This window comes from Malus domestica, chromosome 03, assembly GCF_042453785.1.
Source record: "Malus domestica chromosome 03, GDT2T_hap1".
NCBI lineage: Eukaryota > Viridiplantae > Streptophyta > Magnoliopsida > Rosales > Rosaceae > Malus > Malus domestica.
In genome coordinates this window covers 25,638,555-25,710,643 of record NC_091663.1, presented here as the reverse complement: position 1 = coordinate 25,710,643, position 72,089 = coordinate 25,638,555, and the positions used below count along the sequence as shown (strand labels likewise).

The 72,089-nt window shown below is 39.1% G+C and overlaps 2 protein-coding genes and 1 pseudogene across 5 annotated transcripts; all 3 read left to right on the top strand.

The window, feature by feature from the left end:
• Window positions 1–19,125: 19,125 nt before the first annotated feature.
• LOC114824252 (5S ribosomal RNA) lies at window positions 19,126–19,245 on the top strand (annotated as a pseudogene).
• Window positions 19,246–21,595: 2,350 nt separating this feature from the next.
• On the top strand, window positions 21,596–47,536 carry LOC103428020 (glycerophosphodiester phosphodiesterase GDPDL3-like). 4 transcript variants are annotated; one of them, XM_070818410.1, is made up of 10 exons: window positions 21,599–21,857; window positions 22,490–22,783; window positions 23,490–23,605; window positions 23,723–24,224; window positions 24,533–24,571; window positions 24,721–25,005; window positions 25,430–25,572; window positions 30,888–31,371; window positions 31,523–31,844; window positions 47,217–47,536. In XM_070818410.1, the coding sequence occupies exons 1-9, from the start codon at window positions 21,758–21,760 to the stop codon at window positions 31,816–31,818; spliced, it is 2,259 nt and encodes a 752-aa protein (XP_070674511.1). In that variant the 5' UTR covers window positions 21,599–21,757; the 3' UTR covers window positions 31,819–31,844; window positions 47,217–47,536. The 4 variants fall into 4 exon arrangements, with proteins under 4 accessions (XP_028955936.2, XP_070674511.1, XP_070674510.1 ...); XM_070818409.1 differs by lacking the exon at window positions 47,217–47,536 and adding an exon at window positions 44,812–45,068; XM_070818408.1 differs by lacking the exon at window positions 47,217–47,536 and adding an exon at window positions 31,947–32,124.
• A 16,878-nt stretch (window positions 47,537–64,414) lies between these two features.
• On the top strand, window positions 64,415–66,890 carry LOC103418976 (pirin-like protein). Its single transcript, XM_008357092.4, has 5 exons — window positions 64,415–64,859; window positions 64,986–65,035; window positions 65,228–65,295; window positions 65,533–65,699; window positions 66,301–66,890. The coding sequence occupies exons 1-5, from the start codon at window positions 64,744–64,746 to the stop codon at window positions 66,797–66,799; spliced, it is 900 nt and encodes a 299-aa protein (XP_008355314.3). The 5' UTR covers window positions 64,415–64,743; the 3' UTR covers window positions 66,800–66,890.
• The last annotated feature ends 5,199 nt before the right edge of the window (window positions 66,891–72,089 follow it).

The window sequence follows — 72,089 nt, the reverse complement described above, 5'->3', positions numbered from 1 at the left end:
TTTCCATTGATCTAATTGTTTTGTTAGTTCGTTATCTTGGTCGTGGTGGTGGCCTTGCCATAGTCATAGAGGCGCAACTAGTGGTTGCTGATTTTCATTCTAGTCTTAGGGTTTTTTTGTTGTTGTTCAGCTGCCCACTTTTGAGACTTTTTATTGTATTTTCTTATTTGATGTTGGGCTTGTATTTAGGTTGTGGGCTGCCTTTTGTGCTCTCTTTCTCTTGAACTAGTCTTTTTATTTAATGGAAGTAATTTAGTTTGACAACAAACAAAAAAATAGATGACTTTTATCTTTATTTAATAAAAAAAGATAATAAGAAAAAGCTTAAATGGATAATCAATAAATGGACCTAACCCAAAGAGTGGACTAAACCCAATAATGACACATAATTGGACTTATATCAAGTTTACTCAAGTATTTTCGGATTCCAAAAGCACTTGAAATGCATTTTTGAAGAAGCACTAGTTATGTGGTTCTACAAAATACTTCATATGCTTTTTCAAGATTCATTTGCATTCTCACTAAGAATTAGTTCTAAAAACACTTTTAATAAAAATGTTTTTAATGTAAAATCACTTTCAAACACTATGAAATAACTTAAGACAAAAACAAAATTCATTGATTAAGAAAATCTAACAATGAGCATATCTCAGTACATCGACAAAATTGCCAGTTCCGTGTATCCTATGCTCCGCCTCATCCTCGAGTTCGTTTCAAAAAAAGTCTTGGGAAACTTGAGGGAGGGTAAAAGAGGGAGGGGAACGAGGGATAGAGGAAACTAGTCGTGGTCACATCATAGGCCGAGTGGACCAAGCGCCCGAAAATTGAAAGCCGGCCCCAAAAGAAAGCTCTCAAAGTTAGTGCCGTTCTAAAGTGAATGAATTGACGGTTGCTTGTTTGGGCTCGTCTGGGCCTGTTTTGTGTAGTGGATCTCACTCTCACTTGAAAATTGCCTTTTGCTTTTTTTCATCTTGACTTTACTGTATAGTTTCTTTGACATGTCTGCCAAGCATTTCCCATATTTTCTTGTCGCCACAAGTGCGAACGCTATGCAATCCACAAAAATATGTGAATTTTTCTTTCTTTCAGTACAATGATATATTTTACATTAAGAAATGGGATGTTCGGCTAAACCACACAATGAGTAACCTAATTTGGTATCGAATTCGTCGTCTACGAATTTCAAACCTAAAATCTCTCACTTACAAGTAAAGATGCATGTCACCATACCGTAATATTGAGTATCCTGAAATACGTGAATTCCAATCATGAGAAAATTACAACTTTGATTTTTTTTTAATTTTGAATTTTGGTATTAAAAAATAAATAAACAAGTAGAGTTTCGGGATGGCCAAATTGTTATTTATGAGAGCAATGATAGTTACCATTTACCATACTTATTTGCATTTTATCTGGTTGGCAGCATGCTTAAACATAATAATAGTTCTGACTTGTAATAAATCATTCTGCCAAATACTGCATACATTCATTAACTTTGGGGCACAATATTTTCCCATCTGGCTCTACACACAACTGGTAGAAATTATAGAGAGATTGGTCCACTCATGGCCAAAGGTCACTCACTTGAATTCCTATTTTTGGTTTTAAACAATTTTTCTTCAACGGTCTGGGAGTCCTGAAAATAACAATGATGATTGTTTAAAAAAATTGATTACTTGATAAGCTGGACTATTGAAGACAAATTCCAATAAAAATTTGAGCACTTGAGTTTTGGAATTTGGGTTTTTTCATTGATGAAAAACAACAAGGATGCTAAGATAATTTTGGACCACCATATTGCCAATCATATATCAATGTGTGGGGCAATTCCTGTATAACAACTTATTCATACAGGAATCTCTGGTCGATGGAGCACCTCAGCCTTAGCTGGAAATTAGAGAGAAAAACATAGTTGCTATAACTTTTCTTTATCTCCCAAGTGCGAATGTGTTCACTAAATGTGACCGTTGATGACTTTTTATTTTCATCTAAAAATAATGTGAAAACGAAATACAAATTAATCTACACCATGAAAAAATGGCTAGTACTTTATCTATGTGAACTTGCAATCCACCACATGCTATGTTCCCCACACATGGTTCATAAAAATGAATAAAAGATTAAAAAACATAAATTGTGCATGAATTGTAAACTTCGTTGGAATTGTCGAATGAAAATTTTTTTTGTTTCCAAAATGAAAGACAAAATTTGTTTAATTTGAATTACGAAGATGAAGATTTAAAATTCAATGGATGGGGAGAGCTAACACTCAGGTTTGTGAATCGCTTTTTCACTTCAATTAAAATTTGTTTCCAATGTCCAACTTACGACTAGGTTCGGCCATTTTCTGGTTAGAAAAATTACAAAGCTGATTACAATACTTGCATGTAAATTATACAATTATTATTTTATTATATTAAATACATATATTCACATAAATTATATCACCGTTAGATAAAAAATTAGAACAAAGACTTTCGGGTACCATGAACAAAAAATAGCAATCGTCGAGTCAATGTCCATTTTGGAAGAAGTCAACACACATACATTCACATCACATCCATTGAGTCAATGTCCATTTCCGTGTTAGACTAATTCCAATCCAATTTTCTTTGTATGTGCTATAAATTTCTAGTAACCTTCCTCTAATAGATTAGTACCTATCCAATTTTCTTCCTAAAAAAAAATAACCAAAAATAAATAAAGTGTTATAAATATATCAAAGTTAGAGGGATAACCTTTTTGATAGGTGCGAAGCAGATGTAAAATATCACACTAAAACTATAGCTCAAGTGTATGACAAATAAAAGATGGAGAAGAGATTTCTTTCTTTCTATTCTTCTGTATGTCTTTCCGTATATTTTGATTGCATTCGAGTGCTCTATTTATAGAGCAACTCGTATTATTACAATTTGACATTTACAACACCCAATGTATAAAAAACGATCTCCTGCATCCAAAGTCAATTTCCATTTTCATGGGTATTGAAAACTTATGCCAAAGTTGAAAACCCATTTTGTGTGAGAATTGGAAAGTCTTCCAAGGTACTGTGGGCATTCACTACTCAGCAGTAATTTCAACATAAAGATGAAAAATAGGGTTGGTCCACAATTAGGGGCCATATTTCCCTTTTCTCAATTGTAAATTCGTTTTTAACATCCCCAAACGGTGCCAGTTGGACTTTGCCTTCTGGTGAGAGAGAGTAGTAAACTAATCTAATATCTAAGTTAACAAAATCTATTATTTGAGAAAAAATAAAAAAAGAGTGGTGGGCTAAATCACTCCTTCTTGTCTTACTATTTGACTTCAGCTTCTAGTAAGGTTTATTATCACATGTTAATCTAAGATGGGTTAGCCGCTTAATATTACGGTTTAATGGTATTTGTCTTCATTTATAAGTGAGAGATCTTAGATTCGATTCTCGCCAAAAGTGAATTTAAATCATATTATTGTTAGCCCATTGTGAGGCTCAGCTCACATCCTTAGTATAGATAATATTGTTTGTTTAAAGGGACACTTTGGATGCGGTCCCTATCTATCAATATTCTTTGATTGAAACCTTGTTAGTTTTTAGTTTTTGATTGAGGTCCCTAATATTAATGTAATAATGTAAGTTACTATATTTTTTTAATTAAAAATTAAAAATTGAAATTTGTAATTGTTTATATTAATGAGATTTTAAATAAAACCCATAATTTATGGGATTAAAAATAATAAAATATAAATTATTCTCTCTATTATATTGTGTGTGTGTGTGTGTGTGTGTATATATATATACATATATGTATGGGTACATTAACCAAAATTAACAAAAAAAGTTATTGTACCAAAACATGGATACATTCTTAAATCAACGAAAAAGAATGTACCCATATAAGTTTAAACATGAATTAAAAAATTTGAATGGATTTTATATTAAAAAAGGGTACATTTTACATATAACAAATTGATATATTTGAGAATGGGTACATTTAAGATTAAAAAAATTGAAAAATTATATGAATGGGTACATTTAAGATTAAAAAATTGAGAATCTTTTTATATATAAAAAAAACTAATAGGTACAAACTTAATTTAATTTAATTTTTTATTATTTTGGAAATGTTTGAATTGAAAATTAATTAGAAGTTTAATAGAGGTGACACACCCTAACCCGAAGACTAGGACGTGCTGGCCGTCACGTGAGCGTGACGTAACCATAAACGCAAGCGGAAACGATTAAATAATAAAATACGAGTCAACGAAAACCACTAATTGCAGTTATTAACAACCTAGCATTCTAAGTGCATAAAAGTGTACTAAACACACATAAACAGAGCATAAGTGTCTAGGTGCAGTCAAGTAAGACCATAACTAATTTACAACACCCTCGGGTGAATCCTACATTTATTTAGTCTGTCAGAACGCCGAAGTAGTCCTCGTAGGCCACCAACGCCAACTATCAACTAGAACCTGGAGGGGCGAAAAACAGAAAACGTGAGTGGGCGAAAATAAAGCTTTTCCAAATCATTTCATAAATCCACATTTATAACCCCTTTTTGAAAACCTGTATACTTTCCCAGAAAAATAGTATATAGCATATATAAATCTCAACCATCTCGATCATCAATCTTATAACAGATTCAATAAAGAATGTACCATGCCAAATTCAACAGTTTAGTATGAATGCATTGACATAATATAAATCAGGTAAAAGAAAGTAATCAATCGGAGGCCCTCTAATGGCCCTGAACGATTGAACCTAGAGCTCAAAATCTATCACTCTCACTCTGCCGGAGTCACCTCTGTGACCTGTCCGGCCTTCTGCACATAAGTCGGAACCACCTAATGTAGTCTGTACGACTTAATGGTTAATATTACGCTCTAGTGCTTTTCTCATCAATCATCTGTACACATAATCTAAGGTCACCCACCAGTCGAAATCTCACTAACACTCTACGACTGGCCCGTCGCACCCACTCCGCGTGGACTGTGCGACCAGCATCTACTTGGATCCAAAGCGAGCGTGCGATGCGGTGAATACTATAAGCACTAAACCATGGTGCAGGATATGAGCTCAATATATATCATCATCATCATAACAGTAATTAAATACTCACCTGTGCGTCCACAGCACCATCTTGCATATATGCATCATACGACAGTTCATAATATTCATAACATTCTATGCATGGCAATCAAATCATATTTCATTTCATTTCAATATACTTTTCATTTAAATTTGATTTCTGGGGAAATCGAGTATATAGGTATATATATAAAACAAATGCCCACTCACTGGTATGTCGCCGGGTCGTAACCCCCTTGACGCCCCTGGATGTGCTCGTCCTCGTTATAAGTCCCACCTAGAAGTGAAATAACTAAAAATGTCATTTAACGCACAATTAACGCACCTAAACCAAACTAGGTAATTAATTCTTCATACGATGCTCAATTTTGACAAATGAATACTCTAACGCGATCTACACAACCTCACAAGCATCGTAGTATTTTTAAAATAATTTTTCTATACCCCACGCACCTCCACACGCCTAATTGGGCACGGGTCTACGCGCCCCACACGCGCGGCCACGTGCGTTGCATGCTGACGGCACAGTAACGGCAGTTAGGGAATATTCCGTCAAATCTTAGTATATTCCGTTAAACTTAACCCTATACCGTTACTGCCGTTAGAAATATTCCGTTAAAACTAACGGAATATTCTCCTTTCTTCTCCGGCCTACCCTCGCCGGACTCCGGTCACCGGAAAACTGGAAAATTTTCAATTAAACTAATCTCACTCGTTTTTGGTCCATTTTCTTCGAATTTTATACCAAATTGAAGCATTTAACATGTACAATCACGATGGAAGGGTTTTAAACACTAAAAATCACGGGATCATACCTTCCAAAAATTCCAAAAATCGGCCAAACGTCGAACTCAACGATCCCGACGTCCAAAACTTCCAAACGTTACACTCCGAGCATCCTTGGAACTTCCTAAGACTCTCTGTGATCTTGTTTTAACCTAAAACGTAACCATTTAGAAGATCATGAACAGTGTCATTTCACGGGGCTTTAAAAACTAGGGTTTTTCGAAGTGAAACTCACCTGAATTTGGTATCCCCGTGTTCGTGAAGTCCTCAGGATCACGATGGTAGTCTTAAATTGAACGTTCGTGGAGGTTTGATTGAGGTTGTGTGTGAGTCCGTATGTTCGAGAGTAAGAGAGAGAGAGAGTGAAAGTCTGAAATGGAAGAAGAAGAGAGAGAAGGAAAGGTTACGGGTTTTAGGGAATGTTTTGAGGATATGAGGATCCCACCTCAACCCATACAATAATATTAACACTTAAAATAAAATCTAAGCCTAAGTTCTTAAGCTACATAACAAAATAATTAACCAAAAACTATGGCTTAGATAAGATCCAACATTATTTTTACGCACCTTGTCACGTTTAGGGATATTTTAGTACTTTCACGTCCTCGGAATTAAAATTCCGGGACGGGCTGTGACAAGAGGTGTGAGTATTAAACCCTAAATTAATTACTAATTTTTATATTAAAAAAATTATATAATAAACATGTAAATTCATTATCACATTAATGCTAGGGACTTGAATCAAAATTTGAGAACTAATAAGGTGTTAGTCAATGAAAAGTAAAAACTAGGGACCGAATACTAATTTTTCCTTGTTTAAAATATCTAAGATGGGTTAAGTGAGGTTTTGGTCAAATAAAATCTTGAATTATGCTCTAGAAGGTTTTCACAAAGCTCGGAATGCTTCGTTGGCTCGGTTTTGATGTCGGGATCACAAGGTTCGAAGGTGGCCGATTTTGGTAGGATTTTCCCGATGAGTTTTCGAGGGATTTGAAGCTCCAAAGAGGTATAACCTTCTTCCTCTTGTAATTTGTGGCATTTTGGTGAAAATTTTGTGGAAAATGGTGCAAAAACGAGCGAGAAAAAGGTAGTTGCAGGTCTGCCCAAAATCCAGCGTAGGCGACACTGTTCCGACGTCTGAAGGTTGAAGGTGATGCATGTGAGGTTGTGCCCTCCCCAGCGCGTGAGGGCGCGTGAGCCACAGAAAAATTATTTTAAAAATATCACGATGTTCGTGAGGTTGTGTAGGTCACGTTGGTATATTCAATTACCAAAATTGAGCCTTGTATGAGAAGTTATTAGCTAGTTTTACCTATGTTCTTAAAAATAACGTTTTTATAGTTAATTCGCATATAGGTGAGACTTATCCCGAGGACGAGCATATCTAAGGGCGACTCGGGGGCTACGACCTTTCGACATACCAGTGAGTGGGCTTTTGATTTTCAATATATATTATATACTTGATATTTTCCCAGAAATATGTGTTTATAATTCATACATGCCATGCATATAAGTTTATAATTCATACATGATTTGGTATGTAATGCTTTACATATATAAATGTGGTGTTGTGGACGCTCATGTAAGCTCAGGTAAGTTATGTTTGGTTATGTGAATCATCGATGATGCGATATGTGATTGAATAATGTTGAGCTCATAAAACTGCACTTAAGATGATTGTGATTTAGCCATAGATATGGCACATTATGTCACCTCCCGCACCATATGCTCATATTGGATCCAATTTAAGTGCACAGTCTTGTCGTACAGACCTTATTTATGGTTCAGACTCGTAGGTGACTAGTGATTTATTTATTGCCCAACTATTATGTGAGAGTAGTATTGAGCATGATTGTATTACACCTGTTGATGCACAAAACCGGATGGTCTTGGTACAACGTAAATCCGACCGTGAATCTGCATGTAATGTAAATAACACAAGAGTTATCGTGGTTCACCCCAAGGTTTGGGCTACGTCCACACTGATTGTATTGTATTTCTCTGTTGAAGAAGGAGAGAGAGAGCTTAGAGCTTAGGGGTGTGAGGAAGCTTTGAGAGGGATGAGGAGAGACCCTAGGAATTGGCCTCTCAGAGTGAGAGTGAGGCCTTTCCTAGAATGAGGGTAGGAGTCCCCTTTTATAGAATAAGGGGCTCCTCCTCTATTACATATTTGCCCCTTCCTTTATCCCATAATTACATTTAAGTCCCCTGAGTATTTGTACGAGATCTAAATACGAAGCCCTAAATATGGTATAAACAGTAGTCCCCCAAGTCTTCAGTCAAGAGAGTCTTTTGGCTGGAGACTTGAAATTCGGTCCATGTGTGGGCCGAAGTAACTAGATGTCGTCTTGAACTGGTGCTTGATATGAGGCGGTGCCCAATCTGAAATGATGCTCAACTAGAAGTAGCACATGTTGTGAGGCCGCTTTGCTTGTAGCTTATGTTGCCTTGGTTGGCTTGGCTTGTGGCGTTTGAAGGTGAGGGAGTCCCTTTTATAGAATAAGGGCTCGTTCCTCAATACATAAATGATGGGCTAGAGTTGATGCTCGCGGCGAGGCGGTTGCTCAGCTGGCGGCGTTTCTCTCTAATGAAGGTGAGGGAGTCCCTTTTATAGAATAAGGGCTCACTCCTCAATACATAAGTGATGGGCTAGAGTCCCCCAAGTATTTTTCATGAGTGCTCTCTAAAAGTGAAGGAGTCCCTTTTATAGAATAAGGGCTCGCTCCTCAATACATAAGTGATGGGCTAGAGTCTCCCAAGTATTTTTTATGAGGCCCAGTTGAGGTCCAATATATGGTACATAATGTAGTCCCCCAAGTCTTCGGTCAATAGAGTCTGTTGGCTGGAGACTTCAAATTGAATCCATGTATGGGCCGAAGTGGTGGTTGTTTGGAGGCGGTATTTGTATACCCTGCACTGAAGCTTTGTAGGTAAAGCTTTGCAAGTGAAGCTTTGAAGCTAGAGCTCTGTAAATGAAGCTTTCGAAACTGGAGCTTTTTTAAATGAAGTTGTTGAAGCTAGAGCTCTGTAAATGAAGCTTTTGAAGCTGATTGACATGAGTGATGCTCATGAATGTTTATGTTGATTGACATGAGTGATGCTCATGGATGTTGTCATGAGTGATGTTCATGAATGTTAACATGAGTGATGCTCATGAATGTTGACATGAATGATAGTTATGAATGTTTATGTATGATTATCATGAGTGATGCTCATGAATGTTTATGTATGAATGACATGAGTAATCCTCATGTATAATTTGGAGTAGTAGGCGTACTTTTGATCGTCTGGTTGGAGCTATTTTGAGCTTATAGGCTTTCGCCCTCCACAACATGCTAGCCCATTTGTTTTGGGCTTTGCCGTTTTTTTTTTTTTTTTTTTTTTTTTTTTTTTTTACCCCATGATTGGGTTTATACATATTACCCTTTGATAGGGTTTATACAGATGTCTCCGAAAGATAATAATTTACATCATTCTGTGGGGTGTTTATTCCTCCCTTTTGTTTTCTCTTTTCTTTTCTGCTTTACTTTTGCTTTTGTTTCTGTCTTCTTTTCTCTTTTGCAGATGGCAGACAAGGAATTATAAGTACATTCATCTTATCTCCGCTTTTGCACGATCCCTTATGATCACAGCCTCCACCACCTCTCCATACTTCATATTTTATTTATGGCTGATGAGCTCCAGGGTGAAATCTCCTGTATGGAGACAATGTGTACATGCTGCCTTTTAGAATAGTCCACGTTGAATCTCCTTTTTGGTGCTGTTTTGCTTTGCTTGTACTTTTTTTTTTTTTTTTTTTTTTCTTTCTCTTTTCCTTTTGCTTTGTCCGCCACTGCCTTTCTCTTTCAGCCTTGTTTCTGCTGTTTGAACACAAGATGGTGTACTCCAGCTGTAAAAAATGTAAATAACGTAAAGAACGTGGCCTCCCACTCCATTTCTTTGTCTTCAGAAACCCCACCTCAATGACCATTTGCTATTCTTTATCTCTCCACTCATTCTCTGTCCTTGATCCGTAAGGCCAAGTGGTGTGTAATGCTGGCTCCTGCGCTGTCTCCACTCCTTCTTTGTTCTTGACAGCAACTTTAGTCCCATCACTGAGAAGGAGATTTCTTGCAGATGTTTCTAGAATCTCTCTACCAGGCGGTTTCTCTCCTTCATAAAAAACAATGGGATCCAGCGCATAAAACAATAGTATTCGCACAAGCTTGCTCTATTTTCAACATCATCATTCGTCAACTCCCTCGACTAGAGACTTGGGGGACTCCCACCATATGCTACTACGCCTTGGTACTCAAAAGTTCGTGACTACTCAGTGACTTGGATTTTTCAAGTCTCCAACCGAGAAGTTTTCCTCACTCGGGAAATTAAGGGAACACTACCTCAAACTACATGCTTCACTCACAAAGCTTCAACAATACAGGTTTCAACAAAAGCAAAAATTCAAAGAACTTTATGAAGAAGGCTTTGGTGTATTTAACACAATATGTTGAAATGAAGCAAAGCTTATTTATTAATATTTTCGATAAGCCACAAATATGTACATATACATGAGTCAAAATAAACAAACAAAAGGGAGCCTTCACAAAGGTTGCTTAGGGGAAGTCTCAGCAGTCGGTAGAGCCCCAGAAAGAGAAAGCACCGGAGGGTGGTTATCCGGAGCCTCAGTACTTGACAAAACCCCAGAAGGAGGAGGCATTGGAGGTTCATCATTTGAAGCTTCATTACCAGGTACAACCCTAGAGGACGAAGGCAATAAATGCCTTTGGAACAAACCCACAAACCGCTGATGATCAAGTAAAACCTTACCATCAGATTCATTCATCTGGTCAAGCTTCCTCTTCATGTTTGTAGCATAGTCATGGGCGAGCCGGTGCAACTGCTTATTCTCATGCTTGAGCCCTCTAATCTCCTGTTTGAGACTCATCACTTCAGCAGCTAATGATTCAACTTGGCGGGTTCTAGCAAATAGGCGTTGGGCCATATTAGACACAGAACCTGCACACTGAACACTAAGAGCCAGAGAGTCCTTAACAGCCAACTCATCAGACCGTTTGGAAAGTAGTCTGTTATCTTTGGGAGTGAGAAGGTTCCTGGCCACCACTGCAGCGGTCATATTGTTCTTCATCACAGAATCCCCAACGGTAAGAGGACCAGTAGGGGATATGAAGGATGGGCGCTATATGTTGTCTGGAGAAGGCGTGGCTGTCTCTTCTCCAAGGTTCAAGTCAAAACGACGGTCGGAGGGTCCAGACATTTTCAAATGTGTTGAAGAAGGAAGAGGTCAGACAAATCAAGATCTTAGAAGTGCAAGAAATGAGCTTCTACTGGTAGAGATTCAAGTGTGCTGTGGAACTTAATGCCAGCCTCTATAAAAATCTGCACTCGACGGAGCTTCAGAAATCGAAGAGGCGTTTGCTTTCTCAAAAGCTGGGCTGCTCAGAGACCACGAGGGCCGATCTCAGAAATCGAAGAGGCGTTTGCTTTCTCAAAAGCTGGGCTGCTCAGAGACCACGAGGGCCGATCTCAGAAATCGAAGAAGCACCTGCTTTTTCAGCCTCGTCAGCACCTGTCACATGCACACTCAGCTTTGCGGAAATTACGGGCAATCTGTCGAAGATTTCTGGTGAGGTAGAAAGCACGTGAATCTTACTGTTCAATCACCGCTCTCCATATGCACCATCAACTCCTCGGGTACCACATATAACTTTGTCAAAGATCTCTGACAAAGTTTAGGCACGAGAATTTCGAAGTTCCAGCTACCCTACTATTACCCATAAGGGTAAAGGAACAGCACCACTGCTTGACAACTGGAAAGTCCCTATGTGTGTCTACCTCCGTGTTTTGCGGCAAGACAGGTTGGCAAGAACGTCCAACCTTTACTCACATTCGAGAAAAGACTCCCAACATAATTACTTTCTCAAAAACCGGAGTAGCACCGCTTTCCGAATCTCGAGAGTCAGATCCTCGACGGGATTGCTTGTTCGAAAACCGAAGAGGCACAACTCTCAGAACTTCGAGAGCCAGATTTCCTTAGATAAAGCTTGTCTGTAATCTTCACACGTAATATCAGCTTTCCAGATACCACATACCACTTTTTCAAAGTGCTCTGACAAAATTAAAACACGTGAAGCTGGCAGCTCCCACTACATTGCTGTGACCAAGAAGGGTAAAGGAATAGCATTACTACTTGTTATTGGGAAATCCCTATATACATTGACCTCCCTCCTCAACGGACAGGCAAACCTGCAAAAATGCTCAACCCTTTCTCGCATTCGAAAAGGCACCCTCAACATAACCTCTCGAAATACTCAGCTTTATTTCCCCCCGATAATACCTCAGCAAATAAGCCACACCAAGAACAAGAGTATCTCATATCATCAGGGTCGAAAGCAAGAGTATCCCATATCATGCTTTCTCCCTGTCTTTGTCTTTGTCCTTGTCCACACCTGCAGGACAAGGAGAAAGAGAGCAGTCAGTCGGAACCTGAAATCAAACCTCCAATTTGGAACTGACTGCCTGGAGCCTTTGCCTGGTCGCTTACTTAGCATTGCTCTCGAGTACTCATCCTCAACTGCTGTCAAGGTCACGAATTCCACCGGCAAATACCTCATGACAGTTGATCAGATATTGGCTCTTTACACTGAAGCTGCCAAGCGTGAATGAGTCACTATGAAGGAATGTTCTGAAGGACCATTTAAATGCAAAGGTTGCACACCACTTCTGCCATGCAAAAGATTGAAGCAGAAGGTTCAACGGTGGGCTGAAACAGATCACTACAGCACGACACCTTTCCATACCACATTCATTATTCCGTCAACAGCAATAGTATCCCATATCATCAAGGTCGAACGTACTCTAGATTTGATGGACTTGTTTTGACCCTCAAATTTTTGAGTCGGCCTTATACTCTGAAGGGCACCAGAAAACCCTCCAGCACAGTTCAAGAATAAGCCTGTGGAAAGTTACTTCTTCAAAAGCAAAAGTATCTCATATCATCTCTTATCCATTTGCTTCTCCTTATCCTGGCAGTTGAATGAGACACAAGGAGAATGAGAACAATCAACCGGAAGCCGAAGTCAAACCTCTGCTCCTGGGTTGCTTACTTGGAAGTTTGACTGCTTACCTTGTCTGTCACCTCTTTCGGCAGATCTCCTAGCTCGGTGACTTGGGGGACTCCTACTATAGGGTTTGTATCGCACTTGACCAAGCCCGAAACTACAAGTAAGCTTCAAGTGAAATTGATACATTACCTTGTGCGTCAACATCAGCTAAATACACCATTCCCGGATGGAGGAAAGGTACTTCCAGAGAAGGGCAGATGAAGATCAGACCACACTTCGGTACTTAGAAGTTTCGTGATTACTCAAGGGATTGGATCTTGCAAGTCCCCAACCGAGGAGTTTCCCTCACTCGGGAACTTAGGGGAGCACTGTTTGTACCATACTTGACCAATCCCGAAACTACCGAGCACCGGCCAACGCTATACTGTCAAGGACCCAGAAGAGTTCCCCTCCGACCAGGAGGCCAATCACTACTCGACACGTGTCAAGATTAGAAGCCAATCAGAGCGCAGCACGTGTCGACATCAAGAACCAATCACAACATGACACATGTCAATGTGACAAAGCTACAAGTTTTTCTATAAATAGGGGTCATTCCCCCACAATATTGCCTAATGCCATTTGTGTTAAATCATTCACAAGAACTCACTAAATTGAGAGCTTGATCCTTTGTACTTGTGTAAGCCCTTCACTACTAATAAGAACTCCTCTACTCCGTGGACGTAGCCAATCTGGGTGAACCACGTACATCCTGTGTTTGCTTCTCTGTCTCTATTCATTTACGTACTTATCCTCACTAGTGACCGAAGCAACCAAGCGAAGGTCACAAAACCTGACACTTTCTGTTGTACCAAAGTCTTCGCTGATTTTGTGCATCAACAACACCCATTATTGTCGTACATACCTTTTTGTTTGGTTCCGACTCTTGTGCAGTATATTGTCGTATAGGTCATAGTAATGACTCCTGCTAGAGTGACTTTTGAGTTATGAATTCAGTCGTACAGACTAACATAGGGGTTTCGGCTCACATGTTATATTTCTATGAAATTATTCTTACCTGAATTGCTTACTCTATTATATCTTGGCATGGCATACATATGAAAATGATTATGTGAAGTATGAATTGAATTGATATGATTTCATATATATTTATGTATATGCTTATATCTTGATTCAGGGAAAAATTATACATGTTTTACAGCGAGGGGTTAGATATGTTGTTAAATGAAATGGTTTTGTAAAACATTTGTTTTTGCCCACTCACATTTTCTGTTTTGCGCCCCTCCAGGTTTTAAGTAAGTTTGTTGTTGGTAGCTTGAGGACGTCAGTAATTTTGACCTATCTAAATAATAGTAGGACATTCTTGGAATTGTATAACTAGTACTTGTCCTACTGGACTGCACCTAGACTTATTATGCTCTGATTAGGAGTGTTTACTTTTGTAACTAACTCCTATCACTTCCTATTTAGTAGTGCACTCTAGCAATTCGCTTTTTAATTATTCGTATATTTCTTATCTCTATTGCTTCTGCACTGTGCACATGGCTACGTCACTCTTACGTGACTGCCAACATGCCTTGATCTCGGTCGGGGTGTGTCACTTTGTCTTCTTCATTTAGGTACATTAAATTCATTATAATACATTTCGGTGCATATATTTAGGTACATACATTTTTGTACATACATTTCGATACAAACATTTAGGTACATTAATTCAATATAATACATTTCGATACATATATTTTGGTGCATACATTTCGGTACACACATTTAGGTACATTAAGTTAATATAATATATTTCGGTGCATATATTTAAGTACATACATTTCGGTACTAACATTTAAATACATTAGTTCGATATAATATTGTTGACTCTAAAAACTACCAAGCCCACGTAGCGCGCATGCCGAGTTATTAATAAGCTAACTACGTCATTTGGTTATGTGCGGAGCGTGCCAACTTGACGGCCGAGCTCGGCCGTCGAGTAAAATTTGTTGATGTTGTGTTGAGCACGTTGCTGACTTCTTGATCTTGCGACTGCGGGTGAGGAAGGAACACGTCTCAGCATTCGGGTTCTAGAGCCTGAAGACAAGGCTGCTAGTCTTGCGAAGTTCACGGATTGTCGGCACTGGTTCGGTCATGATGATTATATTAATGAGAGTATAAGAACGCTGAATTAGCACCAAACTATATGGGAACAAGTACTCAAAAGATATGTATGTCTTGATAGTAAATGTCATTCGGCCGTCAGAATGTCGAACTCTAAAACTTACTTGTGAATATCCAATCATAAAGAACTCGACTTTCAATGTGTCGAGCCCAATAATCTGTAACACCTCACTTCGCCGAGAAGGCTAATGAGATGACCTCTTCCAACAAGAACTCGAAAATCCTTCTTGGCCGAGACTTGTATAGATAACTAGTCGACCTCGACACAGTGTTGTTTATCCAAACTGAAGGTGGTTCACGGTCAGCTGATTCTATGACAACAATGTTGTTTATCCAAACTGAAGGTGTTCGCCGGTTGCCTTCATATGGATGTTTATCTAAATTGAAGATGTGTTGGCGAAAGAGAAAATAAAAATCTCAAGGTTGTTGAGAGGTTTCGCGTAGAGCGAGAGTTTGCACAGGGTGGTTTGTGTGTTGAGTTGGAGAGCTTATAATGATGCACCGCCTTCTTATTTATAGCAGCCAATCTTATCATGGCCGAACCAAAACTATACTCGGATTAGGATTCCTTAAACTAATCCAACCAGGTCTCGATCAATCTTGCCTCCATTAGGGCTTTGAACCAACCACTTTATCCAACCACATTCACCTCTCAAATCTCAGCATCCTCATCCGATTGAGACTTCTTGTTATACTAAGATTCGACTTACCCCATCAATCCACCTCATACTAGGACTCAGCCGAACTTAACCAAGCAGCCCATAATAACTAAAATTCACGATGATTCTAGAAACATATTGTTGGGCCGAGAATAACTTCTATCTCGACCCACACCAATATTTTGGGCCCAAACAAATACATTTATGTACATTAATTGAATCTTTCAAGTTTGAAGAATGTTAAATAAAATTAATAAATTTAAAAAAAAAAACTTTTATTGGTCAAAAAATAAATTAAAAATTTTATATTAATAAATTTAAACATTTAATGAGAGATATTAAATAAAATGCACATTAATTATTTTGAATTAAGGACACATCAAGAGACTATAATCAATATATAATCTAACACCAGGTTTATTTTAATTTCAATCTTCTTGAAGGATTAAAGTTAAAAAAAACCCCTATATAATATTGTTTTAGAAGGATTAATAGAATGGAACTTTAATGAAAGACTCTCGGTACTGTTCACTTTAACGAAAAACCATATTTTTACGCTAAAAAATTTGTCCTGGTACTATTCACTTTATCCATTATTTTGTCCTTATTGTTAAAACTCAAAGTTTACAAGTTTTTTTTCATTAATTTTCCTTTAATATAAAGGTAGATATATTTTTATTTTAGTGGACACCAAATCTTAAGAAAAATGACATTAAAAATCCGTTTATATTGTACAATTCATAGACTAAATATAGTCGCCCATAGACGAGCTAGAATGCCTGTCTCTTATAATTTAAATTCTTATTGTTTTGAGAAAGCGCTAATTTAATCCGTCGCACTCAGATGCTTGCTAATATACAACTGAGATTAATTACTATTTAAATAAGTATTCACCTAAATAAAGATTGTTGGAAAGAAGGCATCTCTTTCCACTTTTCATTCAATTTTCAACAAAGGCCCATGATCTTTTCTAAGGCCTTTTTTTTTTTGTTGAAGGTTTTTAACGAAAATATCGCGGTACTGTTTATTTTAACGAAAAATTATATTTTTACATTAAAAAATCAAACCTGATACTATTCATTTTACCCTTTATTTTGTTTTTATCATTAAAACTCAAAGTTTTTAAGCAATTTTCATTATTTTTCATTCCTCTCACCAATAACCACCACTCGAACAAAAAATAAAATTGAAATAAATTATAATTATATCTATACGGTAAGTTTGTGAAAATAATTTGTATGTACGTATTCACGGTTGCATAGCGTCTAATTCAACAATTAAAAAAAACAAAACACTGTATAAGCATGAACCCGTTTCATATCAAAACGGATTTTGGTGGTTCGTCCCACTTTGAAGATGAACCGTGTTGCGCGTTCCGTTCGGCTGACCTCATAGTTTGGTACCAAATGATTGTGCGCCACGTAGGCATTTGCCAATTTGATGTTATGGGCCCCAGATCTAGCTGTCTCCAATCAGCTGATCATCAAATTGGCGCACCCAAGTAACAGGCTTCTGGTTGCCGGCTCGAGCCAGCCGTCATCCTAAACCCTGTTGACCTGTTCATTGACTCGCCGGGGTTGATCTGCTGTGGCCTAGAACATCTTACTTGAAATGAATTATTATTGTAGAATTTGTAACTAATAATGTACTTCACATGTGAAGAGAACTTCTACATAGCAATAGAATATTAAATCGGGATGCCATATGGACCATGAACTTGTTTTATTGTGAAGTTCCTCAAAATGCGATTGAAGAATGATTTATACGATCCAAGTACATCTTCACGGTAGTCTTTTGTGTCAATAAATAAACGGCTTATTTTTTAGCCACGTCTATTAAAATTCGATTTTGATCTCACTTTATTTCTGTAGCTTAAAAATTATTTTACTCCTTGAAACTTAAAATTTATTCCACTTTAACATGTGACTCTCTCTCTCTCTCTCTTCTCCATGAAACTCAAAAGTCGCCCATGTAGAACATTATGGTACCCATCACCCAATAAGACTATGACACATGTGCCAGTGTATTTGATTATGAATCTCCACTAAGTGTTAGATTCAACAATCAGAAAATATTAAGTTTAAAATAAAGATTTTTTTTAAGGAAAATTATGATATTCATTGAAAACGTACAAACTGAAGAATGATGCATAACATGGGTCTCGATAAAAACCTTGCCGAGATCAAACCGGTCTAAGAAAAAAAGAGCATCCCGCACCAATATAAACTTAAATTAAATTTTATCTTCTATAAGAACATCTAAAATAATATCCGGAGGGTCTTCAAACCAAGCCACGTCAAGAACGGAGGTGAGGCTAAACCTTGCAAGACGGTGTGCCACTTTATTATAGCTCGTTTGTATGTGTTTTTTAAATAATTGAAAGTACTTTTGGTTAAAATATTTTTTGAACCAATCTTTATTTAAAATGCAAGTAAATTTTGGAAAATCACTTAAATTGTTTCCTAAAAGAAGCACATAAATGATGCTTCTTGCAGGAAGCATTTAAGTGCTTTTAGAACTGAAAAACATTTTCTCTAAAAACGCTTTCAGTCATTCTAAAAGTACATCCAAACGTGCCATTAGCCTCCTTTTTGCAAAAAGCTAACCTTACCCTGAGAAACACTGCACAATAAGAGTTGGGTATCATCAATGATATGGCCAAATTAAGTGAAATTGGCGCTAGCCTCCTTTTGAATACTTGCCACCACCATTAAGGCATCTCCTTCTAGTTGCAGCTGGGCATCCCTAAGCTTCTCCGCAAACTTTGCTGTTGCACGAGCAGCCAAGCTCTCGGGCAGCAACGGTGAGCATTCATCCTCAAATTGCTGCACTTTAGCAGCCACGAACTCCCCCCTTGTGTCCCTTACAACCACTCCGCAGCCACCCATTTGACGATGCTCATCCCATGCCCCGTCAAAGCTACCCTTGATCTGGTTTACACCACCTCTGAGGCTCTTTCATCTTGTAGCCAAGTTCACTACCATGCCACTTTTTATATTCTGTCTGCCACGACTGCACTCTGAAATGGATATCTCCTGGACTCGAGACTACACCCCACAATAATAAAGAGTTTCGGTCATTCCAAATGCTCCACACCATGAACAACAGCAACTCAAAGCTATCTTTTGACAACGAAAAGGCCATCCTTGTGATCCAATCCACGAACCCCTCACGCAAATCCCTGCCAGTTCACAAGCCCAGTGCCCCAGATAACCAAATTGCACTCGTCCTCGTAAAATAAAGAAATTAAGAATGAAATATTTTTTTGGGTTATTGTGGTGTAAGTTTATCTTACATTACTGATTCCAAGCCTAGATAAAGGAGAAGGGAGAGTACGTCAGGTAGTCTACAGCCGGCACTCATATCTTACGTCGAATCCTTGGGATACGATCATACCAACTCACATTCATCGGATCCCATAAGAACTCTGAAGTTAAGAGAGTTTTAGGTGAGAGCAGTAATAGGATGGGTGACCTCCTGGGAAGTCCTCGTGTTGCATCCCCCACAGCCGACCCCACATAACGGGAAAAGGCTTAGAAGAAGAAGAAGAAGATTGTGCGTTGCAAAGAGGGAAAAATATAAAAATAAATTGTTTAGTTTGGTCTGGTGTTTCCAAATCAAACTCACAAAACAAAATTCACAGAATAAAGGTAGCAACGTGATTTTTTTTTTGAGTTTTATAGATTAAAATGAAGATTTTTGAGTTTCAGGGGGTAATGGGATCAAAGTCAAGTGAATGTTGAGTTTCAAAGAGTAAAGTGACACTTTTAAGTACTGGGGGTAAAGTCAGATTAAAAGTGAGTTTCAAAGAACCGTATCTAAAAATAAGCCTAAATCAAGATATGCAATTAAGTTTTGTTCACATGTTCTTATTTCATTGATACGGAACACCAAATAATGACGTAATCGTAACATGTAACTTATTCTCAATGTGGTGACTCTCTTGTTTTATTAACACATGATCACCTACGCCCCCATCCTCATGTTCTATATCTCGAGAAAAAGTGCGGAGATTTCTGTTTTTGAGACCAAAATGCTGTTGCTAATGATTTACAAATGAGTTTTGAGTGACGATATTGACTGTTCTTCCAATAGAAGAGGCCAAATCAGATTCATTTTGTGTATAGTTTTCCTTTTATCCACCATTAAAATTAAAGGAAACGCTAGTTAATGATTTGAGAGTATGGACATGGACATGGACGACGATCTGAAGGAAGTTAAAAAAAAATTGACAAGAAAGATGGCGAGGGAGGAGGAGGGAGGGAGGGAGGAGGAGGCAACGTGAGTGAATCCAACTTAAAATTAGGGTATAATTTATTTTCTCACTTTTTTATTAATAAAATATTAATAAAACTTTTTTTAAATCATTACGGGCACATATTAAGGACATTTTCGTTATTGTAAAAGACATTTTTGTAATCTAAAACTCTCAGTAAGTGTGACTAACTTTTTGTTTTTTGTCCATATAATATAAAAATGTCATTAATAATAAAGAAGTTGTCTAAGTATTCTTTGATGAAAAAAGTTTTGTGGGGGACTTTTTATTACGTCTCCCAAACAAAATTTCAATTCCACCAACAAAGGTTAAGTGGAGGTATGGTTAATTACTAGGGCTGTAAATTAGCTCGAAACAGTTCAGCTCGTGAAAGAATCTAGCCAAGCCTAGTTCGGCTTGAATAAGAAATAAACCTGAACATTAGTATGTTCGGCTTGTAAAATACGTGAGCAACTCGATATTTTTGACAAAACAACTCGAGTTAAAATTGAGCTCGGCTCGATGTTCAAGCTTGACAAATAAGAATAAAATAAATGTCCTAAACTCTAGATTAAAAGTGTTTTGTAAGAATGATATTATTATTTTTAATTTCTCATTTTGTACATATTTGGTGGCTCAAGTTAAACTAATTCAATTACTTAAAAAAAAAAAACTTAAAACGATAGTGTAATAGTGTTTCTTTATTCTTGTAGAATTTGGTAGAAAGAGTAGTACTAGGTAAACCAAATTTTCAAATCAAATAACATATCACAAATAAAAAATAAATACATTAATTAATAAATTGGTTCGCAAAATTTAAATTGTACGTTAATTAATATTATTTGTAGAACAAGACTTCCTTGCTGAACATTTCATCATGAATCCCTGCTTACACTCAATTTCTGGTGGACAAGTGTTTAAATTTTGATTTTTTTAATCAAAACTTAGACACGTATCCACCCATAATTGGATGTAAGCAGGGATTCCTGCTGAAATGTTCAGCAGGGAAGTTAATTCCTTATTTTTATTGGATCGCTTGTTTTTTCTTATCCGCTAACCAAATTTCAGTTTACAGTGACAACCGCGTAATCGTACTAGCAAGAGCTCACGGCAAAACACGTAGGATCTTCCTCTTCGGATCCTTCTCTCTCCTCCCGACACATCTCCACTAACGAGTCCCGACAAAGACCAGTGGTGCGCACTACGCTCCCGGCTCACAAAAGCCGTCTCCGGAGCCGGCTTGCTCAATCTGTCAATCAACACCACGTGGAAGCGTGTATTAATTACTTCACACTTAGACCCTGGTTCTTCATTGATGTTAACATTTTCATTTAATTAATTAAACCCCCTACACACAAACCAAATATTAATTATTAATTAATTATTTTTTTAACAAACGATGTTATCTATACTAAGATGAGAAGTTGTGCTTAGTTTTACAATACACTTACAATAACATAGTTTAAATTCAATTTTAACGAAAATTGAAACTACTACATCTCAGAAATATTGGTAAATCATCGTCTTAAGTAACAATTAATTACTTTAAATTAAAAGTAAAAAATTAATTAATATATAAATAAATACACTGAAAAGCAGCCTGAGGTCCCTAGCTCACAGCTCTTTCTCTCTCTCTAGACTCACTACTCTCTCTTGGCTAAGAAAGTCTCACACATTTCCCGAGAAGACCTGAACGACACCTTCTGGAGACCGCCGGAAGTTGTACAGCTCTTTAATTTCCGGCGCGGCCTCTCCGGCGATGTGTAATTCACGCGCTCTGGTTGCACTTGCTCTGCTTCTTCACTCAGCAGTAGCTCTGGTCTCTGCGCAGGGATCTAGTAAATGGAAAACACTTAGCGGTAATCCTCTACAGCTCCGGCCTTCCTTTTGCTTCATGTATTATAAATCTTACTTGAATTTTTTGTTAATTTTGTGTTTGGTTGCTGAGAAAATGGAGGAACGGGGATTTATTATGAGACTGGAAGTTAAAAATAGAAAGTAGTTGCTTAATTGCGTATTATCTAGTGACTGTGCATGTTTAGTGGAATTAAGTGTATTGCTTGTTGAGTAGGAGGAGAAAGTTTGCAAATTCATCTACAAAGGAGGAGGAAACTTTGTGATCTTCCTTTTTTGTACTGCTTTTTTCCTTGATTTCGATATTCCAAGCCGAAAAGCCGCTTGATAAATACGCAGACTGAAAGTGACACTGCGATTGAATTCGAATTCCGGCTAGGGTCTTGGAGAATTGGTTTTTCCAGAGCATATTAATTTCCAGGGATTGTGAAACATGGGTTTCAAAATTAGAACGCTTTTAATCGCGTACGTCCTGAAGCGATGATCTTTAGGAAAGTTTTCATAAATTTCCAGCGATTTCAAATGGAAACATTTTCTAGAATTTGCTTCTGCTGCCAATTGGGGCTCTAATATTTTTGTAGTACAACTTTTCCCCACTATATGTTCAGTGAGCTAACTGGATTGGTTCGGTTTGCAGGAGATCCGCCTAAGGTTATAGCACGCGGAGGATTTTCTGGGCTCTTTCCGGGTTATAGTTCTGCGGCCTTCAGTTTGGCGTTGATCACAAGTGTACAGGATGCAGTCTTATGGTGTGATGTTCAGTTGACGAAGGATGGAGCTGGAATTTGCTTTCCAGATCTCTTGCTGAATAATAATTCCAATATTGACATGGTCTTGCCAAAAAAGGATAAAAGTTACCTAGTTAATGGAGTTCCTACCAAAGGATGGTTTACTGTGGATTATACTTTGGACGACCTAGCATCTATCTATGGTGAGTGCAAATTGTCTGAAACTTTTTCTGCTATATTGTTAATGGTCATGATTTTAACAAGGCTGTGCATGTCCAAGTTATTTGAATATAGAAGTAGCAAAAAGGAATTTGCATTTGTTCCCTCTTTTTATTTATGATTTATATGTTTTTATGTACGGTTGACTGTTGAATTTGAAGATTATGCCTTTTCATGTTCCGTTTTCAAGGGAATTTTTTCTTCTTATTTGCTTACGTGGGTGAATTAATCATGTTACTGCCTCTACATAGTGAAACATAAATTTGAGTTGGAACAGCACAAAATAATAATGAAAATTTACAGCTAAACCCAACCCCATTTCAAACACCTCAAACTCACAATAAGAGTCCAAAATCACATCAAAAGATCGAAATTCAAGTTTTATAACTTTACAATCCAAACATATCATGTTTGATACATCATACACCTATGACATTATATTTTTTACAATGTTGTGTACACTACACATGTACAATTCCATAAGTAATATATACAATGTTACAAGTATATCTGAGATAACATGCTAGCTTGACCACCTCATATACTAGTTCATGTATTTATGTGCATAGAATGTATATATCGTGATGAAAACAAAAGACAATGTGTATGTTAACTACTATTTTGTATTGGTGACAGAAACATTCATGTTAACTCCTATAATTTCTTACTGATTTCTTGTTACCCATACAGTTACTCAGGGGATATATTCTCGAACTAACAGGTTTGATGGCAATCTGTACCCAATTCTCCTTATCGAAGATGTTGCTACGCAGATCAAACCTCCAAGCTTATGGTTGAATATTCAGGTATAAGATAAACTATACCTTTCTCTTGTCTTTAGAACTGTGCACTCATGTTTTAACCTTTTCCTTTAGATTTCTATATTTGTTTGAAGCAATGTCTTTTCTCTAATGCTTTTGCAGCATGATATCTTCTTCTCACAACACAACTTGAGTATGAGAAACTATGTGCTTTCTGTATCTAAACAAGTGGTTATCAATTATATCTCATCACCGGAGGTGGCTTTCCTGAACAGTATCAAAGCACGGGTTAGTCCGAGTGCAACAAAGCTGGTCTTTCGGTTTTTGGGACAAGATGAGACAGAGCCTTCAACCAACCAAACTTATGGTTCTTTATTAAAGAATCTCACATTTATCAAGACATTTGCCTCAGGAATTCTAATTCCTAAAACTTACATATGGCCTGTCACCAAGGATAATTATTTAGAGCCTCACACTTCAGTTGTAACAGATGCTCATAAAGAAGGGCTAACAGTATTTGCGTCAGATTTTGTTAATGATGTTCCATTAGCTTACAATTACAGTTATGATCCAGTGTCCGAGTACCTGCAATTTATTGACAATGGTGACTTCAGTGTTGATGGTGTGCTGTCTGACTTTCCAATAACACCATCTGAGGCCATAGGTAATTTTCTTTTTCCTGTTCATAAGATTTAGTTCTTTTTAGTATGTAGCGCTATATCATTTGAAGGAAAGTTAAAATTTTAATGCATCGTGGGATGCATATAAATGACCAAACAATCTAGGTACTGAAATCAATATAGCTCCTAAAATGATCCCTTGTAACTGATCTAAGTTAGTTGTAAATGTTCACAAGAGATCACAAGGAAAAACTCGTGGAAAGTTAATTTAAGCGTTAATTATTTGTTGCTTATTTCAATTTAAAGAATTAAAGTTGTGCTTGATAATGATGATTTCTCTTAACTACTGCAGATTGTTTTGCCCATCTTGGAAGTAATGCTTCAGGACAAGGTACGTCACTCTTTGTCATGATAAGATTTAACAAATTGACCCTTTCTTTCTGCTGAGTTGATATACATAAATTCTGACTTTTTATAGTGACATGCGCAAATACCTGAGCATTATTGCTAATCTATTCTTTCATCTATCTCATGATCCAGCCAAGCCCTTGGTTATCTCGAAACACGGAGCAAGTGGAGACTTACCAAGTTGTACTGACTGGGCATATGAAAAAGCAATTGCAAATGGGGTAGATGTACTAGATTGTCCTGTACAAATATCCAAGGATGGAATACCATTCTGCGCAAGTTCTATAAATCTTATAGATAGCACGACAGTTGCTCAATCACCTTTTAGCGACCTCACAAAGGTTGTTCCAGAAATTAAGGCTGGCAGTGGAATATATACCTTTAGCCTAACATGGAAAGACATTGAAGGCCTGACCCGTAAGTAGAAATAGAATAGAATCTCATTTGCTTGCTTATCACTTTGGCATTGAAATTTACTGTTTTATGTATTTATATGATCTCTTCCCAAACCATAGAACCTTTAAGGCTATATGAGATTTCATTTTTAAGACATCCGTTTCATAGATTATGATATAACTCAGACTGTTGATAAACATTTTTTTTTTCCTTTTCTAAACAAGTCACCTGTAAAAATTTCCAACTTTCTAATACACTTGTATTTCTTGAGTGCCACTGTGTTTTAATTTTACACACTTACCTTGATATCTTAAATCCTTATATGCCATGTAGTGAGACCCTTTTCAAGAATGTTTGTTACCTCATAAGAATTCATAAACAAGAAAACTTTTCGTGAACAATAATTTGACTCCCTGTATTATCTTTTTTCTTATTTTAACTGTAGCAACAATATCAAATCCATGGTCAAAGTACACGTTGTACCGGAATCCAATGTCCAAAACTGGTGGCAAGTACTTGACATTATCTGATTTCTTGGCCTTGGCAAAGAGGTCAAGTTCTCTTTCTGGTGTCTTGATCGGCATAGAGGTGGGTATTTGCTTCATCTTTCACTGCTTGGCCTATGATATGATTTCAAGCTTTGGTTGTTGGGAAGTTTCAGTAGTTATTTTTCCTATTTGGGACTCCAAATACAATTTCACCATGTCATTATCATTCTCACTTCTTCCCCATCCTGCGCTTCTTTCCTTACAACTTTAAACCTGGCTTGGGGATTTCATTGATGGGTGGATCTGAGAGAGCTAACTAATGGTTACAAATATGGCTGGATAATATATCCTAGTGGAGTTAAATTGTAAATATTGATATCCCCGATAAGCTACAAATATGTACATATACATGAGTCAAAATAAACACACAAGAGGGAGCCTTCACAAAGGTTGCTTAGGAGAAGTCTCAGCAGTCGGTAGAGCCCCAGAAAGAGAAGGCACCGGAGGGGGATCATTTGGAGCCTCAGTATTGGACAGAACCCTAGAAGGAGGAGGCATCAGAGGTTGATCATTTGGAGCTTCATTACGCGGTACAGCCCCAGAAGACGAAGGCAATAAATGCCTTTGGAACAAACCCACAAATCTCTGATGATCAAGTAAAACCTGACCATCAGTTTCCTTCATCTGGTCAAGCTTCCTCTTCATGTTTGTAGCATAGTCATGTGCGAGCCGGTGCAACTGTTTATTCTCATGCTTGAGCCCTCTAATCTCCTGTTTGAGACTCATCACTTCAGCCGCCAATGATTCAACTTGGCGGGTTCGAGCAAATAGGCGTTGGGCCATATTAGACACAGAACCTGCACACTGAACACTGAGAGCCAGCGAATCCTTAACAGCTAACTCATCAGACCGTTTGGAAAGTAGTCTGTTATCTTTGGGAGTGAGAAGGTTCCTGGCCACCACCGCAGCGGTCATATCATTCTTCATCACGGAATCCCCAACGGTAAGAGGACCAGTAGGGGAGACGAAGGATGGGCGCCATATGTTGTCTGGAGAAGGCGGGGCTGCCTCTTCAACAAGGTTCAAGTCAAAACGACGGTCGGAGGGGCCAGACATTTTCAAAGGTGTTGAAGAGAGAAGAGGTCGGACAAATCAAGATCTTAGAAGTGCAAGAATGAAGCTTCTACTGGTGGAGATTCAAGTGTGCTTTGGAACTTAATGCCAGCCCCTATAAAAATCTGCATTCGACGGAGCTTCAGAAATCGAAGAGGCGCCTGCTCAGAAATCGAAGAGGCGTTTGCTTTCTCAAAAGCTGGGCTGCTTAGAGATCACGAGGGTTGATCTCAGAAATCGAAGAGGCGTTTGCTTTCTCAAAAGTTGGGCTGCTCAAAGACCTCGAAGGCTGATCTCAGAAATCGAAGAGGCGCCCGCTTTCTCAAAAGCTGGGCTCCCCAGAGACCACGAGGGCTGATCTCAGAAATCGAAGAGGCACCTACTTTTCCAGCCTTGTCAGCACCTGTCACACGCACACTCAGCTTTGCGGAAATTATGGGCATTCTGTCGAAGACTTCTGGGGAAGTAGAAAACACATGAATCTTACTGTTCAATCACCCACTTCCCACACGCAACAATAGCTCATGGGTACCACAGAAAACTTTGCCAAAGTTCTCTGCCAAAGTTGAGCACGTGAAGCTTGCAGCTCCCACTACATCGCTCTGACCAAGAAGGGTAAAAGAATAGCAAAGAAACAGCACTAACAAAGTTTAGACACATAAATTTTGAAGGTCTAGCTACCATATTATTACCCACAAGGGTAAAGGAACAGTACCACTGCTGGATAATTGGAAAGTCCCTGTGTGTCAACCTCTGTGCTTCGTGGCAAGGTAGACTAGCAAACATGCCCAACCTTTACTCACATTCGAGAAAACACTCCCAACAAGATTGCTTGCTCCAAAATCGAAGAGGTACCGTCCTCCGAATCTCGAGAGCCAGACTCCCAACATGACTACTTTCTTAAAAATCGAAGAGAGGGTAAAGGAACAGTACCATTGCTGGATAATTGGAAAGTCCCTGTGTGTCAACCTCTGTGCTTCGTGGCAAGGTAGACTAGCAAACATGCCCAACCTTTACTCACATTCGAGAAAACACTCCCAACAAGATTGCTTGCTCCAAAATCGAAGAGGCACCGCCCTCCGAATCTCGAGAGCCAGACTCCCAACATGATTACTTTCTCAAAAATCGAAGAGACACTGCTCCCCGAATCTTCGAGAGCCAGACCCCCAGCATGATTGCTTTCTCAAAAATCGATGAGGCATCGTTCTCCGAATCAATCGAAGAGGCGCTCGCTTTCTCAAAAGCTGGGCTGCTCAGAGACCACGAGGGCCGATCTCAGAAATCGAAGAGGCACCTACTTTTCTAGCCTTGTCAGCACCTGTCACACACACACTCAGCTTTGCAGAAATTATGGGCATTCTGTCGAAGACTTCTGGTGAAGTAGAAAGCACATGAATCTTACTGTTCAATCACCCACTTCCCACACACAACAATAGCTCATGGGTACCACAGATAACTTTGCCAAAGTTCTCTGCCAAAGTTGAGCACGTGAAGCTTGCAGCTCCCACTACATCGCTCTGACCAAGAAAGGTAAAAGAATAGCAAAGAAACAGCACTAACAAAGTTTAGACACATAAATTTTGAAGGTCTAGCTACCATATTATTACCCACAAGGGTAAAGGAACAGTACCACTGCTGGATAATTGGAAAGTCCCTGTTTGTCAACCTCTGTGCTTCGTGGCAAGGTAGACTAGCAAACATGCCCAACCTTTACTCACATTCGAGAAAACACTCCCAACAAGATTGCTTGCTCCAAAATCGAAGAGGCACTGTCCTCCGAATCTCGAGAGCCAGACTCCCAACATGACTACTTTCTTAAAAATCGAAGAGAGGGTAAAGGAACAGTGGATAATTGGAAAGTCCCTGTGTGTCAACCTTTGTGCTTCGTGGCAAGGTAGACTAGCAAACATGCCCAACCTTTACTCACATTCGAGACAACACTCCCAACAAGATTGCTTGCTCCAAAATCGAAGAGGCACCGCCCTCCGAATCTCGAGAGCCAGACTCCCAACATGATTACTTTCTCAAAAATCGAAGAGACACTGCTCTCCGAATCTCGAGAGCCAGACCCCCAGCATGATTGCTTTCGCAAAAATCGAAGAGGCATCGTTCTCCGAATCTCGAGAGCCAGATACCACAGACCATTTTTTCAAAGTGCTCTGACAGAGTTAAAACATGTGAAACTGGCAGCTCCCACTACCGTGCTATGACCAAGCATGGTAAAGGAATAGCATTACTACTTGTTAGGGAGACTCCTATATATGTCGACCTCCATCCCCAACGGACAGGCAGACCTGCAAAAATGCTCAACTCTTCATCATATCTGAGAGGGCACTCCCAACGAAGCCTTTCGAAATATTCAGCTTTCTTTCCCCCCGATAATACCTCTGCAAACAAGCTATACTAGAGCAAGAATATCTCATATCATCAGGGTTAAAAGCAAGAGTATCCCATATCATGCTTTTTCCCTGTCTTTTCCTTTGGCCTTGTTTTTACCTGTAAGACAAGGAGAAAGAGAGCAATCAGTCAGCACTTGGAATCAAGCTTCTAGCCAGGAACTGACTGCCTGGAACCCCTTACCTGATTACTTACCTGGCATTGCTCTCGAGTACTCATCTTCAACATCTTATGTTTCCAGGGAAGATTCTGCATCTGCTTGAGGAACAGATAGGGCAAGTGCGAAGGATACAAGGAAGCATGTGGAGACAAGCGTAACAGCACACGTGCCGATACATCCATTACTCTGTCAAAAGCAAAAGTATCCCATATCAACAGGGTGAAACGTACTCTAGATTTGATGGACTTGTTTTGACCCTCAAATTCTTCAGTCGGCCTTATACTCTGGAGGAAACCAGAAAACCCTCCAGCTCAGTTCAAGAATAAGCTTGTGGAAAGTTACTTCTTCAAAAGCAAAAGTATCTCATATCATCTCTTCTCATTTTTCTTCTCTTTATCCTTCATGCTGCTGCAAGATGGGGAGAAGGTGAACAATCAGTCGGAGCTTTGATTGCTTACCTTGTCTGTCACCTCTTTCAGCAGACCCCTAGCTCGGCGACTTGGGGGACTCCTACTACATGGTTTGTATCGCGCTTGACCAAGCCTGAAACTACAAGTAAGCTTCAAGTGAAATTGATACATTACCTTGTGCATCTCCACCAGTTAAAGATACCACCCCTGGATGGAGGAAGAGTACTTCCAGAGAAGATGCCACATCTACTTATGAGACAGATAAGGCAAGTCAAGACGACACCACACTCCGATACTTAGAAGTTTCGTGATTACGAGATCATTCTCCCACAATATTTCCTAATGTCATTTGTACTAAATCATTCACTTGTACTCACTAAAGGAGAGCTTGAACCTATGTACTTGTGTAAACCCTTAACAATTAATGAGAACTCTTCTATTACGTGGATGTAGCCAATCTGGGTGAACCACGTACATCTTGTGTTTGCTTTCCTATCTCTATCCATTTATATACTTATCCACACTAATGACCGGAGCAATCTAGCGAAGATCACAAAAAGCGACCGTTTTCGCTACCTAGGATCTATCTTGCAAGAGAACGGAGAATTAGATGGAGATCTCAACCATAGAATACGAGCTGGATGGATGAAGTGTAAGAATGCATCCGGCGTGTTGTGTGACCGTCGTAGGCGACTGAAGCTCAAGGGAAAATTTTATAGGACGGCAATAAGGCCAGCGATGTTGTATGGCACAGAATGTTGGGCGGTGAAACATCAACACGTACACAAAATGGGTGTAGAGGAGATGAGGATACTTCGTGGGATGTGTGGGCACACGAGAAAGGATAAGATTGGGAATGAGGATATCCGAGGTAAAGTAGGAGTAGCCGAAATTGTAGGAAAGATGAGAGAAAATCGGCTCCGGTGATTTGGACATGTGCAAAGAAGGCCGAATGACGCTCCGGTTCGAAGATGTGACTACGGGACAGAGGTTCAGGGCCGAAGGGGTAGAGGAAGACCTAGGAAAATTTTGGAAGAGACTCTAAGAAAAGACTTAGAGTACTTGGATCTAACGGAGGACATGACACAAAACCGAGCGCAATGGCGTTCTAGGATTCATATAGCCGACCCCACTTAGTGGGAAAAGGCTTTGTTGTTGTTGTTGTTGTTGGAGTTAAATTGTAAATGTCTCATCTACAGTCATTTGTTTTGAACAATGGGCTGGTTCAATGCCCAAGGTTCTGTTTCTCAATGGTCTGAAGTGACCTTTTTGTTCATTGTCACCCCTATTCAAAGCTTTCTTATGGCGGTAACATTTTGTACTGCTTTCTTTCAGTATGCAGCGTATCTTGCAGAGAAGCAGAAATTAAGTATAACTGATGCAGTCATGAATACCTTGAGCAAAGCAGGTTTTGATAATCAGACAGCTTTAGATGTCAAGATTCAGTCCACTAATAGTTCTGTTCTGATGAAATTCAAGGAGAAAACCAGTTATGAACTTGTTTACAAAATTGAAGAGGAAATTGGTGATGCCCCTAGTTCAACTATTGAGGGCATCAAGAAGTTTGCCGACTCTGTGGTCATCAACAAGGCCTCTATCTTTCCCCAAGTCGAGGCATTTATCACTGGTGTAACAGATGTTGTATCAAAACTACAAGACGCTAAGCTTCCAGTTTATGTTGAACTCTTCAGCAACGAGTTTGTGAGTCAACCATGGGACTTCTTCTCGGATCCAACTGTGGAGATCAATTCATTTGTCTCGGGGGTCAATATTGATGGTGTTATCACAGACTTCCCCAAAACGGCGGCGAGATACAAAAGTAAGTGTACTTGTATACAATCTTTTCAGGTCCGAATGATGTTAGATACATCAGTGCTTTGGAGATTATTATCGGAAGGCAAGTCCATTTTAGCCGCTAAGATTACCGGATATACGTCAGCGATTAATATTTTGGTGCTTGATTGTTGCAGAGAACCGGTGTTTAGGTAGAAAAGAAGTACCTAACTACATGAGTCCTATTCAGCCAGCCAGTCTGATACAAGTTGTTACCCCTTCATATTTGCCTCCTGCTGAGGCTCCAAATCCAACCCTGAGGGAGAGTGATGTGATTGAGCCACCTTTGCCTTCCGTTACGGCCCAGGCTCCTGCGCCAACTAGTGGATCTTCAGTGGGAGCTTCACCTCAACCTTCCGGGCAGCCTAAGATTGCCGCATGCTTCTTCCTCTCGTATCTGGCTATGACGATTGCCGCTCTTTTCGTGTTCTGAAACTGCTAGGCAGTTGCTCATATACTGTAAGTTACCCGTCTTATTGCGCTTGCTTTGGAGCATTTTGCTGAATGAATATACCGGGGCTAGCTAATCATTATTTTATTTTTAACTTGACTACGGAATAGCTGTGCATTCAGGGTTTTGATGTTGTAGGTAATTAAATTCCTCATTCTTCTCGTAAACTTCTGGATATCTTCATGCTTATTTATGCCGTATTTTTGTATATGGTTGGTGTATTTGTACTCATGAATCATCATGTATTCTTTGGGTGTGAAAGAGTTTTTATCGTTCGTTTATAGCAAACCATTAGCCCCTAAATTCATCAGTGGTTGGGAACAAATTTGCTTGTATTCCACACCACACGTCCTGGGTTCGGATAGACTTGAACACCCTTGAAATGAAAAACCAGAAATTTGGCTTCTCCAAACTTCTTGAACTATTAACCACCAAATTTAAAGTAAAATAAAAACTCATATCCCATCAGTGTTCAAAATAAATCTCTCTCCAATCTCCATACACCATGAACGGCCGTGGAAAGCAAGATGTATTTTCAGTTTTTTTTTCCCCAAAAGTTTAGTAACGATGATCTAGCTCGGTTTAGTCTATAACTAGAGCTGTTGCTCGTGCGATGTTGCGGGAATGTCAGATAGATTGTAAAAACACTGCATTAATGGATGCCCACTGAAACCTCAGAATTTCAAAACCGTATAATACAAATAGGTTTTACAACACTAAAAACCTTCAACTCTCGCATTTTGTTCCAAAATTATATGCGCACTCTAGAGAATCACCTAAGTTCCGCATTCGTTGCGACTCCCAAGGTAGACTACCCATCTTGGCGAATACCAGCACGCTAATAAACATGGTATTAAAATATTAGTCTCATCTATGATATAATTGTAAATCATTGATAGAGAGATTAAAATATTAGTCCCAACTTTGATTAATCCATCATTAGTAGCTTACTATTTCAACACTAAGAGTTGATAAGAGAACATCGGAAAACTTATGAACATGCCCACCTATTATCATATCCGACATTGCAGTTGATTAATCTCACATAAATCCACATCAAAAGAACCCAGAAATTTAATGAAGAATTTTCCAAAACCCACGATTTAAACTTGTTTGTACCATACTTGACCAGACCAATCCGAAACTACTGAGTACCGGTCAACGTTATACCGTCAAGGACCAAGAAGAGTTTCCCTCCAACCAGGAGGCCAATCACAGCGCGACACGTATCGACATTAGAAGCCAATCATAGAGCGACATGTGTCAACATCAGAAGCCAATCACATCACGACACGTGTCAATGTCAGAATGAAACTAGAAACTCTCTTCTATAAATAGAGATCATTCTCTCACAATATTTCCTAATGTCATTTGTACTAAATCATTCACTAGTACTCACTAATGGAGAGCCTGAACCTATGTACTTGTGTAAACCCTTCACAATTAATGAAAACTCCTCTACTCCGTGGACGTAGCCAATCTGGGTGAACCACGTACATCTTGTGTTTGCTTCCTTGTCTCTATCCATTTACATACTTATCCACACTAGTGACAGGAGCAATCTAACGAAGGTCACAAACTTGACACTCTCTGTTGTACCAAAGTCCTCGCTGATTTTGTGCATCAACATTTGGCGCCGTCTATGGGAACGACACTTATTCTCACTCTCTTCAGCTTTGTCAAGCTGGTTTCCACCATTTGTACACTCTCTTTTGATCAGGCATCCCTCTCCAACATGGGGAGCAAAGGAAGCCACATCACACAAAATGACACCCCTATTGCACCAAGTGCGAAGCAACGAACGAAGGAAGGAAATAGGGTTGCTTTTCAAGCTAAAGTCGATGAGCTAGAAGCTCAAAACAACAAGATGGCAATGAAGAATGAGGTCCTCCAGGAGCAGTATGAGAAGCTCTTTGAGACGTTCCACGAAACTATGCGTACTCAAACACGCAAGCTTGTTGCCCCTGTGGACATCAACCATCATCTTGGTGCCCCCCAACACGGAAGGTCACCTTCCTTCAACATGGGTATCCCTGATGAGCAGTGAGCTAATCATCAAAACATTGATCAACATGAAACTTCTCTCAACCCAGCTGCTTCGACCCGAAGCAGGAGAAGTGGAGGAAGACACCTCATTGTAGAAGGGTTGGAAGGATCGAAAACTGTTTATCGTGATTGCTGAGACTTCCTAAAGTAACGTCGAGAGAATCCCCTCCACATATGCTCGAAGATCAACGACCCAAAGGTTTCTGAAAGACTCGGTCCCCTCCCACGACCCAGGCCAGGTACCAATCTAGGGAAGGAACGACATGTCCTAGAGGAGCATGAAGGTACATGGGACTTTGAGGTATTCCGACAGACTCGCGCTAGAAGTTAGTATGGCGAGTCCAAGGAAAAATCACACGCCCTTGCTCAAATTTTCTACTTCCAAGAAGCGATGAAGATTTACGAAAGAAAATCCTAGTGGTACATGACTCCACTCAAGACCCCCTTGTCCTACAGCTCATTGAGGAAGTAAACAAGTTGAAGGCCGAACGTCAGGCTGAGATACTTGACTGGAACTAACCCAGGCCTAACCCTCTCACAAGGAGGATCCTTGACACCCCCCTTCAAGCGAAGACAAAACAAAAGCTTGGTTTACAATTCTATACTGGAAGGGAGGACCCAATTGAACACCTTAACCTCTTTGAGTCCACCATAGCATATCGGATGCATACCGACGAAGAGCGATGTTTTCTCTTCCCCTCCACCCTCTTTGGCGAAGCTCTAAACTGGTATTGCCGTCTTCCACCTGAGACAATAGACTCATTTGAGGAATTAAGGAAACTGTTTGTCTCTCAACACATCTTCCAGACCGATCGCTTGCATTCTGCAGATGACTTGTACACTATTCGCCAGAAGCCGGACGAGTCAATGCGAGAGTACGCTGGTCGTTTCAGCCATGAGTATTCTCGCTGTGCTGAGGCAGATGGCAAGACCGCCCTCAAGGCCTTCATGGCAGGCATACGTGATTGTTTCTTCAAGTACATGATCAATGCCAACACTTGGAAGATTTACTCTGAGGTGATGGCACAAGCTTACAACCACGCCTCCGCCGAAGCAAGGACATACCAAAGGAACCCCCATATGGTTAACCCCTATCAACAAGTAGGGAGTGGAAGCCAGATCCAACCAAATGAGAAGACCTCGACCTTCCAAACGGCAGCGGTGCCTCCCCCTGCCTTACTTAATACTTTGCCAAGTCAACAGACATATCAATTTCAGGGTAAAAGGAAAGATTTCCATCCTCACCAGTCTCATTTTAGTAAAAGGAGTAAGGGACACTATTGCGATAACCAAGGGTATCGCCATGATAATCCCCGACCCCAGGTAGTCAACACAGTGGGTCAAGCACGTGTCAGGATAGCCCCTACCTCGAGGTATGAGGCATACACACCTTTGAACGCCACATGCGTGGCCATTTACCCCAGCATAACTGGGATCCAATATGTTTCTACCCTGAGAAAGAAAGAGGTATCATCTACCCTCACAACGACCCACTGATCGTGGAAGCTTACATAGCCAACTTTGAAGTACGACGAACCTGGTAGACGTGGGGATTTCAGTCAATATCATGTTTGCTGAAGCTTTCAGGGCACTTAATGTAGCTGAACACTTGCTCGACCGCTCGATTTCCCCTTTGATAAGCTTCTCAGGTGATATCGTGCAACCTTTGGGAAGCATACACTTATCTTTCACCATTGGTACAGGCCCTTACACAGCTACCATTACCACTAATTTCCTAGTGGTTGATTGCCTAATGGCATACAATGTCATCTTCGGACACATTCATACTTAAGCCAACTGTGCTTTGAAAGGGTTCAATATATTTTGTGTCATTCGACACTTGCTACAATGTGCCTAGACACCTTGCTCTTATTCTCACCAATCAGGTGATGAAATGTGAAGAAGGAACTCATCTTCATGCCACCAACCAGGTGATGGAATGTACAACCCGTACTCTCCTTCATGCCACCAACCAGGTGATGAAATGTACAACCCGTACTCTAATATCATTTGGCAATTTGCCACTCATGCCACCAACCAGGTGAAGAAGGAACTCATCTTCATGCCACCAACCAGGTAATGAAATGTACAACCCGTACTTTAATATCATTTGGTAACTTGCCATTCATGCCACCAACCAGGTGATGAAATGTACAACCCGTACTCACATTCATGCCACCAACCATGTGATGAAATGTACAACCCGTACTCTAATATCATTTGGCAACTTGCCATTCATGCCACCAACTAGGTGAAGAAGGAACTCATCTTCATGCCACCAACTAGGTGATGAAATGTACAACCCGTACTCTAATATCATTTGGCAACTTGCCACTCATGCCACCAACCAGGTGAAGAAGGAACTCATCTTCATGCCACCAACCAGGTGATGAAATGTACAACCCGTACTCTAATATCATTTGGCAACTCACACTCGTACTACCAACCAAGTGATGAAAGCAACTCACCATTCATTCCACCTACCAGAAGACGAGTGGTACAACTTGTACATGTGAACTCCTAGCATTCACAAATAATCAAAAACCTTCAAGCTTGACAACTCAACTAGGGGAGCACTTATGCCCAACAAGAGTTATAATCACCAACAAAGTCTTATTGCAAGCCAACAACTTCAGTGCACGGCATATGAAGATCAAGCTATTCAGCCCTCTTGCATCTGTTTCAAACATTTCCCCTCTATAACAATACAAACACTACAACTCGTAGAAAGCTTCACACACTCTTGATCAAGACAGTGTGAAGCAAAACCAATTTATGGTGCCAACAAGAGCTTTATCAAAGGAGTTCAACCACAATTCTCAAAAGCTTCATACATTTTTTAGCAAGATAGTGTGAAGCAAAACCAATTTATGGTGCCAACAAGAGCTTCATCAATGGAGGACAACCACAATTCTCAAAAGCTTCACACACTCTTGATCAAGACAGTGTGAAGCAAAACCAATTTATGGTGCCAACAAGAGCTTCATCAAAGGAGTTCAACCACAATTCTCAAAAGCTTCACACACTCTTGATCAAGACAGTGTGAAGCAAAACCAATTTATGGTGCCAACAAGAGCTTCATCAAATGAGTTCAACCACAATTCTCAAAAGCTTCACACACTTTTGATCAAGATAGTGTGAAACAAAACCAATTTATGGTGCCAATAAGAGCTTCATCAATGGAGGGCAACCACAATTCTCAAAAGCTTCACACACTCTTGAACAAGACAGTGTGAAGCAAAACCAATTTATGGTGCCAACAAGAGCTTCATCAAAGGAGTTTAACCACAATTCTCAAAGGCTTCACACACTGTTGATCAAGACAATGTGAAGCAAAACCAATTTATGGTGCCAACAAGAGCTTCATCAATGGAGGGCAACCACAATTCTCAAAAGTTTCGCACACTCTTGATCAAGACAGTGTGAAGCAAAACCAATTTATGGTGCCAACAAGAGCTTCATCAAAGGAGTTTAACCACAATTCTCAAAAGCTTCACACACTCTTGATCAAGAGAGTGTGAAGTAAAACCAATTTATGGTGCCAACAAAAGCTTCATCAATGGAGGATAACCACAATTCTCAAAAGCTTCACACACTCTTGAACAAGACAGTGTGAAGCAAAACCAATTTATGGTGCCAACAAGAGCTTCATCAAAGGAGTACAACCACAATTCTCAAAAGCTTCACACACTCTTGATCAAGACAATGTGAAGCAAAACCAATTTATGGTGCCAACAAGAGCTTCATCAATGAAGGGCAACCACAATTCTCAAAAGCTTCACACACTCTTGATCAAGACAGTGTGAAGCAAAACCAATTTATGGGGCTAACAAGAGCTTCATCAAAGGAGTTCAACCACAATTCTCAAAAGCTTCACACACTTTTTATCAAGACAGTGTGAAGCAAAACCAATTTATGGTGCCAACAAGAGCTTCATCAATGGAGGGCAACCACAATTCTCAAAAGCTTTACACACTATTGATGAAGATAGTGTGAAGCAAAATCAATTCATGGTACCCAACAAAAGCTTCAACTCCAAAGCTTCACCTACAAAGCTTCAACTCCAAAGCTTCGCCTACAAAAGCTTCAACACAAAAACTTCACCCACAAAAGATTCAACACAAAAGCTTGACCCACAAAAGCTTGACCCACAAAAGCTTGACTTACAAAAGCTTGACCCACAAAAGCTTGACCCATAAAAGCTTGACCCACAAAAGCTTCACCCACAAAAACTTGACCCACAAAAGCTTCACCCACAAAAGGTTGACCCACAAAAGGTTGACAACACAAAAGCTTCACACTATCTTGATCAAGATAGTGTGAAGCAAAATCAATTCATGGTGCCCAAGAAAGCTTCAATCTCAAGGCTTCACCTACAAAACTTCAACACCAAAGTTTCACCTATAAAGCTTTAAAATATATATATTTTCGAAAATTTAAAAATTCAAAAATTCGAAAATTCAAAAAAATAAAAATAAAAATAAAAATCGAAAAAAAAATTTCGAAAAAAAAAAAGAATTTGCCTAGGCCTCATTTTCTTTGGGCCTAATAACTTTCATAAAAAATATATATGAAGGAGGAGTTTTGGGCTACCACTTAGAAAGGAAAATTGTGAAGTTTTGTTACTTTAGAAGCTTGGCTACTAGCAAGACACCTCCTTTGTCAACTCCCTCGACCGGAGATTTGGGGGACTCCTACCATATGCTACTACACCTTGATACTCGGAAGTCTCACGACCACTCAGTGACTTGGATTTTTCAAGTCTCCAAACGAGAAGTTTTCCTCACTCGGGAAATTAAGGGAGCACTACCTCAACCTACATGCTTCACTCACAAAGCTTCAATATACAAGCTTCAACAAAAGGAAAAATTTAAAGAACTTAGTGAAGAAGGCCTTGGTGTATTTAACACAATATGTTGAAATGAAGCAAACCTTGTTTATTGATATCTCTGATAAGTTACAAATATGTACATATACATGAATCAAAATAAACAAACAAGAGGGAGCCTTCACAAATGTTGCTCAGAAGAAGTCTCAGCAGTCGGCAGAGCCCCATAAAGAGGAGGCACCATAGGGTGATTATTCGGAGTCTCAGTACTAGGCAGAACCCTAGAAGGATGAGGCACTGAAGGTTGATCATTTAGAGCTTCATTACGCAGTACAGCCCCAGAAGACGAAGGCAATAAATGCCTTTGGAACAAACCCACAAACCTCTGATGATCAAGTAAAATCTAACCATCAGATTCCTGTAGCTGGTCGAGCTTCCTCTTCATGTTTGTAGCATAGTCATGTGCGAGCCTGTGCAACTGTTTATTCTCATGCTTGAGCCCTCTAATCTCCTGTTTGAGACTTATCACTTCAGCCGCCAATGATTCAACTTGGCGGGTTCAAGCAAATAGGCGTTGGGCCATATTAGACACAGAACCTGCACATTGAACACTGAGAGCCAGAGAATCCTTAACAGCCAACTCATCAAACCGTTTGGAAAGTAGTCTGTTATCTTTGGGAGTGAGAAGGTTCCTGGCCACCACCGCAGCGGTCATATCATTCTTCATCACATAGTCCCCACCGGTAAGAGGACCAGTAGGGGATAAGAAGGATGAGCGCCATATGTTGTCTTAAGAAGGCATGGTTGCCTCTTCACCAAAGTTCAAGTCAAAATGACGGTCGAATAGGCCAGACATTCTCAGAAATGATGAAGGAAAAATGAGGTGCAATAAATCTTTGAAGTAAGGGGAAAATTCCTACAAGTAATAACTCTCTGAATGTACTTCTTGCACACAATTGGTGCCCTTATAAAAGAAAGGGCAACATGGCCGTTGGTTCAAAAATCGAAGAGGCACCACTCTCCGGATTTCGAAGAGGCACCACTTTCCACACGCAACATTAGCTCCTTGAGTACCACAGATAACTTTACCAAAGATCTCTAACAAAGTTTAGACACATAAATTTTGAAGGTTCAGCTACCTTACTATTACCTACAAGGGTAAATGAACAACACCACTGCTTGATAACTAGAAAGTCCCAATGTGTGTTAACCTCCATGCTCCGTGGCAAGACAGATTGGCAAAAATGCCCAACCTTTACTCACATTTGAGAAAACATTCCCAACAAGATTGCTTGCTCAAAAATCGAAGAGGCACCACTCTCTGAATCTCGAGAGCCAGACTCCCAACAGGATTACTTTCTAAAAAATCGAAAAGACACTGCTATCCGAATCTCAAAAGTCAGACTCCCAACAGGATTGCTTTCTCAAAAATCGAAGAGGCACCGTTATCTGAATCTCGAGAGCCAGATCCCTGACATGATTGCTTGTTCGAAAATCGAAGAGGCACCGCTCTCCGACGAGAGCCAGATTTCCTTAGATAAAGCTTGTCTGCAATCTTCACACGCAACATCAGCTTTCCAGATATCACAGACCACTTTTTCAAAGCGCTCTGACGAAGTTAAAACATGTGAAGCTTGCAGCTTCCACTATATTATTATGACCAAAAAGGGTAAATGAATAACATTATTACTTGCTCAAAAATCGAAGAGGCACCGCCTTGCGAATCTCGAGAGCCAAACTCCCAACAAGATTACTTTCTCAAAAATCGAAGAGGCACCGCTATTCGAATCTCAAACCCAGACTCCCAACAGGATTGGTTTCTAAAAAATCGAAGAGATACCGTTCTCCGAATCTCGAGAGCTAGATCCCTGACAGGATTGCTTGTTCGAAAACCGAAGAGGCATCGTTCTCCGAACTTCGAGAGCCAGATTTCCTTGGATAAAGTTTGTCTGCAATCTTCACACGCAACATCAGCTTTCCAGATACAACATACCACTTTTTCAAAATGCTCTAACAAAGTTAAAACACATGAAGCTTACAGCTCCCACTGCATTGCTACGACCAAGAAGGGTAAAGGAATAACATTACTACTTGTTGTTAGGGAGACTTTTATATATGTCGACTTCCATTCTCCACGGACATGCAGACCTGTAAAAATGCTCAACCCTTCCTCATATCTGAGAGGGCACTCCCAACGAAGCCTCTCGAAATACTCAGCTTTCTTCCCTCCCCAATAATACCTATGCAAACCAGCCACACCAGAGCAAGAGTATCTTATATCATTAGGGTCAAAAACAAGAGTATCCCATATCATGCTTTTTCCCTGTCTTTTCCTTTGCCCTTGTTCTTACCTGCAAGACAAGGAGAAATAGAGCAATCAGTCAGCACTTGGAATCAAGCTTCCAATCAGGAGCTGACTGCTTGGAACCCTTTGCCCGATTACTTACCTGGCATTGCTCTCGAGTACTCATCTTCAACATCTTATGCTTCCAAAAAAGATACCACATATTCCTGAGGAACAGATAGGGCAAGTGAGGATACAAGGAAACATGTGGAGACAAGCGCAACAGAACATGTGCCGATTCATCTATTACTTCGTCAATAGCAAAAGTATCCCATATCATTAAGGTCAAACACACTCTTGATTTAATGGACTTGTTTTGACCCTCAAATTCTTGAGTCGGCCTTATACCTTGGAGGAAACCAGAAAACCTTCCAGCCCAGTTCAAGAATAAGCCTGTGGAAAGTTACTTCTTCAAAAGCAAAAGTATCTCATATCATCTCTTCTCCATTTGCTTCTCCTTATCCTTGTTGCTGTTTACGACACAAGGAGAAGGAGAACAATCAATCGGAAGTCGAAGTCGAACCTCCGATCCAGGTTGCTTCCTTGGAAGTCTGATTGCTTACCTTGTCTGTTACCTCTTTCGGCAAATCTCTTAGCTTAGCGACTTGGGGGACTCCTATTATAGGGTTTTGTATCGCACTTGACCAAGCTCGAAACTACAAATAAGCTTCAAGTTAAATTGATACATTACTTTGTGCATCTTCATTGGTTAAAGATATCACCCCTGGATGGAGGAAAAGTACTTCTAGAGAAGATGCCACATCTACGTAGGACAGATACGACAAATGAAAATGATACCACACTTCGGTACTTAGAAGTTTCGTGATTACTCAATGGCTTGGATCTTGCAAGTCCCCAACCGAGGAGCTTCCCTCACTTGAGAACTTAGGGGAGCACTGTTTGTACCATACTTGACCAATCCTGAAACTATTGAGCACCGGTCAACGTTATACCATCAAGGACCCAGAAGAGTTTCCCTCCAACCAGGAGACCAATCACAGCGCGACACGTGTCGACATTAGAAGCCAATCATAACGCGACACGTGTCAGAAGCCAATCACAACACGACACGTGTCAATGTCAGAATGAAACTAGAAACTCTCTTCTATAAATAGAGATCATTCTCTCACAATATTTCCTAATGTCATTTGTACTAAATCATTCACTAGTACTCACTAAAGGAGATGTTGAACCTATGTACTTGTGTAAACCCTTCACAGTTAATGAGAACTCCTCTACTCCGTGGACGTAGCCAATCTGGGTGAACCACATACATCTTGTGTTTGCTTCCATGTCTCTATCCATTTACATACTTATCCACACTAGTGACCGGAGCAATCTAGCGAATGTCACAAACTTGACACTTTCTGTTATACCAAAGTCCTCGCTGATTTTATGCATCAACAAAACTAAAACCCACAAATTCAAACGAAAGACTATAAAATCATGAAAATTTTAATAAAATCCAAGTATATTAATCGCATATTCGATCATGCAAATCTTCACATCCAATGAGTCTAGAAGGTACTGGCTTCCTTGCAAAATCATATCTTTACAGGCCAAGGCTCAAATTTCCTTGTAGCTACCTTGATTCGATAAGTCCTAATTCAAGCAGTCATATATATATATATATATATGTGTGTGTGTGTGTGTATATATATATATATATAAGTTGATTCAATGGGCATATGCACTTATCAGAAATTATGAAATCGATTGAACATGTTAGAGTAATGTCCGCAATTAAATAATGAGCATGAAAATGACTAACCGGGTAACACAAATTGTTCAAATTTGGGGGGCTTGAATTTGAAGAACCCAGATGGAATTTACAGACATCTGAAAAGAATGAAAGCAGCTGTATTATAGGAAGAGTTGTTACAATCAAGAAAATATAAGATATTGCGGCGTTGCACTATATGATATCGGGATCCAAACAAAAAATAAGTAAACAGAAAAAATACTATTGGAAAGCAATCACCTTTCAGAATCTTCCCAATTCTCTTCTAGAGCGAGGAGACACAAGTTTTCTAAAACAATCAAAACCTTGCTTGTGTTGACTAATGAATGGTCTGAATTGTGAAAAAATCGAATTCAAATCCTCCTTCAGCAACCTAATAATTAAACCCATAAAAATTTAAAAACTTTAATATGAAAAGAATAATAAAACAATGTGCATTCAAATTACAGGAGATAAATCAAAATATAAACCATCAGAAAGAAGGACTTGGATTCTCTGCCCTCCAATTTTGGTACCCTTCCCGTGCCCTCCTGTTTTTGTGGTCACGGTTAAGCTACGTCAACATTTTATATTAATATTTCTTTTTGTTTTATTATTTTTATAAAAAAATAATATAAAATATTAACGTGGCTTAACCGTGACCACACAAAACAGGAGGGCACGGGAAGGGTACCGAAATGGGAGGGCAGAGAATCCAAGTCCCAGAAAGAAGGCTTCGATCCATTCAAACTCCATATTAAATTTTGTTATCAAATATAAAATACTATCATTAATCACTGCACTTCATTATATAAAAGGACAAAGATTGTCTGCCCTCCCACTTCCGGTGCCCTCCTGTTTTGTGTGGTCACGGTTAAGCCACATCAACATTTTATATTATTTTTTTATAGAGATAATAAGACAAAAATGAATAGTAATATAAAATGTTGACGTGACTTAACCGTGACCACACAAACAGGAGGGCACGGAAGGGCACCAGAAGTGGGAGGGCAGACAATCTTTGTCCTATATAAAAACCCTCATAAGAAACGGCTGATGTGGGACAATTGGGTCCTATCGTTTCATCAGTGGAAAACTCAAATAGAGTATATATCAGGAAAACTTTAACGAAAAACTCCCGGTACTGTTCACTTTAACGAAAAACCACATTTTTATACTAAAAAGTCAATCCTGGTACTATTCACTTTACCCTTTATTTTGTCCTTATCGTTAAAACTTAAAGTTTTCAAATCTTTTTCATTAGTTTTTCTTATTTATAACTCAAGAAATTCAATCCACCATCAAAATTCTATTAATTATATAGTTAACCCTATATTTTTTGCTAATAAATATTCATCGTATTTGGCGATAAAATAATGAATAACGGAATTAATCATCAATTAATTATCAACTAAAAATAATATTCATTAAACCTACAATAGTATAAATCTATTCAACAGAAGTTAAGAGAACTAATAATGAATTTGACCTACTATTTTATTTGTATATTTGATTTTTAAATTCAGTGTTTATAAATTTGTTCAATGGATGCAAAACACCCAACTCTATTAAATTCAGTATTACCTTTTAATTGTGCAATTTGGGAAGGTTGGATTCTCACCTTCTCTGGGTCCTGGTTCTCTACAAATTGTCATGAGAGAGAGGGTCAAAGCGGGTATTCGTTGAGAGTGTTTGAGTGTTGTATATTGGTACAAAACTAATTAGATACTTGGAATTAGATAAACATCTTCCAATGATGCAAACTGAAACTTGAACAAATCCAAAATAAAATGTAAATAATTACAGAATACAAGAACAAACCATACTTTTTCAAATACACACATGCTAAAATCCTTATGCACATGAAACACCGTAAAATTATGATCAAGAGATGAAAATTTAAACCAAAATGTCTTGTTTTATATCATCTTAGGTCCACCTTATTGTAATACATAAGTTACATTTTATGCTTCTTCAAAGCCCTTTAGCCTGCCAATGCAGATATTTTTCATCTAACGAAACTATCATAACCTGCAGGTGTGAATACAATTCCAAGACAATCATGCATCACTTTTATTAGACCAACAACAAGCATACAAACCAATGTTTGTAGTTAACGAACACAACTGAAAATACCACAAAGGCCTATGTCCACGTAAAATATCTCAAACTTTATAAAACAAAATTAATTCAGCACTTGTGAGCAAGATGAACTAATATGTTTTTTGACACTGATCTATGTACCATACCAGTTACTTTTATGGTGATTTCCAACCCCTGTGGAAAGATGAAAACCCTCACAACTGATGCAATGCATAGACCATGCCATGCCAGTTAAAATCCAACCACGAAACATGATCAATTCTTGTGGACAAGATGACCAGCCTCTATGTCATGATTTAAAATGTAATTTGAGTAACAAATTGATATTCGGTATACATTTCATCTGACAATTGACTAACACACGAAAATGTGACTTAATGAATCCAACCAAAGATTAAACTGCATACAAGGAATCTAAACCATACATACTTTATAGGTCATCTGCAAATGTAAGGCATTACTTACATGAAACTCAAGCTCCACTGATCTGCAACATCATTACTTAATTTGCCAATCAATGTATAAATTATAATATGCACTTGGGAACAACCTTACTTAGGCAATGAAATCAATATTACCACAAATTTTCATTCTTTGACCTTTCCTTAACACATCAAATAGCAATCTCAATGAAAGGTAGAACTAAGCATTGAAGCATTCAACAACCAGCTTAGCTTGTATGTATTAATAATCAATCAAGGCATCCAAATGATTGTAAGTCATAGGAAAATGTGCACATACGCCAAATATTCATTCATGCAACTTAACGTATTATTTCATCAATTTCATCAACCAAACCACATATACATGAAAGACAGAAACGCTTTAATAGATTCATACAAGTTAACTTAATGCTCAAAATTTTCTAATCATGAACAATATGATTATAATTGTGGATGCAAATTTCTTCCTTCTTGTTATTGGACGAAAATGCACATGCAAAAATAATTAACACCTTAGGTCAAGGCCAAGAGTCTCATGTGCCCACAAAGAATTGGAAGGGGGGCTTTGGCCAAACAACCTCCGATGCCAAAGTTAGAATTTTGAGGGAAAAGTGTTTGGAGAATTTAGAGAATTTTGCAAGAGGTTCAACTTACGTTTTTGGAGAAGATGGGGTGGTATTTATAGGGGTGTGGCCGTCCCCTTTGGGAGAGATGGGAACCGGCCACATTTAGTGGGTTTTTAGGTGTAATTTACAATTAATTAGCTAATTAATAAATTAATTGAGTAATAAATCAATTAATTAGCCAATTAATATAATTTGAAAGAAATAATTTGGGAGTTGCCTTGTGGGGAGGATTTGATGAGGATGGATGAAATAGGTTTTGAATAATTACCTATTTTGATCACTTTTGCCCTTGATTGAATTGTGATTGCCCACTACTTGTGCATAGGAATTTCGGTGTGCCTCGAGGGTAATTTTGTCTTTTTACCTAAGAATCCATGTGTCGCCTCCATATTTTTCTTGATTATTTTTGGCTCCACAAATGCCCTCACACCTATTGGGCTGCTTGTAGAAAATGGCAGCAGGTGTAGAGATCTTCTTGCTTTAGGAAACGTAGGATTGTTTCCTATTTTGAAGTAGATTCCCTCTTTAATTGGAAATTAGATCCTTCTAGGAAAGGGAAATAAATTTCTCCCAAAGCCTATCTAAGTCCACCTTAAGTGGATTATTAAATCAACTTTGGAGAGCGATTTATTCTACCCTACAAGAGAGAGAGAGCTTAGAGGATATTTGATCCCCTTCCCCTAGCAATCTTCTACTCATACCCGTGCAAATGATTGTCTTTCATTGCTTGCTTTGTCTTCACGCCGCTTCAAGGTAAGAAAAAAATTAATTTTCCTAGTCTTCTTAATTTTTTTTAGGAGTCTCAAGGCTTGAAATTAGCTCAACAGAGGTCGAGGAAGTGGTCTTGGAAAGGTCACGGCACAAGGGTTGCCGTAGGGTAGCCTTGTGATTTTGGCTCAGCTCCTATCTCGGCTCGGGCCGAGAGTTGATTTGTTCGGGTGTCGTGGTCTGGGCTTGGCTTGGGCCAAGCTGGTGTCGGGCTAGGGGACGAGGTGAGGGTCTCCTCATTTGTTTTTCTTTAAAGCTGGGCTCAGGCTTATGCCTGAGGAAGAAAAGGAGTAGGCCAAGGGATTTTTGGGCCATGGAATCGGACCAAGCTGAGGCCCGATGGTTGGTTTTGCTTTTTTTTTTTTTTTGCCTACGTGCCTGGGCTGGTGTCAAAGAGGAGAGAGAAAGGTTGAGAGCTGCTTGGGTAGTGAGGCCTTTTGTGCCGAGCCCTTTTTTTTTTTCACAAGCAGCCGTCTAACGAATTTTCTTCGCGTCTTTGCAGAATTTCTTCAAGCATGTCTTCCTCGAGCCATAAAAATGATGATGGGGTGCTGCCATTGTATCGTCAAGGCGGGTCTTTGAGCAAGGTTGGCTACTTCAAAGCTGCTCACTTCAAAATTGGTTCCGATGACTTGTTTAGAGACTTTCTTGAGGCATATAGGCATGCTATTCCGTCGGGAGTGCGTGTGAAATATGTCAAGGATGGTAGTAGATGTGAGCCATGTGGTGGGGCTCGGAGAGCCATCAAGTTCCACTCTTACTATTTTGTGTTGGGATTTACTTTGCCCATGCCTCGCTTTTTCCAGGAAGTACTTTGCTCTATGAAGTGTGCCACTGCTCAATGTTCTCTGAATGCGGTCCGTGTGATGGTAGGATTCCTCAATCTAAGCCAATTCTTTGACTTAGATCTAACTGTCAACAAATTTTGGTACTTCTTTGACATAGGCCACATTAAGGGAATTGGGTAGCTGCGGTCTCGTGACTCTTTGATCATTTGAGCAAGGGAGATCATGACTGGGCCAAGGAGACTTTGGAGATAAGTGGAGAATGGGAGTCAGATTCTTCCCCCAAACTGTGTGTTCTAACGATCTTTATATCCGATAAGTAGGCTGCTTAATCTTTCGATTTCTTTGTAGTTTGGCTCAACTCCTAAGACTTCTCCGGACATGAAGAAAGTGCATGTCGCTCTAGGTATCCTTTCCAAGTACCGTGAGTGTTGGCTGCTTAGTTATCTTCGTGGGGATCAAGGTGGGCTACCCTTAAGAGATGAGATAAAGTGGATCAAGGCAGAGGCATTAGCTCATCCAATTGTCATCGTGGAGCTCGCTATAAGTGAAGGTGGGAAAAATAGACCTTTCTTGTCTGTTCAAGATACGCTAGCTGAGAAAAAGCCAAAGACTTCTTCCACTTCTCGCGAGGGTTTGCTGGCTGTTTATAAGCTTATGATTGACTTGACTTCTCCTAAGGGTGAGAATGATAAGCCTGCTAGATCTGTATCGGTGATGCCTGCTGTTCCAAAGGTGGCTAGTTTGATTGCTGATATGATTGCTCAACGTAGAAGTTCCTCCGTGCCTTTAATGGCAAAATTTATGCCAAAATGTCCATCTGGGCTTAGTCTAGTTCACCTTTGGAGAGGTTTGCTACTATAAAGAGTGACAATGTGCCTTTGCCTACTAAAATGGCGCCAAAACATGTTCCCTCTGCTGCTGAGACCGACTCGTCTGCTCAGAAAAAAAGGATTGCTTGTGTAGGTAGTTGTGAGAAATCCACCAAGTCTATTTCCGGGGAAACTACTGAGATTTGTGCGTTTTTAGACCAAATATACTAGAGGACATAGATGCGTGTGCCAATTTTTTTGATAGAGTCAAAGGGGTTGTTGGCCCAAGTTCATTCGCGAAGCATATGACCGAGTATAGGAAGACTGCTCTACCGGCCATGATGTAGAAAACATTGATTCTGGTAGCCGAGTCTATGTTCCTTGATAAAAAAGATACTAAGGTTACCAAGGAGGTGGCAAAAATTGTGGCAGCCGAAGCTACTTATTGGCCGAGAAAGTCAAGAAGTTGGAATCTAAGCTTGCTGCTTTAAAGGGGTCTAATATATCTGCCCCCACTTATCTGCAGCTGGAGACCACTCGCCAAAAGATTATGGATTTGAAGACTAGGCTTGACGCGATCCAAGTACAGTATGAAAGTGCAGAGAACGAGATCGGGTGTTACATACCTCAGATTCAAGACCTTGAGCATGCCGTCTCTAAGCTCCATTCTGCTGCTTACAACCAAGTGATCCACTTCAAGAAGGTTGTTGATAGGCTTGAGCCACAAGTGTTAAAACTCCAAAGTGCTTTGAAGATCAACGATAGTTTGAAGAAAGAAGTAGAGGAGCTGCAGCAGGTTCGTGCTTGTCTACTCGAGGAGAATGAGTAGTTGAAGGGTGAGAAAGCTAGGTTTGAGGCTTCGCTTACTTAGAGTCAAGCTGATTTCTACAAGATAGGTTATGTAGACCATCTCTTTGGGTGGCCGTCTGACTTTGAGTTTACTGGTAAAGACTTCGAGACATTCTCTATTTCTCCAGAAAACTTGCTTGCCTTTATTTTTTAGTCTTCTATTGATGAAGTAGTCGGAGAGGTTGGTGCCCAGGCTGGGGTAATTAGGGGTGAAGTGCTGGATAATGTCACTGTTGAAAGTGTTGCAGCTGCTGAAGGTGTCGCGACCGAGTAGTTGTGGGATGTCCAAGCTGTTAAAGAGTAGTCTTCTAGGTAGCCTTTAGGATTTTCTTTGTTTTCCTTGTTGCTTTTGCCTTGCTTGAACTCATTCAGTCTTTGCTAGTTATTTATCAATTTTGCTAGAAAATTTAATAAACTTGTTTCCTTCGCTTTTCTCTATCTTAGTTTCTTTTGTTCATGCCCTAACCTTTAGACATTATAGACTAGTGGCAGGCGTTCTACTTTTGTATAAGGAGACAGACCTGCATAACCTATGCAGCCGTAGATGTTGGTGTAGAATTTTGCAAAGTTGTTAGCCATAGGGTTGGCAGTCAGACGCCTTACTTACAGAAGCAGACAAGTCCGGTTAACCACTAGGCTATTAACCTGGGCTTTCTCCAATTTCGTAGGTTGCGTAGCAAGTATCATCACACTATAGGACTTGGTGTAGGTCGTTCCACACTTGGCAGAGGCGAATTTTATTGACTACGTAGCATGTTGGCAGTGGATAAAGCTTCATATATGCACACTAACTTGTTTAACATTTCACAAGAACGTACAGTTGTATAAGTCTAGCGCGGCTTTACTGCTCGAAGGGAAAGTCGTAGGCAGTCTTCCGAAAACCGTAGGTTACCTTAATGTACTCCGTAGCAGCTTTAAGGTTCCAGGGCAGCTGTCTATAGGGCGTATTACGTTATGTGCCCCCTCCGTCTCCAGGGCCCAATTCCCCATGGATTAGGCCAAGAGACCCAAAATCCTTCAGTTAACTAAGCCTTGAAAAAGGTCATTATGGCTACTTCTAGGAATCTCGACGCAAGCCATTGTGCATCTAGTTTTACTAGGGTAGCCCGACCCATCCACGTCTAGATATTCGGAGTGTAGAGTTTATCCTCCCACTTTGGAGGGTAAACCCATGTGGGTATCAGGGAATTGATTTACCCTATCGCATTAGAGAGCATGGTTGGTCCCTCGGGAGGTGCTATTCCTGCAATGAGTCCCTAAGAAGGGCGCGGTCTTCCTTTGAAGTGCAGGAGTGATAAGTTGTTATAGGCATGTTGTCGAGCCAAGTTGTAAATTATTTCTGAATTCCTCATTAAAAAACAAGTGAAACGAAAGAAAACTTAGCTGTAAAGTAGAGACTGCATAATAATTGGATAATCCTCGGCTCGCCAGATAATGCCCGTTGAGCTACTCAAGTTCTTCGCGCTTTGATGTAGCGGGAGGTCACACATGGTACTTCTTCAGATTGTACGCGTTCCACTGCTTTTCGATCTCTTTGTCGTTCATGGTAGCGAGGGTGTAATTACCCTTGCTGATCTTGTACGAACCTTCCCAGATGGGATCCATCTTCTTGGAGCCTTCTCTGCAGGCAGTGATGAATGTTTTTCTTAGCACTAGATCTTCAGGTTGGAACTGTCGGATCTTGGCCTTTTTGTTGTAGCTGGAGATGAGCTGCTGCTGGTAGGCTACAATGCAGGTAATGGTCTGCTCGTGCTTTTCCTTTGCCAGATTTAAGATTATGGCTATCTTTTTACTATTCTGCTCAATGCTTGGCAATAAAGTGTTGATACTTGGCACGATAATGTTGGGAGGAATGATTGCTTTTGAACCAAATGCCAAAGAGAAATGGGTGTCAACGGTTGCTAGTCTTTTGGTGGTGCGATATGCCCATAGACATCCAGGGAGCTCATCTGGCTATTTTCCCTTCTTGTCGGAGAGGGATTTCTTGAGGCAGTCGAGGATCGTCTTGTTGGATGCTTCAGCCTGCCTATTACCTTGAGAATATCTTGGCGTAGACATGTGCTGCTTGATGCCATACTTTTGGAAGAACTTTGCTAAATCTTTACCCACAAATTACGGGCCATTGTTGATGACAATAGACTGAGGGATGCCAAATCAACAAATGATGTTCCTCCATATGAAGTGCTCTATGTCCGTCTGAGTCGTGGTTGTCATGGGCTATACTTCTACCCATTTGGTGAAGTAATCAGTTGCAATGATCATCATGCCTCTACCCCCAGTAGTAGGTGGCATTGACCCTACCAAGTCGATCGCCTACTGCATGAATGGCCAATGACTTGTTTGCAAGTGTAGTTCGCTAGTAGGCAGTGCTGGTATCGACTTGTAACGTTGGTAGTAGTCATACTTTTGTACTAACTCCTTAGCATCTTGGTGCATGGTAGGCTAGTAGTAGCCTGCGTTAAGAGCTTTTTGTGCTAAAGATCGGCCTTCGGAGTGATTTCCATAAACACCTTCGTGGATTGAGCTTAGAACCTTTAGGTAGTTGGGATGCGCTAGGCAGCGGAGATGTGGTCCAATGTAGGATCTTTAGACAAGACTGTCTTTTATATGTAGTAGCGTGCTGCCTTTATTTAGAACTTTCTAGACTCCAATCTTTCCGTGGGGAGTGTGCCATTGACCAGGTAGTCTATAATAGAACTTTTCCAGTTGGGGGTTATACTAACTTCTGACACTTCAGCTGCCGACTCCGCCTCTATGCTTGGCTTGTCTAGATACTCCACTAGAATAGAGCGTTTGAGTTAGTGGTCAAGGGCGGAGCCTAGGCTGGCAAGCGCATCTGCGTGGGCGTTATCTGTCAACGGAACTTGAGTGAGAATGTCAGTCTGAAATACCTCAAGTTGCTTGCTTACTCTCTCTAAGTATTGCACCATCCTTGAATGTTTTTCCATATACTCCCAAGTAGTTTGGCTGGTGATTAGTTGGGAATCAAAATGAATTGTGAACTTTTTCACCGCCAAGTCTTTTGCCATTCGAAGGCTTGCTAGTAGGGCATCATACTCTGCTTTGTCTTAAAACCTAGAGTGATCGTCTGCTTAAGCATCAAACTGTCTGAGGTGATTAGGACCACGTCTACTCTCGAGCCTTTGTAGTTTGATGCGTCATCGACATGCAAATACCAGAAGTCTCCGTTAGGGAGAGCAGGTACGGCTAAGGTGTGCTCGGTTGTTTCTGGGGTGTCGTTGGGCCGCTCTGTTGCATCACCTAGGCTAGGCGTGAATTCTGCTATAAAGTCTGTCAATACTTGGGCCTTTATCGCCATGCGGGGTTGGAAAACTAAACCATATTGGCCAAGTTCCAACGCCTATTTCATCACTTGTTGAGAAGCGTCTGGACCATATAGGATTGATCATAGAGGATACTGAGTCATGATGATGATTGTATGAGCTTGAAAGTATGGTCTGAGCTTCCGAGCCGCAACAACTAGCGCCAAATTTAATTTTTTGATCTTTATGTATCTAGTTTCCGCATCGAGAAGGGCTTTAGAATTGTAAAATACCGGTAGTTGGGTCTCCAACTCTTTTCGTATGAGGGCAAAGCTCATTGCTACTTCGGAGACTGCCAAGTAGATGTATAAGTTCTCTGCTGCTTCCGGCTTGGATAGTAAGAGAGGTGATATGAGATACTTCTTCAGGTATTAGAAAGCTCTTTCGCACTCTTCATCTCATTTGTCTCGTTGTGTCCTCTTGATGGCTTTGAAAAAAGGCTTGCATCAATCGGTGGACCGCAAAAGAAAGCGATTGAGAGCGGTTGCTCATCTGGTCAAGCTTTGAATCTCTTTCAAAGTATTTACAGATTTCATCTCTAAGATCGTTTGAATTTTCTTGGGATGTGTCTCGATTCCTTGTTGGGTTACTAGGTACCCTAAAAATTTGCCTGAAGATACTCAAAATGTGCATTTGGCAGGATTAAGCTTCATTTTGTACTTTCTAAGGATGTTGAAAGTTTCTGCCAAGTTACCAGTGTGGTCTGACCGCTGCTTGCCTTTCACCATGATGTCGTCGACGTAAACCTCTATGGTTACTCCAATTTGCTTCTTGAACATCATATTTACTAACCTTTGGTACGTAGCTCCCGCGTTCTTGAGGCCAAAGGGCATGACCTTGTAGTAGTATGTGACTCGCTCGATCACGAACGTAGTTTTCTCTTTGTCTGGCTTATACATGGCTATTTGGTTGTAGCCAGAGTAGGCATCCAAGAAACTGAGTATTTGGTTCCCAGAAGTTGAATCTACTAATAGATCGATTTGAGGAAGTAGATAAGGATCATTTGGGCATGTTTTTTTGAGGTAGGTATAGTCTACGCAAACCTTCCATTTGCCATTCTCTTTCTTCTTTACTAGCACGACGTTGGCAAGCCAGGCTGAGTGCGCTACCTCTTCTATGAATCTGGCCTCCAGTTGCATGTCAATTTCTGCTTCAATAATTGTCACTCATTCTGGTGTAAAATGCCTTCTTTTTTTTATCACCGGTTTGGCATCGGGGTTAACGTGTAGCTTGTGGCAAGCTATCTCAGGATTGATGTCGGGCATGTCGGAAGGTGACCACGCAAAGATATCATAATTTTCCCTAAGGAAAGCTGTGAGTTCTTCCTTCCCGACTGGGCTTAGACATGAGCCGATTGTAGCTATCTTTTCCAGCTACTGGGGATCAAGAATGATGTCATCGGCGTCCTATTTGGGTTTCCATCCCATCTCATCTGCTTTGGCACCATCTTCTTGATCCGCTTACTGTAATTGCTATTGGGTAGCTTGTTCATCCTTTCGGACCTCAGTAACTTTTACGAGGGTAAAAGTTTTCTTCTTTGATTCCTTCAGTACTTGCACAATGCATCGTCAAGATTTGGCCTGGTAAGATTTGATTTCTCAGACTCCTTCTCCTGGGATGCGAAATCGAAATTTTTTATACTTGACGGAAGTGGCGGCATCCAGCTTGATCAACCAAGGTCTCCCAAGAATCCCATTGTAGGAAGATGGGTCATTTACGATCGTGAACATCTATTTTGAGACAATTGACGGTGTTTTCATGTTAAGTGTGATGTGACCGATGACACTCGAGGTGTGCCCGTTGAATCCGGTGAGTACCTTTGCTCGGCGTATGATTGTGTTTTCCAGGCCCATCTTTTGAATTACTGAGAGCTGAAGTAGATTGATTACATTTTCGTTGTCAAGCATCATTATGTCGACTATAACATGGGCTAGTTGGATAGATACTACTAGTGCGTCATCGTGTAGGAAGTCGATGCTTTCTGCATCTTGCTCGGAGAAGCCAACGATGGGTCCAAGTTGGGTGTTGACTACTTGGACCTGTGAGACTAGTAGAGCCTGCTGGACCTTCCTCTTTTTGGAGTTATTGGTAGCCCCTAAGTGCTCGGATTCGGCGAAGATGCCATTAATCTAATTCATCTTGGTTGGCGACTTTTCATCATTGTCTTCGTTCTTTCTAGGCTGCACAACTGGCTTGTCCAAGTATCTGTCGACCTAGCCTTCTTTCACAAACTTCTCCAGGTAGTTTTTCCAAGTGTAGCAGTTGTCGATTGTGTGATCGGGTCCTTGATGGAATGCGTAATACTTGGTGTGATCGAACTTGGAAGTATCTCCCTTTGATAGTTTCAGCAGGTTAAACCATGGCTCGTTCTTGATGTTGCGAAGGATTTGATGGATCGGGATTGAAAACTTAGAATAGTTCCTAGTTATCGGGCTTTCCTTTGCCTTGGGTCGGTCCCTACGCTTGGCATCATGCCTGTTTTTGCTGGACTGATTCCCATCCTCATTCCTTTGAGCCACTACTGACTTTCTTCGAGGCTATTCGGCAGCCTTGTCGCAAAGTGCATGTTTCTCTGCTAGAGCGAAAGAGTCTGCCAAAGTTACATCTTATTTCATGATCAATTCTCCGAACAGTGGGTGGTCTGCTGGGAGTCCTCTTTAGAAGGCTGCACTTGCTATCGAGTCGTCACATCCGACTATCTTCGCCTTCTCTACGTTGAACCTTTTCACGTAGTCGCGAAGCGATTCCTTTGGATTCTTCTTCACATTGAATAAATGGTCAGACTTTTTCTTAAACGAGCGGTAAAATGAGTATTCTTTGGTGAAAACCAAGGAAAGATCATCAAAACTCCAGATGGATCGTGGTGGTAAGGTATGAAACCAATCATGTGCCTCACCTTGTAAAGTGGTGGCAAATATCTTGCACATAAGGGCATCGTTGTTCCGATAAAGGACCATCATGCTTTGGTAGTGCTTCAAGCATTTCCGAATCTCCATCGCCTTTGAAAGATGTGAAATGTGGCATGCTTAACTTACGTGGAGGCTCTGCCTGCTCGATCTCATCCATGAAAGGTGACTTGCTCATGTTGGTCATGTCTCGTTGTAATGCTTCATTGGTGACGTTGTTGCGTTGGAAATCATGCAATTACTTGTTTAAGAGCCTCTCTACCGCTTTCTGAATCTGCCATTGTTGAGGTAGCGAAGTTCTCGGTTGCCCTCGGTCTTGACTTATTGGTCTAGGCTGCTCTTTTACGTGCTCGGCACGGTGCATGTGGTTCATTTCTAGCAGGCGAGGGAATTCTTCGCAAGCTGCCAGTTGAACTTGAGCCGGATTGACTGACTACTTCTCTCCATCCGTCATGCTACCTACTTCGATGTGATGTGGATGATGCTCCTTACGGGCCTAGCCACGAATGAACGTTTCGCCTGGAAGGCTGCTCATGTTGATTATCGAAGTATAACCCCAACCATGAGTGTATGATCATGCGTGGGCCTAGTCGAAAGTGCACGCTCATCGGCGTGCTAAGATGGGAGTATACGTTATCCCCCAATTAAGAATGTACACTGCGTGAACGCTAGATTTGTGGCTGGTCGAGTGGCTACTTGCCGAGATGTTGTTAGAGAGGTTCTTCATCTACCCTTGTCCTACTTCGGGACACCTCGTCTGGGGCACGTTGCATCTCGATGTGCTACAAGAACTGATTCACCAAGGTCGTCTATTGTACAAGGGCGCTCGTCAACTCTATGATTTGTTGAGACAAGTGTTGTTCGCCATTCGAATTGGAAGTGCTTGGAAGAAATGCATCTCCTTGGGCAGTGGAAGTATGGTAGACTTCGAGCGTGAGATTCGAATTAGGGAATGTTAAATCCGCGGAGAAGTATGGTGAAAATGCCCCCGGTTCAATCGTAAGCCCAGAAATGAAACCGGGACGGTTAATCTAATATTGGACCGATTTGGGATGCTTGGAAAGCCACTAGAGCAGGCTACTCGACGTGTGGCGCACGTGGGTGCGAGGCTAGGGCTCGGCTTGGCAACACATTGGGCTCGTGTTGGATTTAGGTAGCTCGGCTAGTGTTTGGGCCCTTAAAGGTTGAAGTGGCACGGCTTGGGCCGTGGCCTTGGCGCTATGGGTTTTGCTGTGGGTGGCCACCGTGGTGGTTGCCATAGTGGTGCCCCCTGGGAGTGGTGCCACTCCACTCATCGTTGTGTTGAGCCTTGTAGATCGCCATGGTCCTAATTCTTAAATGTTGAAATTTCCGTTCGTCAAGGTTTCCAAATCCCTTGCCATTGTACTTTTCTTTTATGTTTTATTGAAGAATTTTTAGAAATAAAAATTCCAAGAATAAGAATGTACGAAAAATCTACAAACAAATGAACAAGAAAACGAAAACCCTTGAATGCAAGAGTCTTCTACGAGCATTTGATCAAGACTCTCAATGAAAGCACCAATTTGTGGATGCAAATTTCTTTCTTCTTGTTTTGGACGAAAATGAACTTGCAAAAATAATTAACACACCCACAATGAATTAGGGGGGGGCTTTGGCAGAAGAAGCTCTGATGCCAAAGTTAGAATTTTGAGGGAAAAGTGTTTGGAGAATTTAGAGAATTTTGCAAGAGGATTCAAATTAGGTTTTTGGAGAAGATGGGGTGATATTTATAGGGGTGTGGCCGGCCCCTTTGGGAGAGATGGGAACCGGCCACATTTAGTGGTTTTTTAGGTGTAATTTACAATGAATTAGCTAATTAATAAATTAATTGAGTAATAAATCAATTAATTAGCTAATTAATATAATTTGAAAGAAATAATTTGGGAGTTACCTTGTGGGAAGGATTTGATGAGGATGGGTGAAATAGATTTTAAATAATTACCTATTTTGATCACTTTTGACCTTGATTGAATTGTGATTGTCCGCTGCTTGCGCGTAGGAATTCCGGTGTGCCTCGAGGGTAATTTTGTCTTTTTACCCAATAATCCACGTGTCCCCTCTATATTTTTCTTGATTATTTTTTGCTCCACAATAATAACCTAATAACAAGCCCCACTAAATTTTTAAGAATTTATACAGCTATCACAAATAAGTTAATGAGTGTGAAGCCCAATTTTCTTTCACTAATTCTCTCACTTGGGCAAACGCTCATTAATATATTCTTTCAGAGAATGTACCAAATAAAATTGCTTCATATTTTAGTCATAGTAGATTAGATACCAAACCAACATAGAGAGTTGTCAAACAGAATTTTAGTAATAAGTTACACTTACTTTGGAATTTACCATAATTAATTCATAACTTTGATTTTTACTAAAATTATATAGATCAAACTAGATATACTTATCTTCATATAATACTAGTATATGCCCACACAAAAAGTGTGAAATTTTTCACTTTGGTTGTTAAAATTGAAGAGAGAGGAAGAGAAGTTGTTTTTTTTTTTTAATTAGAGATGATAAACTTACATGTAAGTGAGGTTTAAAAAAAAAGAGAAAAATTTTGTTTTGTAAAATTACGTTAATGTCCTTAACTTTTTTGTTGTGATAGAAAACAAAGATGGTTTTTCACCCTCTTTTGGTTGACAAAGAGGGTTTCATTAATGTAGTTTTAGATAAAAATATGGAGACGTTTTAGGTCCAGATGATAGTCTAAAGTGACGTCTCAAAAGACCAACACAGTTTGTCAGCATAACTGCCTATAAGAGTATGGGTTACTAGTAAATTCACCATAATTACAATTCATGGCAAACAATTAAGAAAATTTGTAGAACATTAGTAGACATAATATGTTGAACATATCAAAACTTCATTTCATTTGGTGACCATTAGACGAGTTATTCATCCAACTTAAATCAAGACACACAATCTACTAGAAAAATTATGTGCATCTATCATGAATCTGTATATTTATACCAAATTTAATTTCATATCATTTCAATTTCGAGGTCTACAAGAAGCTCAAGAAGTCCAATTTCATCCTCTAAATAGATATCATAGTTCAAATTGAAAAAACTTACAAGCATAATACTCAAACAATGTGTACCTGAGTAGTCCTTGATTAATCTTCATGGGTCCAATATTTTATATCAACAAGTCTCATGAAGAGGCACAAAAATACATCATGATGCAACCGATTTCCATGCCTCAAAACCACAAACTATTATAGGGCTCTTAATGGAAATACTTGTAACTGAAGACATGGTACCTAATCCCCAATAAACTTCATGAAACTAGATTAATTTACACATGTGCTAAGAAAATTAATAAGTTAATAGTACTAGATTACATGTCACAAGAGTACCTTCATGGAAAACGTCAACATATGTAGGCAGATGAAGCTTACATAATTCCTATAAGCTAGAACTCATATTATGCCATCGTAATTAAGCTAAAAGAAACAATATGCACATGTGAGCAAGAAAATTATCCCTTCTATCCTAATTAAGATACAATGTTGCTTGAAGTAAATTAAAACAGTCCCCGCATCAACTAAGCGGTTGTGGCTTGCTTAGTTGATACAAGACATTGATCAACTCCAGCCTAATTAAAACAATACAAAAGTCACATGGATTAATTAGCTGTAAGTGACTAAATTATGATAACCTGATTCAAGCTTTGAGTCTTGTCAACAAATGACATTAATTTAATAGTCTCCTTCATGACTCCCTTTGATATTCAATTAATCTCTAGAAACCTGACCACATAAAGAGATTAATCACATATAAAACAAGTTGTATAAGAACTCACACTTTCACCATAAAGATGTCAATACTTATGAGAGATCATTATGGAGCTAATTGCTTAAAAATAGAAATACTTTATGTTGTGAAAGAATAATACAATTGTTTTAATTCAAAAGTCAATTTGTGATATCACCTAAATGCTTTTTTTAAGTCAAACGAGTTCCTTTTGTACCTTTCTTTCCATAGTACAAGACTAGTAAACATTAGCATTAAAAATCATACATTAGTTTTGTAAATAAAAGAACAAGCAAAATTCTTTTCTTCCAAAGGAAACATTTCCAATATATGCCATATATTAGCCTTCAATGATTACTCATTCCCTTCTGGCACATAAGAGTTGACTGATTAAAGCATTTTAAATTCTTTAGCCATAGGAAAAACTAAAAAACCACAATACAAGTTTGAAAACTCATTCTTATCAATTAAGTCACATGCTTTGAATGAATTTCATACCTCATGTGCTTCATATGTTCACCACTTCTTTATAAACATATATATATGACTCATATGTTCACCCCTTCTTTATAAACATATATATAATCATATGATCAACCATAATTCTCAAATAAGAATAGATAAAATACAAATAAGAATTGTCACATAATTATTGCAAACCTGCCACTATATGCTTTCTTACACATTCTTGAAACGAAATACCCATACCTGTAATGCTATACACGCCAACAAATGTAGTCGAAATTTGTATTGAATTATTTTCATATATAGATACATATAAAAGTTAGTGTATGCATTCCTGCAATGGAACTTTAATATATCTTACCCCAATCATATATATATATATATATATATATATATATATATATATATATATAGGCACAATATACCAACAATAGTAGTGGGACAATCTAAAAAGAACCAATTTCGTCTCCTGTAGTCAGAAATATGTCAAGCAATATTTGAATTGTTATGCCTCTTTCTTAATTCCAATATTTAGGTTACAGTCAAATTGAGTTTTGAATATTCAGTTGATTATACCAGTTCGAAAACTTTCAATGCCATTGAAACAAGGAGCCAAACAACAAACTATTCCAGATAATAAGGAGATGTCACGGCATAGGTGACTTCTGCAAGAAGCAATTAATTGCCTTACGAAGTCATCACAAAATTTTGTCAATAATCAAGACCAAAAGGAAAAAGTTATACCAAAAACTCATAATCCAAATTGAAGTGATGAAACACAACGATCTGTTTTGGCAAATGATGGCTTGCTAAGTGGGAAGGCCGCATCATTTTTCTAGTCGTAAATGGTAAAACATTCCAACCAAAAATATTAGCATGAAAATTGAAATAGAAAATCTGAAATATTCCACAGTTTTCAGTCGTAATTAATCCAATGAACTGAGTAATCAAATTTTCTTTATCATCCCTTTATCAAAACTGTTGGTGGCAATCAAATTTGACTAATCAAATTGGCTTTTGAAAAAAAATTACATATACTTGCTTGATCAAAATACTAGCAACCTCCAGACTTTGGTGGTTCAACCAAACCATATTATATGCAATAAAAATGCCTGCATGAAAATGCTATCAACAGAACCATATATATGCAGTTATAATAGGTATAGTTTGGAAAACTGTTGGGATTAGAAGCTTACTCCATGTTTGGATCCCACAATAAAATATTTATATGATGCCACGATTTGTATATATGCTTCTCCGCATTATTATAGGATTTCATCATATAACTAGTGGCTTTGATACAAATTGTTAGCCTTATATGGCCGTATAATTAAAACACAAAGAAGGAGTTGGCATTAAAACACAAAGAAGGAGTGGGCTGATATGATTCCAACGGCAGCCATGGAAGTCCAACATGAAATGATGAATGGTGCGGTAACACCAAAGTCTTCTACAAACACCTAGCTGGATACAACCACTTTATGGGAAGCATTTTGTTGTGCTTGTAGAGTATTTATAGGCATTAGGGTTCCGTCCATGAAAGTTCACGGAGAGGCTATACGGAAGAGGATGAGGAGGAAGGTTGCGAAGGGGAGATGCAGGAGGATGAACAAGTTCACAGCGACAGAGAGAAGAGAAAGATAGTTAGGGTTTGTTGTATGATTTAGAAGGTGTAAATATTGAAAAAGCTAAGGGGTATTTTGTCTTAAATTTTATGATTTTTGTGTTTCGCGGGACGGAAAAACCCGTTCCCGGGGGGGGGGAGGGGGAACCAAAATTTAGCCAATTTTCGTTCCGTGGGACACGCGTTCCACATAATTTTAGCGCACCAAACATGGGACGGAACGCGTTTGTCCCACTCTGTTCCGTCCTATCCCGTGTACCAAACGAACCCTGAAGGAATCTCAAATCTCAATTTTTTAAGTCTATCCGTTATGTATCATATTTACATATAATTATGGACTCTATCAATCTTAATTGTATTCTATGACTCCTAATATAAGATTGACACATAGGATATCAAATCACAATATCTATAGTAATCTCCAATATTACATTTCTATTATATGTTGTAGATCATTTAAAGGTTGATTTGTATTTGAATAAATCCAACATGTCAATGATATTGATTTAAGTTGGCATTGTTGGAGGAGTGAAATAAACTTATCAGAGGCTGCACCGGAAAAGATCCTAAGTGTCATATATATGAGAAGAAAAGAGAAGAAAAGGGAAAATTTTCTTTGTTCACTTTCTTTGACTCAGTTTATTCTATCTTTCTCCTAATTATTCAAAGGTTGCCATCGCGTAATGCTTTTGTATGAATGATGTCAGTAAACAGAGGTTTTCTAGTTATTTTTCTCATTAGTCCACCATATATGATTAGGTAATTGAACAGTAAATAGAAAGATCTCAGGATTAGGTATTTTTTTAATGCAAAATAAAATAAGAAATTAATTGTTAGTACCTAAATTCTAAGCAAAAGCAATTTTGGTCACATTATTTAAGCTTGAGTTTGATTTCTGTACATTTTTATTTATCAGTGTATTGTGAAGTGAAGATAGAAAATGAAATATTTTCCATGATATAGTTGTCACATTTCACCTAACCATTTTTCTATAAAATAGTTTTCAAATCTCGAACTATTTTCGCACCTTGGCAAACAATTCACTTTTTGGATGTTTCCATTTGCTAAAGAACATTACTTTTTCTGCGAAATTGGTTGGAAAGAAGTATATGTAACCTTCCTTTTAGCAAGACATATGACATTCTTTTCAACGTCATGTTCTCGTCTAATATGGCAGCTAAAATTAGAAAAGTTAAGGGAAAAAAATGGGTGATGAACTCAATCGTCACAAAAACTAACACATGTAATTATTTTATTGGCACGAAACATCATTATAATGGTGTATCCATGCCATGTAAATCTTTATCCCATGTACGGACCGCTTTAAATGAGTATGTATCTTGATTATTATTATTATTATTAAGCATTGCGTTAAGCTAGGCCCACTGGAGACTATTTTTGTTGAAAACAGTTTTACTAAGAGCACATTGTTGTAAACTAAACTATAAAAGTGTGTGTGTGTGTGAGAGAGAGAGAGAGAGAGAGATAGAAAAGGCTCATGTGTATGAGAATTGTATGTTCATCCATGGCCTTGTATCTTTATTTATATTAATCATGATGGGCTTTCTTGCTAATAAGTACTACAATGCTTATTGGGATTCTACTTTAAATTTATATAATCACATTCCTAATTGATAATACCATTTACAGCACACTAGCTTACAAATTTGATTGATAAGTCAAGCACTTTTTGAAACAGAACTAGAAGTGTTTTATAAAGAAGTACCTAACTAGAGTGTTTCTTCGTAGTGCTTTTAAGATTTTTTCTAAACGCTGTCAAAAACAATTTTACAGTGAGATGCGTTTTAACCCTCCAGAAACAACTCCAAAAAGGTTTATGGACTATATGGCCCTAGCTTGTTCAGTTTTCTTGTCTCATATCTTAATTCAGTTTATTTCATCAGATGTTTTTGTATAACATTGAGTATGAAATATGAGTTATACACACACATATAAGGTCAGAATCGAGAGACACATTTTTAGGGTCCACTCCATATGTGTTTGAACGATCTAATTGTCTATCTTTTAAATCATTCTTCAATGATCATCTCTACTAAAGCTAACCCGAACTTAAAATCATATGACCGATGTTAGTCATTTTAGTGTTTCTTTGTAGAACTATATTCATTTGTTTCATCATTACAAATGAAATGTCTTAATTATTTTAGATTTTTTTAATTTTTGACAAGAATGATAATGATGAATTGAAATATAGACAACTCGGATCCTTGCAAAAAAGTTACGTAAGGAACCAGTGTAAAATATGTGTCCCTGTTCTTGACCTATATATATATATATATATAAGGTTAGGATTCAAAGACATACATTTTTGATACACATTTTAACAAATGTTTTTGTTGGACCCAAAATCGTATGTAATTCAACGATCCAGTCATCGATCTTTTATCTCTTACCTCAAAGATCATGTCTATCAAAAATTTCGATGTTTATTTGTAGAACTGTATTCGTCCATTTCATTCTCTATATATGGGGTTTGGATCTAGAGATACATATTTTTGACACATACATTTTTGTGTGCCCACTCCATAATGTATTTCAACAATTCGAATACCATCTATCTTTTATGTTATCCCTCAAATATCATGTCTTTCAAAAATCACTCAAATCCAAAACCATGTGACCGTTGGATTAATTTTAGTGTTTCCTCGTAGAATTGTATCTGTCAATTTTCTCCTACAAATGGATGTCTTTTGAATTTGTCCATTTTTTTTTTTTGTAAAGATAATCTATTAATGATAAATTGAAATGGAGATGGTTTGGATTATTAAAAAAAAACGTTAAATGATGGTAGCCATAAAAGTATATGTCAAAATGTGTGTCTCCGAATCCTAATCATATCCATGCAATTTTATGGTCATAATTCATAAAGCAAATAATGCAGCCTCAAGTTCAATGAAAGAAACAGAATCATCTCGTAGGAAGGTTCCTTAATGGAAAGACAAAATATCTGGCCATGGTTTTTCTGTGAACCAACATCAAAGATTTGTTCCCAGAAATTGCGTGTCCCCCCACAACAAATCCAACGCATGCATAAGCATGACTCAGGGATCCCATAAGCCATTAGCCTTTTCTTTCCTTTTCCCTCAAACCCTAAAATAGTGGATTTGACGTTTGACCATATCATGAGGCGTGGCACTCATGTGAAACAGCTATTAAGGTTCCCAAAACCTCAATACTACCCCCACAACATCACCACAACGTCCTGCAGACGTCATACATATATAGAGGTGTATCATATAGTCCCTGGAGCTCAAGCAAAGTTCCCTGGAGCTCAAGCAAAGTTGTGGTCTTATTGGCAGCCAATAAAAATTCACTTTGACCTTCAAAAATTACACCAACTCTTCTCTCTCTCTCTCTCTCTCTCTCAGATTACTATATATAGCTGCAAATATCTTCATTTTTCTCACCTTATTTGGCAGAGAAGCTTTCAAATTCAAGCCGACCTTCTAAAGACTGATAAAATATGCCTGAGAAAGATTTTTCAAGTGTCCTGAAAAAACCTCGTCTTGTGGTGAGGAACTTCTTGGCTAGGCCTCAGCATGAAGGAGTTGGAGCCATTGTTAGAAGGAGCATAGGGAGGTACGTAATATATTGATCACTGAGTTGTAAAGCCAGATTCAACATTTCTGCCTGTTTTTTAACTAACATGAATGGAATGCTGAGGTTGAGATGGCTGAGTCAATGGGTGGTTGTGTTTTTTTGCAGGTTTGAGCTGAAATACTTTGATCCTTTCCTTGTTTTGGATGAGTTCTCAGGTGGGTTCTCTTTCGTTTACTATGTTTCTTTATTGAATGCAGGAATTCATTTTCACTGGTAAGTAGGATGTCTCAGTTTCGTTTATTATGAATTACGAGTTTGATACTTAATAGGCTTTGTCTAGCCATCCCCAATATCGTTCTGTGAAAGAAAGTTGTTATTAATTTCTAATATTGCTGTTGCAATTGCAGTTACTGCTCCTGCGGGTTTTCCGGATCATCCACACAGAGGATTTGAGACAGTGACCTACATGTTACAGGTATAGAAACCATTTATAATCATTTTTTATTTGCTGGAGAGCGGTATCATTTACATTTCTAGTTAACCCATTTCTTATAATTTATCCCAGAACTAACTTTATTTCGTAATTAAAAAAGTCTCTCTCATCTGAATAAATTTAATCAGTGAAATAACTAGTTGTTGTTTTGATAATTCACGAATGAACTTAATTAATTACCTTAGTCGACCGTCATTGCATGTGTTTTGGGGTGATTAGGGAGCTGTGACACATGAAGATTTTGAAGGGCACAAAGGGACAATAGGAGCCGGTGACTTGCAATGGATGACCGCAGGAAGAGGTATCCTTCACTCAGAAATGCCTGCCGCCCAGGGAACCCAAAAGGGTTTACAATTATGGATAAACCTCTCCTCCTCGCATAAAATGTATGTATCCCTACCTTAATTATTAATTCATTTAGACACATTGACCATGCATTCAAAACTTGTAAATGGGTTGGCTGCGTGACATATACTTGATGTCATCTTAGCGTCATGCATTTTAAGCATCATGCTAATTTCATAATATACAGTCTCGCAACATAAGATGATGATTATGTTACAAACTGAACTTATAAATAATTTTTAAGTGAATTTATGTAAAAATGAGTTCAGATGCAACATAAACATAGTTTGATAATATAAATCTCGTAAGAGAACATTATACACATAGATATAGGATATTCTCAAGGAGATTGATAGTCAAGGGGTTCAACTATTTAAATAAGCATGTGCAATATTCCTATGATTGGTCATCATAGGATTATCCTTTTCTAAAAGTGCTTTATAGACACTGAAACTATGGGCCTTTTTTACTCATATTCCACGGTACTTAGGAATATTGAATAAGCTTTGACAGATAATAAGAGTTGAGAGTTTTATTATGGTTAGTTTTATGTCACAATGATTTTTATGGTGGTCAATAAATGAAGTCTAAATAACATTACTTATTGTTTAATCGAGAAATAATTTGTGTAAATTAACACAGGATTGAGCCAAAGTACCAAGAAATGCTGAGCAAAGACATTTCAGAGGCTTCAAAAGATGGGATCACAGTTAGGGTAATAGCTGGAGAAGCCTTGGGAACAAAGTCACCAATTTACACAAGGACCCCAACCATGTACTTGGACTTCACCCTGAAACCAGGGGCTCACTTGCAACAACCAATACCAACATCGTGGAATGCATTTGTCTACGTGTTGGAGGGGGAGGGTACTTTTGGAAGTCCAAAAGCTTTGCCTGTGACAGCCCACCACCTTCTTCTTCTTGGAATTTCTGGGGATGGCTTGGAGACATGGAACAAGTCATCCAAAACCCTAAGATTTATCTTAGTTGGAGGTGAGCCTCTGGGGGAGCCTATTACGCAATTTGGACCCTTTGTGATGAACAGTCAAGAAGAGATTGATCAGACCATTGAGGATTTTGAAAATTGTGTCAATGGATTTGAGAAGGCTAGACATTGGAGTTCTGGAGATTCACTTAATTAGCCCTGATTTTTAGTTCCTGTATTATTTGACAATTTATTAATTTGTTGCTTTTTTAAGACGGAAATAAAAGTAGTTGATTAATTAAATCAAATTCCGGGCCACAAAATTGTTCAAGACTGAGGAAATATGAACTTGAGGAATATCTACTTTCAGAAGTTGAAATCAAGATTCTTAAGTGCTTCTAGCATTCATCTGGGAAGCTTAACTGATTCACTAGTATTATTGCCCCTTGTATTTGTTAATAAAGGAGGCCTAAAAGCTATGGTTTACATGCAATTGTATTATACAAAATGCTAGACTCATGCTAAGGATTCCATTGTGAATCTAGTGATAGATTTCTTTTTGCATGGTTATAGCTTGAAACTTATTAATCATACTAATGTTGCTTTGATATCCAAGGTGGATTATACTCTGAAATTGTTGATCAATTTAGACCTATTAACTTATGTAATGTTAGTTATAAAATAATTACAAAAATCATTGTTGGCAGATTGAAACCAATTTTAAAGGATTGATCAATGAGCATTGCTCTTGGGAAGTCCATATACACGAAAATATTCTTTATTGCTCATGAGTTGTTCACTCAGTCCAAATCAAAGAAAGGAAGGATCAGATCAATGGCGGTGAAACTTGATTTGGAAAAAGCTTATGATCTATTAGATTGGAACTGTATTAAATCAATTCTTTCTAAATTTGATTTAGTGCTAGATGGATTCATTTGATTATGGAGTGTATTATTTCTGCTTCTTTCTCTTGATTTAACCAATGGTGAGGAAAAATGTTTTTCTACCCTTCAAAGGGTATTAAACAGGGTGATTTCCTCTCACCGTTTATCTTCATTTTATGCATGGAGCTTTTTATTAAGCAGCTTAATAACTTGGCTTCAAAAGAACAGAGTGATTTCCTCTCACCTTTTATCTTCATTTTATGCATGGAGCTTTTTATTAAGCAGCTTAATAACTTGGCTTCAAAAGAACAGAGTGATTTCCTCTCACCTTTTATCTTCATTTTATGCATGGAGCTTTTTATTAAGCAGCTTAATAACTTGGCTTCAAAAGAACAGAGTGATTTCCTCTCACCGTTTATCTTCATTTTATGCATAGAGCCTTTTATTAAGCAGCTTAATTACTTGGCTTCAATAGCTAAAAATCATGTTGGTATCTTATCTTCTCCCCATGGTTTTTAGAATTTCTAATTTGTTTTTGCCGATGATTGCTTGATTTTCAGTAAACTTCTACTAAAGCTGCTGGAATTATCTTGGGTATTCTAAATCAATTTTTTGCTGCCTCAGGTCAGAAGATCAACTTCCACAAATCTTCCCTTTATTTTTAGAGTAATACGACTAACGACTTAAGAAATGATATTGTGACTATTTTATAAATTCAACACAGGACTACTACAAAAATGTTTGGGAAAACATAACTTTACTTCTTTTTTTTCGGAAATATCCCAATTAACGCAAAAGAACTTTCATTAAGATTTCAGAAAAAGTTTGCAGGTTGGAAAGCTAATACCCTTTCTCGTGCATGGAAGTTAACTCTTATTAAATTTAATTTGACTATATGCCAAACCATGTTATGACGTGTTTTAAATGCCCCAAGCAAAATAGTAAATACAACTAACAAATAACATAGAAAATTTTTGTGAGGTAAAGCGTCCCCTACTACTTGGAGAGATGAGCATAGTTGGTGGGTGCAAGTTGCGAAACAAAAATATTTGAGAGATGAGCATTTCCTTACAACTAAAATTCGGCAAAACCATTCTTTGGCCTACAAAGGAATCATTTTCTTTTTTTTTATCTAGAAATGTACACTACAAAGGGATGAGGTGGGTTGTGAAAAATGGTCAAAACATTATGTTTTGGACTTATAACTGGGTTTTTCCTTCTCATTTTTCCTTCTTATCCTAGAAGCACAGATGTTAAATATCAACTGGCACAGATGTTAAGTATCAACTGGAACTTTAAAGTTAGTGATGTCTAAGGAATGGAAGGTGGGACAAAGAATTGATTTTGTCTCTTGTTTCTAATGATGTTGTAAGTAAAATATGTATTATTACTCTTCCTTTGCAGGATAAGCCTGATGAGTTTGTGTAGGGACCTTCTGCTAATGGTGATTTCTCAGTCAAAACTGCTACTCGAATCCAAGTTGAGGAAAGTAGAAATGCTCCCTATTGTATATAAATAGGCAATGTTTTGTAACTTTTGTTCCTATTCATATTACTTTGTATTGTTTTGCCATAGAATATTGTATCCATATGCATTTTTAGTACATACTATATAGGTTATTTACAATTTTTTTAACACTATGGATACATTTATTTGACATTTATTGTTTCAAAGTTATATACGTTACATTTTTTTTTATCCATTTATTCAATGAAATTTTTTTTTTCTAGTGTAGTAATTTCTAATTTATATGCCATGCAATATGAGATTTTAAATTTCTTAACATGTCAAGTAATAAATGTTAAATATATGATATACATATTAATAGTAATAATGAGGTGGACAAAGTGAAGGACTTTGATTAGAAATTGAGAACCATTAAGGTTTTAGTCAAATAATATTCTTGAATAGGAATCTGATCCCTAGACTCCCTTTTATTTTTAGCGATTGTGAATTTGTGGTATGGGATAGAGTGTGTTTGTACCATACTTGACCAATCCCGAAACTACTGAGCACCGATCAACGTTATACCGTCAAGGACCCATAAGAGTTTCCCTCCAACCAGGAGGCCAATGACAGCGCGACACGTGTCGACATCAGAAGCCAATCATAGCGCAACATGTGTCAACATCAGAAGCCAATCACAACACGACACGTGTCAATGTCAGAATGAAACTAGAAACTCTCTTCTATAAATAGAGATCATTCTCTCACAATATTTCCTAATGTCATTTGTACTAAATCATTCACTTGTACTCACTAAAGGAGAGCTTGAACCTATATACTTGTGTAAGCCCTTCACAATTAATGAGAACTCTTCTACTCCGTGGACGTAGCCAATATGGGTGAACCACGTACATCTTATGTTTGCTTCCCTATCTCTATCCATTTACATACTTATCCATACTAGTGACCGGAGCAATCTAGCGAAGGTCACAAACTTAACACTTTATGTTGTACCAAAGTCCTCGCTGATTTTGTGCATCAACATTTGGCGCTGTTTGTGGGAAAGACACTTATTCCCACTCTCTTCAGCTTTGTCAAGCTGGTTTCCCCCATTCGTACACTCTCTTTTGACTAGGCATCCCTTTTCAACATAGGGAGCGAAGGAAGCCGCAGCACACAGATGACACCCTTCTTGCACCTAGTGCGACGCAACAAAAGAATAAAGGAAAGAGGGTTGCTCTTCAAGCTAAAGTCGATGAGCTAAAAGCTCAGAACAACAAGATAGCAATGAAGAATGAGGTCCTCCATGAGCAGTATGAGAAGCTCTTTGAGACGCTCTACGAAACTAGGCGTACTCAAACATACGAGCTCGTTACCCCTGTAGACATCAATCATCACCTGGGTGCCCCCCAACACGGAGGGTCACCTTCCTTCGACATAGGTATCCCTGATGAGGAGCGAGCTAATCATCAAAACATTAATCAATATGAGACTTCTCTCAACCCAACTGCTTCGACCCGAAGCAGGAGAAGTGGAAGAAGACACCTCCTTGCAGAAGGGTTGGAAGGATCGAAAGCCGTTTATCGTGACTGCCGAGACTTCCTAAAGCAACGTCGAGAGAATCCCCTCCACATATGATCGAAGATCAATGACCCAAGGGTTTCTAAAAGACTCGGTCCCCTTCCACGGCCCAGGCCAGCTGCTAATCTAGGGAAGGAACGACAGGTCCCTGAGGAACATGAAGGTACAGGGGACTCTGAGGTATTCCGACAGACTCGCCCTAGAAGTCAGTACGGTGAGTCCAAGGAAAAATCACATGCCCTTGCTCAAACTTTCCTACTTCCAAGAGGCGATGGAGACTTACGAAAGAAAATCCCAGTGGTACATGACTTCACTCAATACCCCTTGTCCTACAGCTCATTGAAGAAGTAAACAAGTTGAAGGCCGAACGTTAGGTTGAGATACCTGACTGGAACCAACCTAGGCCTGGCCCTCTCACAAGGAGGATCATCGACACCCCCCTTCAAGCGAAAACAAAACAAAAACTTGGTTTACAACTCTATACTGGAAGGGATAACCCAATTGAACACCTTAACCTCTTTGAGTCCACCATGGCATATCGGATGCACACCGACGAAGAGCAATGTCTTCTCTTCCCTTCCACCCTCTCTGGCGGAGCTCTAAACTGGTATTGCCGTCTTCACCTGAGACAGTAGACTTATTTGAGGAACTGAGGAAACTGTTTGTCTTTCAACACATCTTCCAGACTGATCGCTTGCATTCTGTAGATGACTTGTACACTATTCGCCAGAAGTTAGACGAGTCATTATGTATGTATGCTGGCCGCTTCAGCCATGAGTATTCCCGTTGTGCCGAGGTAGACGACAAAACTGCCCTCAAAGCCTTCACGGCAGGCCTACGTGACTGTTTCTTCAAGTACATGATCAATGCTAACCCTTGGAAGACTTACTCTGAGGTGATGGCACAGGCTTACAACCATGCCTTCGCCGAGGCAAGGACATATCAAGGAAAACCCCCTACAGCCATCCCTTATCAGCAAGTAGGGAGTGGAAGCCAGATCCAACCAAATGAAAAGACCTCGACCTTCCAAACGGTTGCGGTGCCTCCCCCTACCTTACTTAATACTTTGCCAAGTCAACAAACATATCAATCTCAGGGCAAAAGGAAAGATTTTCATCCTCATTAGTCTCATTTTAGTAAAAAGAGTAAGGGACACTACCGCGATAACCAAGGGTATCACCATGATAATCCCCAACCCCAGGCAGTCAACACAGTGGGTCAAGCACGTGTCAAGACAGCCACTACACCGAGGTATGAGGCATACACACCCTTGAACGCCACATGCGTGGCCATTTACCCCAGCATAGCACACTTGATACCGAAGCCAAAGCCGAGGCACCCAGATTACAAGCCCACGAAGAACACAGGCACGTTTTGCTGCTACCATGAGCATAACGGCCATGACGGCGAGAAGTGTATCACCCTTCGTGATCATGTTGAAGCTTTGGCACGTGAAGGAAAAATTGATCAATTCCTCATTCACCCTTCAAGGGGTAACCGTAACAAACGCTAGGTGAATGTGATATATTCCATAAGTGGTGGCACACCCATATCTAAATCTTCCAACAGGGCCATGAAAAATAGTGAATGAGTTTT

Coding starts and splice junctions, on each gene's coding strand:
- LOC103428020 (XM_070818410.1), top strand. CDS start 21,758: ATGTGTAATTCACGCGCTCTGGTTGCACTTGCTCTGCTTCTTCACTCA. Junction 21,858..22,489: donor TAAATGGAAAACACTTAGCG/GTAATCCTCTAC, acceptor TTCGGTTTGCAG/GAGATCCGCCTAAGGTTATA. Junction 24,572..24,720: donor AAGTAATGCTTCAGGACAAG/GTACGTCACTCT, acceptor CTCATGATCCAG/CCAAGCCCTTGGTTATCTCG.
- LOC103418976 (XM_008357092.4), top strand. CDS start 64,744: ATGCCTGAGAAAGATTTTTCAAGTGTCCTGAAAAAACCTCGTCTTGTG. Junction 65,036..65,227: donor TGTTTTGGATGAGTTCTCAG/GTGGGTTCTCTT, acceptor TTGCAATTGCAG/TTACTGCTCCTGCGGGTTTT. Junction 65,700..66,300: donor CTCTCCTCCTCGCATAAAAT/GTATGTATCCCT, acceptor AAATTAACACAG/GATTGAGCCAAAGTACCAAG.